This window comes from Lepidochelys olivacea, assembly GCF_965140295.1.
Source record: "Lepidochelys olivacea isolate rLepOli2 genome assembly, chromosome: 2".
NCBI lineage: Eukaryota > Metazoa > Chordata > Testudines > Cheloniidae > Lepidochelys > Lepidochelys olivacea.
This window is the reverse complement of record NC_140412.1, coordinates 43739522-43811610: the sequence shown is the minus strand read 5'-3', so window position 1 is coordinate 43811610 and position 72089 is coordinate 43739522. Positions and strand designations below refer to the sequence as shown.

General features: G+C 40.5%; 1 protein-coding gene across 2 annotated transcripts; it reads left to right on the top strand.

The window, feature by feature from the left end:
• Positions 1–16837: 16837 nt before the first annotated feature.
• DPY19L4 (dpy-19 like 4) lies at positions 16838–67294 on the top strand. Of its 2 annotated transcripts, XM_084619805.1 has the most exons (20): positions 16838–17043; positions 21474–21581; positions 23422–23546; positions 25173–25263; positions 26320–26441; positions 28732–28877; positions 33573–33696; positions 34467–34601; positions 36029–36160; positions 36255–36353; positions 38676–38749; positions 40815–40973; positions 44080–44199; positions 45200–45320; positions 46620–46676; positions 49537–49619; positions 53836–53968; positions 57979–58137; positions 61648–61714; positions 64276–64377. In XM_084619805.1, exons 1-20 carry the CDS (start codon positions 17034–17036, stop codon positions 64284–64286), a joined length of 2076 nt encoding a protein of 691 aa, XP_084475931.1. In that variant the 5' UTR covers positions 16838–17033; the 3' UTR covers positions 64287–64377. The 2 variants fall into 2 exon arrangements, with proteins under 2 accessions (XP_084475931.1, XP_084475930.1); XM_084619804.1 differs by lacking the exon at positions 61648–61714 and having other exon boundaries at positions 64276–67294.
• Positions 67295–72089: the final 4795 nt, after the last annotated feature.

Here is a 72089-nt window from a genome sequence, read left to right as displayed (position 1 = left end):
TAAAGATATGCACCATTATTTACTAAGACAGCAGGGCCAAAAAATGGCATTATATAATATATATATATATATTTTCAGAGTTAAAAAAAACAGGGAACATACCTCCACTTGCAGCCCAGCAGCAATTCAAGAGAGTTTCTGTTGAAAGAGACAGTCTCCAAGCTACCTGAGGTTTTGGGGTTTTTTTACACCATCCTAACTCTTTTGTTTCAAAATAGTTAGCAGGTTGATTGGATCACCCTTCCCTAGCATTCCCTTTTGTGATTGGGGGTGAGGAATAAGTTTTCTGCACAATTGGGCTGCTTTTCTTTTTTTTCTTTTTTAAGTTCAAATACTTTTTGTCCCCCCCACCTGTAGGGCCTTCTTACAGTAACCATTTCAAGTGAGGGGCCCTTTGCAGATAGCAATGAATGTCTTGGGGCTTGTTTTTGTTTTTAAAAACATGTTTCTTTCATGCTTAGTTTGGTGGGGCGGGGGGTGATTTCTAGAAAAAGTGCCCCGTGGCCTTCAACCAACTCCTGGGCCATATTTAAACTGGCCTATAGCATTCCACCAACTCCAGGGGTTATATTTAAACTGCCCAATAGCATCTGCAAACTCCTGAGGTTTTATTTCATTTCATATTAATCAGAACTCACCATCCTCACCCACCCACCTCCCTTACTATGGGTGCACCCGCATCAAAATTAACCCTATGGCAACAAGGGTGAGTAATCACAGTCACCCTGGCTATTCAGTGAGGGGGGTGGTTAAACCTGTTCAGTTCAACAGAATAAGTCAGCTCTATTGTACTCAACCACATGTCTGAACCATCCCTGTTTGTTTTATTGTAAACACATTTTTAGGATATTTTTCCCCCTCCCACAACATACATTTCAGCTTTTTTTTTTTTTTTTTTGCTGTAAATGGGTCTCTCTTACACAAAAGACACAAGAGCTAGGTTCTCACAAACAATTTTTTTTTATTTAAAAGACATACAAGCTCCTTGAAAACAAACCAAGATGCTCCATTAAAAAAAGAAAGAAAAAAAAAAAGACTTTAAGCTCCCGTAAGGGCCAGAGACCTTTTAACAGAAATACAGATAGTCACAAAGCCCTTTTCAATAGATTTTTTTTTAAATTTACAGCTACCAAGTTTTATATCGCATGTTTGGCCCCTCACCATTTTCTAACTTAATCCTTTTAGATTTCTTACAAATAGCCTTTTTCTTAAGCAGGGTTCTGTAACTTTTTGTGCGGACCAGATGGTCAATATAACGCTCTAAGCAGGCATCTTCCGGTTTGGTCATTTTCTTTAAAACATGCTCAGGGTCTCCACTGAATTGCACAGCATTATTCAAGGTCACCCCTTGAGCTAAATGTTCTTGGGTTAGGCACAGACATTGCATAGCATAACCTATGGCAATAACAGTGTTTAATAAGCTTTCCAAACACAGCTCAGCACACAGGCCCAAGAGCTTGCAGTTTATATCCACTGAAGTCCAAGTCACACAGTTATGGTGCCGCTGGCCTGGTGTATCTATGACACAGCCCTCACAATCTTCAAAAAACTTTTCCCTAAGACAGTGATTAAGAACAGAATAAACAGCAACGCATACAATAGTCCGCATGACTTTTTTACGCTCACGACGTAGCACTGGCTCAGTCAGTTCCATGCCAAGCCTCCTCCTAAACTCCTCATAGCCATCATCCTCGGAGTCCTCTTCAACATTTTGTATCAGCGTTGAGCAAAAACAAGGTGGGCCCGGTTCATCTTCGCTGCTTGGTGCAACGCTGTCCAGGGTCTCCGGGTCCTCCAGAAAGGCATCGTCGAACTGTCGAGAGATTTTTTTTTTTTTAGAAAAGAAACAGCGTAAGCACCCCACTGCTCGGTTTTTGATTTACACAGTCCCTGGTTCCTAGCCCTGTTACACCCCCAGCCTCGACCATCACCTCTTAAGCATTCATTTACCTGAGCGTTCATCTTGTCCACTAGTGACTTCCCTGAGCTGCGATCACCTTCCTCCTCCGGGGGGTGGACAACAAGAGGCCATCACGCTCATCGCGGGGCCCCACAAGTGGCTGGGTTTCAGGGTCCGGGGTATCCATCAATGGCTGGGCCAAAGGGCTCCCCTCAATTGCCCCCTCCTCCTCCTTGGAACTGTCGCTGATGTAGCGCTTTCTCCACGGTTTGTGGAAGGCCCTCAGGGCTAAAACAAAGTCTGAAGTTCTCACAGGGGTCATGAAGGAGTCCACGTTTCCATGATTTCTAAAACACGCGCTCTTGGTAAAAGACAGCCTCTTCTGCCCGACGCTGGGCCTTATGGGGTGATGGTGCTGCGCTTTGATTGGCAGAGGGGTCATACGCCCCTCTTCTGGGCGGTTCACCCCATCCCAGAACCTGCCCTATTTTGGTCAAATCTGCTCTCGGGGTGGCCTGATTGGTAGAGGTTGGTGGGAGGAGTTGTTAGAGGGGTCACACGAATCATATCTGGACGGGTCACCCCGTCTCCGGAACTCATCCTAATTGGTCAAATCTCCTCTTGCTCCTATTGGAACAAAACCCCTCCTTATTGGTAGCGGGTGGGGGGAGGAGTTGTTAGAGGGGTCACAAGACCCACTTCCAGAGAGGACAACCCCACCCCGGAACTCGCCCTGATTGGTCAAAGCTCCTATCTGGGCAGTCCTACAGGGGTGAAACACATCCTGATTGGTAGAGGGTGGGGGGGAAGGAGTTGTTAGAGGGGTCACAAGACCCACTTCCGGAGAGGACACCCTGCCCCGGAACTTGCCCTGATTGGTCAAAGCTCCTCTTGGGGGAAGTCCTACAGGGGCGAAACCCACCCTGATTGGTAGAGGGCAGTGGGAGGAGTTGTTAGAGGGGTCACATGACATACCTTGCTTCCGGTCACATGGCAGCCTTGACCCTGGAAGTAATACCCCATGGGGCGGGATTTCCGGTGAAGGGGGGCAGAGGTCAAGGGTGGGGTGGGTGTCACATGACACACCTTGCTTCTGGCCATGTGGCAGCCTTGACCCTGGAAGTAATGACCCTTGGGGGCGGGACTTCCGGAGGGTGGGGCTAACAGGTCAAGGGGCGGGCTAAGGGGTCAAGGGGCGGGGTTAGGGTTTGATTGACTGTAGGGCCCTTATACTACTACTTGATAGAGATCTTGTAGGTGTTTGTAGGTGTTTGAGGGGTTGGAGCAAATGCAGTTGTATCGCAGAGCTTGGCTATAGACGATGGATCGTGTGGTGTGGTCAGGGTGAAAGCTGGAGGCATGTAGGTAGGAATAGCGGTCAGTAGGTTTCCAATATAGGGTGGTGTTTATGTGACCATCGTTTATTAGCACTGTAGTGTCCAGGAAGTGGATCTCTTGTGTGGACTGGACCAGGCTGAGGTTGATGGTGGGATGGAAATTGTTGAAAACATGGTGGAATTCCTCAAGGGCTTCTTTTCCATGGGTCCAGATGATGAAGATGTCATCAATATAGCACAAGTAGAGTAGGGGCGTTAGGGGACGAGAGCTGAGGAAGCGTTGTTCTAAGTCAGCCATAAAAATGTTGGCATACTGTGGGGCCATGCAGGTACCCATAGCAGTGCCACTGATCTGAAGGTATACATTGTCCCCAAATGTAAAATAGTTATGGGTAAGGACAAAGTCACAAAGTTCAGCCACCAGGTTAGCCGTGACATTATCGGGGATAGTGTTCTTGACAGCTTGTAGTCCATCTTTGTGTGGAATGTTGGTGTAGAGGGCTTCTACATCCATAGTGGCCAGGATGGTGTTATCAGGAAGATCACCGATGGATTGTAGTTTCCTCAGGAAGTCAGTGGTGTCTCGAAGGTAGCTGGGAGTGCTGGTAGCGTAGGGCCTGAGGAGGGAGGCTACATAGCCCGACAATCCTGCTGTCAGGGTGCCAATGACTGAGATGATGGGGCGCCCAGGATTTCCAGGTTTATGGATCTTGGGTAGTAGATAGAATATACCAGGTTGGGGTTCCAGGGGTATGTCTGTGCTGATTTGATCTTGTGCTTTTTCAGGGAGTTTCTTGAGCAAATGCTGTAGCTTCTTTTGGAAACTCTCAGTGGGATCAGAGGGTAATGGCTTGTAGAAAGTGGTGTTGGATAGCTGCCGAGCAGCCTCTTGTTCATATTCCGACCTATTCATGATCACAACAGCACCTCCTTTGTCAGCCTTTTTGATTATGATGTCAGAGTTGTTTCTGAGGCTGTGGATGGCATTGTGTTCCGCACGGCTGAGGTTATGGGGCAAGTGATGCTGCTTTTCCACAATTTCAGCCCGTGCACGTCGGCGGAAGCACTCTATGTAGAAGTCCAGCCTGCTGTTTCGACCTTCAGGAGGAGTCCACCTAGAATCCTTCTTTTTGTAGTGTTGGTAAGGAGGTCTCTGTGGATTAGTATGTTGTTCAGAGGTATGTTGGAAATATGTTGTGCTGGAAATGGCCCAACTTGATTATCATACACATTGTAAGGAGAGTGATCACTTCAGATAAGCTATTACCAGCAGCAGAGTGGGGTGGGGGAGGTATTTTTTCATGCTTTGTGTGTATAAAAAGATCTTCTACACTTTCCATAGTATGCATCCGATGAAGTGAGCTGTAGCTCACGAGAGCTTATGCTCAAATAAATTGGTTAGTCTCTAAGGTGCCACAAGTACTCCTTTTCTTTTTGTGAATACAGACTAACACGGCTGTTACTCTGAAACTCCGAAACAGTGACTCCAGCAGAAATATACTGCAAAGAACAAGGAGGTCAAAAAAGGTGCCAGGAAAGATAAATGAGATTTTATAGACAAAATGGCAACAGTCGGACAGGTTGCTGCAGCACAAAATGACATGAAGACACTGTATAACCCCACTAGACAGGAAGAACAAACATCAGCCAACCAAGACAACTAGGACAATTTAGCAATGAAGGCATCAGAACAATTAAATATATGGAGACAATACTTTAGTCAGCTGCTGAATTTTGAGGGGCGTTCACTTGCTGTCCATCTAGACAGACTAAAGAAGGCAGTAGAGACAAGGCTGCAGCAAGAACAGGCAGGGTTCAGACAGGAGAAATCATGCATAGATCAAACAGCAGCCCTGCGTATTATTACAGAACTGTTGATAAGGTGGCAGTCACCGCTCCCCATGAATTTCATAGATTTCCAAAAAGCCTTTTGGCACAGTGGATAGAACAGCCTTATGGAAGTTGCTACACCATTATGGAACCCAACCCAAAAACTGTGAATATTTTCTCGAGCTTCTATGAAAATATGGCATGCCAAGTAATACTATATGCTATAGATCACCGGACAGGGAGCAGGGGGGGTTGGGTCGTGGGGGCGGTTGGGGTGGGGGAGTGAATAGGGGTCGGGGCAGTCAGGGGACAGGGACCAAGGGGGGTTAGATAGGATGTGGGGTCCTGGGGGGGCGGTTAGGAGCAGGGGGTCCCGAGAGGGGGTGGTCAGGGGACAAGGAGCAAGAAGGGTTGGATGGGTCGGGGTTTCTGAGGGGGGCAGTCAGGGGGTAGGTGCTAGGCTGTTTGGGGAGGCACAGCCTTCCCTACCCGGCCCTCCATACCGTTTGGCACCCTGATGTGGCCCTTGGGCCAAAAAGTTTGCCCACCCCTGGATTACATGCTATTATTTTTTATGGTTAATCTGAACAAAAAAGTAGGTGTAGTGGGTATCAGTGGCCACTCCAGCTATGCAGCTACGTGCTCTCTGAAAAAGGCTGTATGTCACGGGGATGGCCCAGGAATCCTCCTAGGATCTCTAGGAAGCTTTCATGGAAGTACTCTGTGATCCTTTGCAGAAGGTTTCTGGGAAGGGCTGCCTTATTTTGTCCACCACGGTAGCACACTTTCCTGCGCCACTCCAGTATTAACTCTGCTGGCTTACGAAAAAAGGCATGAAAAAGGCTTGGTTTGTTTGCCATTGATTTCAGGGCAGGAGGAAGGGAGGTATCCCATGCATCATAGGAGGCTAACGCCATGTTCCCATAATCAACCGCGCCAATGTTTTGGTCCCATAAGGCATTGCAAGCCTAACCCAATATTCCATTCAGCTACATGCACTGTGGGATAGCTACCCACAGTGTAGTGATCTGGGCGTCGATGCAAGCCCTGCTAGTGAGGATGCACTCCGTCAACACGTTGAGCATAGTGTGGACACACAAGATCAACTTGCTTAAATCGGAGGCTCAATATCAACTTACATGAAGTTGACTTAACTTTGTAATGTAGACATGGCCTAAGACTTAACACATACACCTGGTTATCAGAAATATCAGCTTTATTGATCTCTGAACAAAACAGAGACTTTGAATTGAGTCTAACCAGCTCTGTCTTTAAACACTGAAGAGGAAAGGGTCAAATGGTGTTTGGGACTGCTTAGACAGACCAAGTAGAAACAGCTGTTCCCACCCCGCTCTGTTCACTGGAATTTGGCATCCCTACCACCTGCTTAGCGAGTGAGGTTCAGTTTAGGATGACCCCCTCAATCAGGTCAGGCTAAGTACAGTTCTGCTGCGCTTTACTTATACAATGAGGATAATTATATTTCATTACTTCTGCACTCATTACTAAAATGATTTGTAAGCCTACACCACCCAAATTTGATTCCTTTGGCAAAGCACTCCCTTTGCTGAATACCTAGGTAGAGTAGTTGTGTTTATACAGATATGGTCTGTTCCTGAAGTCTTTTTCCCCTAGCTCACCACTAGATGTCAGGGGAGAGCATTCAGACCCTGCTTACATCTGGAATGAAAATTGAGATAGCTAGGACACAGATGGAGGAAAGTTTGAACAACCAAACAAGACAGCTGCTGAATTGAAGTCCCCTGGAATAAGAGGCAACAGGGTAGACCAATGACAACACAGAAATGCACAACTGAAAGCTATCAACATGACAAGAGAAGAAGCTCAGGCTGCAGCACGAAACCACCTAAGATTGGAAGTGAATGCTGTGTGTTTCGCATGGAATAAAGAAGCACATTAGTCAATTAAGTCAAAAGGGCTCATGATAATGGTGTACAAATATTTGATGGGTGACAACACAAAGAACGGAGCGGGTGTATTTAAGGTGGTACAAAGTTGACCACTAGCAGCAATAGGCTCATGGGCAGCGGGTGAGCCCTCGCTTTGGAGAGGAGATGCTGGAGAGGTACCCTAGCCTGAAGGATTCAAGCCTGAAGAGGAAAATGCTAGAAATACAGTCCCAAGTTCTGATCTTAGTTTCACTGGTGTAAATCTAGATCAGATCCATTGATGCCACTAACGCTAAACTGGATTTACATTGAAGAACTTGACATAATCTGACTCATGGGCTTCTTGTTCAAGGAAGTCAAAAAGACTGGAGTAATCAAAAGCATTAGAAGCTGCATTGGAATCAAGTAGGAGATGAGAAAAATAGGGTGGGAGAATCCTGAAGATTGTATCTGGGCTGCAGAGGATTCTTCAAGAAGAAAAGTCCATTGCACTCTTTTCCAAAGAAAAGGGTGCTTTTCTATTCAATGTATAATTTATGCAAACTAATATTATTACATTGTGAAAGAAACATGTTCCTTAAACATCTCCTCATGTAGTTAGCAAAAGACCTTCTGTAACTAAATAAAAACATATATGTGCTATGGAAGACACAGCCTAATATATTCATTCTGAATTGTCAGACCTGCCAATTTTTTCCTGTTGTTACTATGCTGGTGATAAAATAGAAGAATAACACAGCACACCCTGGAAGCACAAGAGTTTGGTACAATTTGTGGCTCTTTCATCCATTTCTAATTCTATGTATTCTTACAGTTGTGTTTGGTATCTTCAGTTTTGTTTTTAGATTGTTGTTCTCCCAAATTTTTGCTTTTTTAAATTATTTCAGACCCTTCCTCCTGCCCCTTCTCACCCCCACATATACTCACAGCTTGTCACAGACTTGCTGTGTTCTCCTTTGTTCTTTCTTGTTTCTTATTAAAAATGTTAGGCAGTGTACAGAACAAATAGAAATACATGGTCCCTGCCACCAGGAGATGATATTACAGTCTAAGGTCTTCATCCCACAAACACTTATGCATGTGAGTAATTTTATACCTATGATTCATAGATTTTAAGGCCAGAAGGGACTATTATGATGATCTAGTCTGACTTCCTGTATAGCACAGACCATAGAATTTCCCCAAAATAATTCCCAGAGCATCTCTTTTAGAAAAACATCCAATCTTGATTTTAAAATAGCCAGCAGTGGAGAATCCACCATGACCTTTGGTAAGTTCCAATGGTTAATTACTCTGACCGTTAAAAATTTACACCTTATTTCCAGTCTGAATTTGTCTATCTTAAACTTATAGCCATTGGATCATGTTATACCTTTCTAGATTGAAGAGCCCATTATTAAATATAGTTCCCCAGTAGTTACTTATAGACAGTAATCAAGTCTCCCCTTTACCTTCTTTTTGTTAAGCTACTCACTTATGCATCTCACATGATTAGCACATTAGCTCTTTTGGCCAGAGTGTCACTCTGGGATCTCATGTTCAGCTGATTATCCCGCCAAATCTGTTTCAGAGTCACTGCTTTCCAGGATAGAGTCCCCCATTCTGTAATGATGACCTACATTTTGTTCTTTGTTTCCAGATGTATACATTTAGCCATATTAAAATGCATATTGTTTGCTTGTTCCCAGTTTACAAGTGATCTAGATCACTCTGAAGCAGTGGCCTGTCCCCTTCATTATTTACCACTCTGCCAATTTTTGTGTCATCTTCACTTTATCAGTGATGATTTTATGTTTTCTTCCAGGTCCTTGATAAAAATATTAAATATTGCAGGGGCAGGAACCAGTCCCTCTGGGACACACTCACTGGAAACAGACTGCTCAAAGATTATTCTCCATTTACAGTTACATTCTGAGACCTATCTGTTAGCCAGTTTTTAATCCATTTAATGTGTGCCATATTAATTTTATAGTCTAGTTTTAAAATCAAAATGTCATGCGGTACAAGTCAAATGACTTAGAGAAGTCTAAGTATATTGCATCAACATTGTTACCTTTATTTGAAACTTGTAATCTCACCAAAAACAAAAAACAAATCAAGTTAGTTTGACAGGACTTATTTTCCATAAACTCATGATGATTTGCATTAATTACAGTGTCTTCCTTTAGTTCTTTATTAATCAAGTCCCATTTCAGCCGCTTCCGTATCTTGCTCAGGATCGATGTCAGGATGACAGCCGATAATTACCCAGGATATCCTGTTTACCCCTTTTAAAAATTGGCACAATATTAGCTTTCTTTCAGTCTTCTGGAAATTCCCCAGTGCTCCAAGGCTTATTGAAAATCAGTGTTAATGGTCCAGTGAGCTCCTTAGCCAGCTCTTTTAAAACTCTTGAATGCAAGTTATCTGGACCTGCTGATTTTAAAATGTCTAACTTTACAGTCTTCTGTTTAACATCCTCCAGAGATACTAGTGGAATGGAAAGACTGTCATCATCACCATATGATGAGATTGATTCATCTGTTTTTTTTCCAAATACAGAACAATAATATTTACTGAATACCTTTCCCTTTTCTGCATTATTATTGATCATTTTACTGTTTCCATCTGGTAATGGATCAATACCATTGTCAGGATTCTTTTTGTTCCTAACATATTTTTTAAAACTCCTTTTTATTGTTCTTAACTCTGCCTGCCATAGATGTCTTGTTGTGGCCTTTAGTTTCCCTTACTAATCTTATACAGTTCCTAACGTCTGATTTATATTCATTACTATCTACTTTTCCTTTCTTTCTTTTGTATATTATATTTTTATTTTTTTACAGCTGCCTTCATTTTCCCTCTAAACCAGGTTGTTTTTTAACCAACATGGCCATCTTCCAGAGTTGTGGGATTGTGGCTTTTTGGTCATCTAGTAAAGTGTTCTTAAATGATTCTCAATTACATTCACATTTTTCTGATTAAATTCTTCCTCCCAGCTGATTTGGCTCACAATTGTTTTCAGCTTTGTGACATTGACCCTATTAACACACCAAGAAATCAAGAATGTATGTTATTGCTGGGTGCGTATCTATGTGTGTGTGTATATACATGTATGTATATATACACACACCAATAATATATAATATAAAAAACTACGTGTGTATGTGTATGTGTGTCTTGTGTATTATGAGTAGTCCTATTGTGTTCAGTGAGACTATATACTGCATAAATTTACTCACATGCTTAAGTGTTCTCAGAAAATTGGAGCCTAACTTTAGAAGTGATGTGACAAGGCAAAGTAACAAAAAAGCAGGTATGGGGCAGGTTCAGGAAGGACAAGATTGAAGCATAAGATCATGCAGTTACTTGGGTTAGTTACATGCATACTTTTATGAGTCAAAAGTATTATAACAAATAATAATTATTGTTATTGACTGTCATTTATCCCAGAAAGTACTTGTTTAAACATACAATAGAACAAAGTTAAATAAAATATATCAAAAAACAATTACAGTAAAATATGCAGGGGATAATTTATGGATCATTAAAGACATAAGCAAAGCAAGTTTTTAACTATTCAATAAATAAAGAGCTGAAAAAGTACTTCAAACTTTATTAAAAATGTCCAGGAAACCTCTAAATCTCATTTTATGCTCCACTAGAATACACAGATTAATTTCCTTTTTCCTTTTGGCTGCTGCTAGACAAGTACTCAAATTGGTTTTCCAGTAGTTGATCAGACATTGGCCTGCAGGAGAAAAATCAGTTCCCTCAAGGCAATTCCCGCAAACCTCTTCATATGACTTGTCAGACAACTTTCTTCCGAGTCTTATAAATAAATGTGTACGCCCTGCTGCTCCACTATGTCTGTGCTGTACTCAGATGTAGTGGAGAGGGCTAGCTGCAGGCAGTTGCTTGGGGTTCCCTGATTCAGACCCATCTAGCCCTAACACAAAGTCAAGGCTGAATGTGGGCAGCCCAACCTTACATCAGTGGAGAACTGGACATAGCAGAGCTCTGCTCTGTCGCTCTGCCCTGCCCCACCCTGCCCTGATCTCAGACAGCCCCCAACATACTCAAACATCATGAAACCAAATCATAATAGGTATTACCCAAGTATCAGTTATTTTGTTCCAGTTTTCTTCTAACCTATTGTTTTGCAAATTACAATGTCTTAATAAGTATTTAGAAACTCAGAATATACACTTGTTTCAAAAGATGGTGGATCAAATCTTGCAGTGCACCCTCAGTCCTCATTCAGGCAAGACTCACTCAATGGGATGGCAGAATTCTGCCTAGACCATATGCAAAGAGAATGTTGTCTGCTATTCTGTAGTGTACCCATAGCTGCCTAACCGCACACACCATGAGGCCTGATCCAACACCCATCAAAGACAATGGAAAGTCTCCAACTGATTTCACACGATACTGGATCTCGCCCCCAAATCCCCAAGTCTTTCAATTTGAGATTATCTGAAGGGGTTGCCTGACAAAATAGGGGACTGGACTCAATGACCCAGAAGGCCTCTTCCAAACCTATGCCCTATGTTCCTATGAGATAAAAGAATAACTAACCCTGTTAACTATAAGTAGCAGGCTTCTTTAGTCTCTGGAGTTAGTTACTATATGCATAGCAGACAGACACAGCAGTGTATTATATACTCCCTCTGTTAGACAAACTCACGCTCAGCATCTGATGGGCCACAGGAGTTCAAGTCCCCTCTGAAGTAATAACATAAAACAGATCTGGGGTGTCTGTATATATGTGGCCACAGCTGCATGACAAAACAGAACCTGGATGGGAACTACCATATTGTAATGAATCCACGGCCGCATACCCCAGCTCATCATCAGGAATAGAACTTAGGACCTTCATCAACAAAAGTAACCCATACTTTTTCTCATCTTAATATTATCCATGGAATGGTGAAAATGACCACTATGCTCTTCTACAGTACTTGTAGAATGACAAGCTCTTGAATGGAAGACCTTATAACTGAATTAATACACAATACAGGAGATAATGGTGCAAATGCACGAAGACATAGAAACACCATTGGTGGGGATCAGGGCTGGATTAACCACTAGCCACAGTAGGCCCATGCATATGACTCCTGTGATGGTTCTTGGGGTACCCAAGCCTGTGAGTCAACTTGTTATCCCACCTCGAGCAAAAGAGTCTTTTGTTGTGCTAGCTAGGTGTCAGTGTAACCCACACACCACCTGGGTGTGATGTTCTGTCCCATCTGGTGGCATCGAGACCACTCAGAATGAGAGATAAAATGAGTCTGTTCTACAGCCTTAACTAACAGGCAGTTGGTTTTTAGCTCATGCGATAGAGGCTCATTCGCTAAACTCTAGAAGTCCCAGGTTCAATCCCGCCTGCCGACGACTGGGATCGGTCAGCGTTATATCAGCTTCCTGGCACCATCAGCCTTTCAAGCACTCTCCTCTGGGCCCTAATTTTGCCTTGCAGGTTAACAATAGATGCACCCCAATATCCAAGCTACCTTAAATCACTCCCCTGTGATAGTCAGTCCTTGACACTGGCTACTCACAGAAATTCCAGTGCAGTGCACCCCTGTTTACAGTTTTACTTTAAACCACTGCTCCTATAAACCACATGGCACTTATGATAAAACAAAATAAGGTTTATTTAAATAAGACTAAAGATATAACTAGAAATAAGAGAGTGGTGGAAACAAGTGGTAACAATACAAAGCAAAATCATAAAATGGGATCCTGGGTCTACACTTATCAATAGTTACCTTCCCTATCTAATGAAGTAGATTTTCCACACAAGTTCAGTCTCTATTGCAGAGCTGGCTGGTTTCTCAATAACCAGGATCCAAAATGTTAATGAAAGCACTCTTGCTTCCCAAGGTATTTCGTCAGACAAGGAATACACTCTGCTATAAGTCTTTTGTTTCTATTCATGACCCTGGAACAGCTCTCTCTGTAATGACAGGTTTCAGAGTAACAGCCGTGTTAGTCTGTATTCGCAAAAAGAAAAGGAGTACTTGTGGCACCTTAGAGACTAACCAATTTATTTGAGCATGAGCTTTCGTGAGCTACAGCTCACTTCATCGGATGCATACCGTGGAAACTGCAGCAGACTTTATATACACACAGAGAATATGAAACAATACCTCCTCCCACCCCACTGTCCTGCTGGTAATAGCTTATCTAAAGTGATCATCAGGTTGGGCCATTTCCAGCACAAATCCAGGTTTTCTCACCCTCCACCCCCCCACACAAATTCACTCTCCTGCTGGTGATAGCCCATCCAAAGTGACAACTCTTTACACAATGTGCATGATAATCAAGGTGGGCCATTTCCTGCACAAATCCAGGTTCTCTCACCCCCTCACCCCCCTCCCAAAAACCACACACACAAACTCACTATCCTGCTGGTAATAGCTCATCCAAAGTGACCATTCTCCCTACAATGTGCATGATAATCAAGGTGGGCCATTTCCAGCACAAATCCAGGTTTTCTCACCCCCCCCCCCACCCCCATACACACACAAACTCACTCTCCTGCTGGTAATAGCTCATCCAAACTGACCACTCTCCAAGTTTAAATCCAATTTAGATAAGCTATTACCAGCAGGACAGTGGGGTGGGAGGAGGTATTGTTTCATATTCTCTGTGTGTATATAAAGTCTGCTGCAGTTTCCATGGTATGCATCCGATGAAGTGAGCTGTAGCTCACGAAAGCTCATGCTCAAATAAATTGGTTGGTCTCTAAGGTGCCACAAGTACTCCTTTTCTCTCTGTAATGTTTCTTTTTCACCTCTAAGAGGTTTTGATTGTTTGATAGTGCCTCTGATGGTTTGCCATTGATAGTTTTGGGAGGAAGCAAGGCTGATCAACTAAGCCTTGCCTTACCTTGCCAGCTAGTTAGGGAAGGGTGACAACTCCTTCTTGCTTAGATGAGTCATTCTCGAGGCACATTACCCCTTGGCGATTAATTTCTACCCCAGGTCCATCAAGTACACTTTCACTATAAATACATTGCTCTTTAATATTACCCATACATACATCTCACAATGGTTATAAGTCTGGAGAAATTACAAGCTTTCTGAAGACGTCACATGATATCCCTTATGAATAATTACCCTTCAAGAAAAGTGTTTGGTGTAATGAGTTTGTCAGTCTGAAGTAAGAGCTGTTCCCAAAATATCAGGGACCTTTTGTCATGGGGTCTTTGTGATACAGCTCTGAAGTCATGTGAAGACATTACAGTGACATCATCATGTACAGCCTGTAGCATAAGGCTGTATACTCCCGTGGAGCAAAAAGGCCTACAAAGAAAGCTATGATCTCAGTCCCATGGAATAGAGACCTCAGTCCCATGGAATAGAGACCACTAAGGAGAATACCACCCCCACACTCCCTGGGACAGAAAGCTCTGTGTTGAAGGCTCTTATGCCACTTTAGCAGAGCCCTCAGGGATGGCCAGTTACTAGCATCTACAGTACCCATAGAGGACCCTCTGCCGTTTTGACAGGAGGCAACTCCCCATAAGGGTGCCTATGCCACAACCACCCAAAGCAAAATGTATGGCTGTCCGTCATATCCAACAATGCCATCACAGCATCTGTGTGTTTTCTTTTGGTGGTATAGTCTACCCTGTGAGGAGCAATGTCATGAGCAGATGTTGCATAGGAATGCATAGGCTCCCACTGAAGACTTGCAATGATACAAGGCCCTTTTTTCAATCAGTTTTGCACATCTGCCTTTCTCACCATGTTTACAACCTTTATTGATAGCTGCTCTCCATTCAGGTCTGTCCTTGGAGGTTATAAATGTTTATGCCACATGAATTGAGATTCTGCTTAAGGATGTCTTTGAAGCATTTATGTTGACCACCCTTCCTGGGTTTTCTGAGTCTCAGTTCACTATAGAGGACTTTTGCCAGGAGTCTTTCCTCACCCGTTCTGATAACATGACCTGGCCATCTAAGCTGAGCTTTGATAATCATTACCCAGTTGCTGGTTGTAGCAAAGGGTAGCCATAGCAGAGGCAGGGCCCTAAGGCCCTTGTCTTGGATGTGGAAACAGCCTGGATTGCCTTGATCCATATCTTCATGATAGAACAGGATTTGAAGAATGATGTCCTTCACCCAACTTAGAAGAGCCTGTGCTTTCTGTATGCCTATGGGACATACGAAGTCAGGGCTGCGCTAAGTGCAGAGGAGGCAACACTGACAGTTGTGACAATGCAGCCCTGGTTTTTAGCCTTGTTTATTGTGGAATTGCCATCTCAGGGAAGGGGATATTGAAACTGCTTTCTAGTTACAATGTTGTCAAGGCTTGTGATTTTTATTACAAATCACATGATATTTGGTGTTTTCTTGAAGCCCCAGTTCCTGAAGTTATGTGAATGCATGAGAATCTCTCCTTCTGCTTTGTTTTTAAAGTACATTCTAGTCCTGGTGTTGCCGAGAATAGCTTGAAAACACAACCCAAGTACATCCTAAAGATGCAGAACTTAGGATGCAAATAAAAAGAAACCCAGTCTATATATCTGGAAAAAACCACACATGATTTTAATCCATGGTGATATCTGAGAGCTTGTGGCTGGTTCACTCAGCACCCCATTGGCTTTGCCCCTCTGGGTGTGTGGGTGAGTCTCAGAGCTTTAGGCAGGACAGACTAGTGGAAAATGAAGTTGCACCCATGGGAGTGGAAACTGTGTGAGCCAGTTTGACAGAGCCAGAAGAGTACCAGAAGTCACCTACTACAGGACAGGCCCCACAAAGAAAATAACAGAACGCCACTAGCCATCACCTTCAGCCCCCAACTAAAACCTCTCCAACGCATCATCAAGGATCTACAACCTATCCTGAAGGGCGACCCATCACTCTCACAGATCTTGGGAGACAGGCCAGTCCTTGCTTACAGACAGCCCCCCAACCTGAAGCAAATACTCACCAGCAACCACACAACAGAACCGCTAACCCAAGAACCTATCCTTGCAACAAAGCCCGTTTCCAACTGTGTCCACATATCTATTCAGGGAACACCATCATCGGGCCTAATCACATCAGCCACACTATCAGAGGCTCGTTCACCTACACATCCACCAATGTGATATATGCCATCATGTGCCAGCAATGCCCCTCTGCCATGTACATTGGTCAAACTGGACAGTCTCTAAGTAAAAGAATAAATAGACACAAATCAGACGTCAAGAATTATAACATTCAAAAACCAGTCGGAGAACACTTCAATCTTTTCGTCACTCGATTACAGACCTAAAAGTTGCAATTCTTCAACAAAAAACACTTCAAGAACAGACTCCAACCAGAGACTGCCGAATTGGAATTAATTTGCAAACTGGATACAATTAATTTAGGCTTGAATAGAGACTGGGAGTGGATGGGTCATTACACAAAGTAAAACTATTTCCCCATGTTTATTCCCCCCCTCCACCCCCCACTGTTCCTCAGAGGTTCTTGTCAACTGCTGGAAATGGCCCACCTTGATTATCACTGTGAAAGGTCCCCCCCTGCTGGTAATACCTCACCTTAAGTAATCTCTCTCTTGTTACAGTGTGTATGGTAACACCCATTGTTTCATGTTCTCTGTGTATATAAATCTCCCCACTGTATTTCCACTGAATGCATCCCATGAAGTGAGCTGTAGCTCAGGAAAGCTCATGCTCAAATAAATTGGTTAGTCTCTAAGGGGCCACAAGTACTGCTATTCTTTTTGCGAACACAGACTAACAGGGCTGCTATTCTGAAACCTGGGGGAGCATCACTATGTTCCTGCCCCGCCCCCATCATACCGGAACTGATTTGAGACCCAAATTGCCTCGGTACTTGCACTTGTGTGCTCCGGCCACCTCCCCGCTCCCTGAGACTAGGGTTCCCCCTGAGGCGGGGGCGACACCGGGAGCAGCAGGAAGGGAGGAGCGGCCGCCGCTCCTTGGGTGTTTGAGCCGATCCGCTCCCGGGACCACAGGGAGGAGAGGCCGCGGGGACCGCGGACCAGACGCCCTCGCCCTGGAGAGGGCGGCGGGAGGAGCAGGCGGGAGCCCTTGCGGCTCGGCCGGACGCTGGCGATGGAGGAAGGTGAGAGGCTTCATGGCGTGTGCCCCCGTATCATCCTCCCCCGGGGCGCTAGGCCGGCCATGGCTGTGGGGCCGGGGGGAGGTGCGTGGGGCTGGGGCTCTGCCAGGCGGGCGTTAGGAGCCGCGGGGCCTGGGCTGGGGCGGGGGGAATTGGTGCCAGTGACAACGGGGGCTGCTCGTGCGCCGCCCCTGCCTGACGCGGCCGTGAAGTTCCCGGAGCGAGTCCGTTCCGCGGCGGGGGGCGCGGCGGCGGCGGCGGCCTGCGCTCGCTGGGCTGAGGGGTTCCGCGGGCCGTTGGAGCGGCGGGGCGGGGCGGGGTTGCCCCGGTGATGTGGGTCACAGGTGATTGTGGAAACGGCAGCGGAGCCGGCCGTGTCGCGATCGATGGCAGGAGCTGGGTGTGATCGGGCGCTCCGGGTTGCTGCTCCGGGCTCGTCCTCGTGTGTTTTGAAACATACGCGTTTAACTAAATATCCCAAGGCTTTTAAGTGGCTCCATGAGCCTGCACCCTTGTTTCGTTTTGCACCGATTGGAGGATCTCCTCGTCACCCTGCCTTGTGTGAAGACAAAGCTAAACTTCGCGTTCGTCAAAGTTTGCTGCCTACAGACCACTTGTTGCTTTACTAATTGCTGATCTGGGTAGCTGTCTTCACTCCTGTGTACTCTGCAGTGGCTTACTGATCACAAATCCACCTACTCCATGCTATTTTCCTTTTACTCTAAACCACACTAGATGAAACAATAGTAATGCTTACAATTATTGGATTTCTACAAGTTCTGTAAATGGGAAATTTCTATAATTGCAAATACTGACTTTATGGAAAAAAAAACCTGTGGCACTTTTGGAGCCAGAGAACAATGATACCATATCCAGATGTTCTTAAATTGGGATGAGTTTTATGTTAGAAACATGGGACTATTCTTGTCAGGATGCTGCCATTTTAAAAACAAAATAAATTTACTACTGTAGTTGAAGGATTACTGTACTTGAAAGACTAGAGAGAAAAATATTTTTTTCAATTTATTTTGTGTTTTGAAATCACTCTGTGTATGGTCAGTTTTCCCTTGTTGCTTATGTAGGTATAATCCTTCTTCTCACCCCCAAAAATAAAAGAACCAGAAAAATCTTGTAAAATCACAGAAGTTGGTAGGGAGTTTTAAGCCTTGTGCTGGCTCCTGAAACTACTGTTGAAATCTAGTCAGTTTCATAACATGAGTTAAATTGACATTGTCCTCTTGTAAGTTATTTTAGTTTCTACGGAAACACTTCATCCTCCCAATCCTGCAACTGGACCTGGATGGGTGAACCCGTAAAATCTATGGCCCTCCAAGTGAACATGAGCGTCCAACACAGAGATCTAATTGCATATAACTTCATAGTTTTTAGGATAAACCAGAAAACCTTGATGATTACTGTCTGCTGGTCTCAGAGTAACAGCCATGTTAGTCTGTATTCGCAAAAAGAAAAGGAGTACTTGTGGCACCTTAGAGACTAACCAATTTATTAGAGCATAAGCTTTCGTGAGCTACAGCTCACTTCATCGGATGCATACCGTGGAAACTGCAGCAGACTTTATATACACACAGAGAATATGAAACAATACCTCCTCCTACCCCACTGTCCTGCTGGTAATAGCTTATCTAAAGTGATCATCAAGTTGGGCCATTTCCAGCACAAATCCAGGTTTTCTCGCCCTCCACCCCCCCACACAAATTCACTCTCCTGCTGGTGATAGCCCATCCAAAGTGACAACTCTCCACACAATGTGCATGATAATCAAGTTGGGCCATTTCCTGCATAAATCCAGGTTCTCTCACCCCCCTCCCAAAAACCACACACACAAACTCACTATCCCGCTGGCAATAGCTCATCCAAAGTGACCACTCTCCCCACAATGCGCATGATAATCAAGGTGGGCCACCCCCAGCACAAATCCAGGCCTTCTCACCCCCCCCCCCCATGAATGCCAAAATGGCAGATTTCAGAGTAACAGCCGTGTTAGTCTGTATTCGCAAAAAGAAAAGGAGTACTTGTCTGCTGGTCCTTGCTGTTGCATGAAAGTATCCAAAAATGCATTGTTTTGGTACGTGGTGCTGAATATCCAGAAGTTTTTATACAGTTGTCAAATCTGTAATCTCAGCATTACACATGTAAAAGGATCAAATTATTCTGAACTATAAATGAATTTAACCCAACATCATTTTATAAACAATTAAAGTGAAGCCTTACTTTCTGCACAGGCATATCAGGAAGTTGAACAGAGGAGGTCTTTCACTAAAAGTTGAAGACAATTGTACTGGGAACTTTGGAACACTATGAAGTGGTTATTTAAGATGAGAAGTTGCTGGAGATGAAGGAACTAGAGCAGGGGTTCTCAAACTGGGGGTCGGGACCTCTCGGGGGTCATGAGGTTATGTGGGGGGTAGTGAGCTGTCAGTCTCCACCCCAAACCCTGCTTTGCCTACAGCATTTATAATGGTGTTAAATATATAAAAAAGTATTTTTAATTTATAAGGGAGGTCGCACTTAGAGGCTTGCTATGTGAAAGGGGTCACCAGTACAAAAGTTTGAGAATCTCTGAACTAGAGGCTGTGTCATAAAATCAAAATCCTGGACTTATTTTTAGTTGTCACCTTGCTTGACTTTCATTTCACTTAATTAAAAGGATTTACAGAAGTGGAAACAACATTTCTTTCTTGTTTAAGGGAACTGCAAATCAAACAGAAATAGCATACTTGTATATTTTGTTTGTTGATTTTGGTAGCTGTTGAGCAATCCAAAAAACCAATGTCCAGATCATTTTGTGGACTGATCTGTATTTATATCAGAAATGGAAGTTTTAAGTTTGGGGATTTTTCTGTGATTACTGATAAATTCAGAGTTTACTGCAAGCATCTGTTATAATTAAAATTTAGATTGTTTGTTTGCCAAAAATATATATATATGTAGGCACTAGCTACAGTGGTAGCCTACTGATATTGATTTGGTAATGGCTAGTATGACAGAGTAAGGCATCTAAGCTTTCCTGCTAAAATGCACACAAAATATCATTAAACACTTACATGTAGATTTTACTTCTTCATATTGTATAAACATAAATTATGTGTCTGTTCTAATGCACTGAGTTTTTAACATTACTGTCTAACGTTTTTTAATCTCTTTAGAGCAAGGTGGGAACTAACTCCATCTATATTTATTTGGATTTTTATACCATGCTACCATCATCAAATTTAAGCACGCTAGAGATTTCTTTTGTCAATCATATTCCCAAACCTGCTCCCATTGAAGTAGATGGAAAATTTGCATTGAGTACAAAAAAGACGTGTCAGATTATAGATCTATATATTTTACTGAAAATATTTTTTAAAACATTGTGTTTTTAAACCGTATTTCCTAATAGGCCAGACACCAATTTGAACCATCTATTTGTATGTTATATCCTTTTCCTGAACTTTTAGGTCTAATGACTGGAAACTGAAGCTAGACAAACTTAAACTGTAAATAAGTGCAATTTTTTAGCAGTGAAAATAATTAACAGTTGTAAAGGTTTACCATAGGATGTAAAGATTGATGTCTTTAAATTAAGATTGGATGGCTTTTTAGAAGAGATGCTCTAATTGAGCCCCCAGTTACTGGATGAAATTCCAAGGCCTATCTTATGCAATAGGTCAGACTGGATTCATAAAAACGTTCCCTTGTGGTCTTAATATCTATGAATTAGCCTCTTTGCCCTTTAGATTGTAAAATCAGGGTGGGGGCTTAGACTTTATTTTTGGAAAACATTATGGATTCTACGGAAAATAATAATAATGAGAGCAGAAACAGGCCTATAATCTTTCTATGTGCCTTCATTAAATGACTGGCTTTTTTGACTATATGAATTCTTGGTTAAATTAGCATGTATGGGTTTAATCTGAGTAGATTTGGAAGTTAAAAAGGTCATCACTATTCATCTTTATCTTTTAAAATCTTAACTATATAAAAGTAGCAGTAACGGGCAGGTCTTTTAAAAAAGCAATGTGGGCCTGATGCTGATCTAACTTACACTAATGTAAATCACAAGTCAGTGAAGTTACACCAATGTAAAAACAGTGTGAGAACAGAATCATGTCTATATCCATTAATTTAGACAACCCGTTTTCTTCATTATATGCCAAAGTAACTATGAAATAAAATAACAAACTTTCAGTGCAGGATATCACAATCCCCAAAGCAAACTTTAATGAATTCTCGAAAGGATCTCATGATGGATCTCTTGTATGTTAGTTATATATTCAATATAAAGGTAGAAAGTTGATTTAACACATTTTTGTTTAATGGGACTTTTATTGAATATACTATATATGAGGTTGCGTCAGTAACAATAACTGCTGTGTAGATTTCTTAGAAATGATACTATATATTGCAATAACTTCTGGGACTATCTTAAGGGGCAGAAGACCTGCGACAAAGAAAGAAGCAAAATTGCACAGAAACTGACAAAATGGCTCCGGATGAGAGAAACAAAGAAAACCCAAACCTGGGAAGATCGCCAAAATGTAAGCTGCAGCATTTTCTGTTAACTTCTCATTTTTTATTGTTCTTATTAAACTATGTAAATTGTATGGAATTATGTTTCTAGTACAATAATTATAGAATAATTATTTTGAATGAGATTCTTTGGGTGGTTAAAAACATACACACATGCCCTACAGTCTACTTGTGGTGAAACTTTGTATATCATGAAGCAAAAGGATAGTGCTTGATCGTTTCAATTTTTTGCAATGTGCAAATTGCATTTCTTATTATAGAAAATCTCTGCTTAAAGTTGCACTTTTTTGCCTGTTTAAAAACAAAACACTTCATTAAATTTATGTGCGTGTGTATTTGTACACACTTACATCCTTTAATGGAGTCTGGAATTTTCTAGTACAGAGGTAGGCAAACATCTGGCCCACAGGACCGTCCTGCCCAGCCCCTGAGCTCCCAGCTGGGGAGGCAATACCCCCGGCCCCTCCACCGCTGTCCTCCCTCCCTTGCAGCTACTCCACCGCGCAGCTTTCGCCTGCCCACCTCCCAGGCTTTCCAATAAGCCTATCCTGCTGCTCTGAGTGGCATGGTAAGGGTGCGGGGGGAAGGGGAGGTTGGATAAGGGGTGGGAGGTCAGGGGACAGGGGGTGGTTGGATGGGGCAGAGGTTCGGGGGGGGGCGGCAGTCAGAAGACAGGGGGTTGGATAGGGGGTGGGGTCCTGGGGGGTCCTGGGAGGGGGGGACAGGGAATGGGGGGGTTAGATAGGGGGTGGGGTCCTGGGGGGGCAGTTAGGGATGGGGGTCCTGGAAGGGGGCTCTCAGGGGACAAGGAGTGTGTGTGTGGGGGGGGGGTTGGATGGGTTGGGGGGCCTGTCAGGGGCCAGGGAGTAGGGGGGGTTGGATGGGGTGGAGTCCCGGGGGGCAGTTAGGGGTAGGGGGGGTCCCCAAAGGGGGAGGTCAGGGGACAAGGAGTAGGGGGGGTTGGATGGGTCGGGGGTTCTGAAGGGGGCGGGGAGTGGGAGAGGGTGGATAGGGGGCAGGGGCCAGGCTGTTTGGGGAGGCACAGCCTAACCTTCCCTACCCGGCCCTCCATACTGTTTCACAACGCCAATGTAGCCCTCTGGCCAAAAAGTTTGCCCACCACTGTTCTAGTAGCTTATAAATTAGGATGGTTGAATTGATAATTCTGCACCAGGAATAGAAGAACTAAAATAGTTCTAGATTTTTAAGAAATGGAACAACTAAAAGCTTTTGTTGTTTTATGTATGGGCAGTTCAATAAGTTTGTTACAGACCCTCAAACATTTTGAACACAAAATAGAGGGAGCTAGAGTTGAAATGGGTGCTGATTGAATTAAAGAAATCTGTAAATTCCATAGTAGCTCTGCCTTATCACTCATGAAGAAGAAAAAGGAAACAGTTATGTTAAAGTATTGGTGGCAATTTTCTTGAGAGCTAATGAATGTTACCTTCTGTTGCCTGTATACATCTATTACTGTGTGTGTAATAAAATCGAAAGTTCAGTCTGGTTTTCTCTAGGATGTATTTCCTTACTAGATTGTTTCAGAAATCATGATCGTTAATATGGGGGTAAATTTTCAGCATGATGTGTAGGTATTTATCTATGAAATCCCCATTCAGCATTAGTGAGGAATGAGGGATAAAACTCCCTTTCGAGGAATGCAACTCTGCTATATGGTTTCTTCATGTGTCTTAAAAACAATGAAATATTAGGTTAATTTTAAGGGCCTTAAAAAAACTTGCTGAATTGTAAGTAAACTAGTCATGTGAACTTAAAAAAAAAGTTGGCACATTAACAAAAGTACTATATTTCTCTGGAGTATTTTTGCTTTTTAATATTCTTTTACAGATGTCTTATTTCAACGTTTTGCAAAGCTTTTCTTTGGCTGTGTCGCAGCTATCACTAGTGGGATGATGTATGCTGTGTACCTCTCAACATACCATGAACGGAAATTCTGGTTTTCCAGCAGGCAGGTAAAAAAGTAGAATAGTTGTGAAATAATGTCGTGTTGTATTTTTAATTCTCCCCATTAATCAGGATGTCAGGTTCAGACTTCTTGTTCCTGCTTTCAAATCCCTAAATCATGTAGCCTTTGCTTACATCTGTGACAAGGTCCTTTGTATCCTTTCTGCCAATAATGCCAGTCTTAATTTCCCTCGTCTCCTCCAACATATGTCTTCATGCCATTTTCTGTCCTGCTCTTTATGGTTCAAACACCCTCAGCTCATTCATATCACTCCTGAAAACTAACTTCTGCAGCAGTGCCTACAGTATGCACTATAAAAAAAAAAAATCCTAAAATGGAGCCACCCACATGTACATATGCCTAAACTGAGTAACCACATAATGGTGTATGTAATGTATGTCTGTCCTTTCTTCATCCCATTCTAGTGGATGCTGTATTCTCGCTCCATTTAGATTGCAAACTCTCTGAGAAGAGACCTGTCTTATCTGCTGCTAGACATTAGAAACTTCTTGGGTTCTAATTCCAGAGCTGACCCCCAGCTCACCCTGTGTCTTGAGCATGTTATTCATGTGTTCCTGTTTTCCCATATGTAAAATGGAGATAATGCTTTTTTTACAGACATTTTGGATTCATTAGTAGTTAATATTTACAAAGCACTATACTAATGAGAAGAGCTGTTATACCTTGTGTATATATTTTAGTATGTAATCATCTAAACAAGCTTTGCTGGTTTCCATCTTGTTTTCTTGTTTTGACAACATCAATACACTAACTAGGTTTTATACTTCTTGTCTTGTTGAGAAAACACTCTTTATGGCCAAAACAACCTAGAAGTTTTAAGAGGCGAGTTATACCCATATGATGCCTTTTACCTGCATTACGTTGGCAAAAGGTGCTATACTATAAAAGATCTGCTCTAGATGTAATAGACCTACAAATATTTGGAAACCGTCATGTTGATTTTTAAGCTATCCCTACAAAGCATTGTACTGACAGCCGGTTGCAACCTCTATATTTAGGTTGCTTAAGGCTTTCTACTATAAGATTCTAGTGACCTCTTTTTTGAGATGCTTTAACACCTATGTTGTTTGGAGCAAGTCTCTAAAATTTTGCTTGAGGAAAGCCCCTAAGTTAGAGAAATGTCTTTTCTTTATCCTGTGAAATTCTGTTCAGGTTTTGCTGAGATCCAAACTGAAAATCACCATTTCTCTTGTGTCACTTGCATTGCTCAGAAAATTTTTGGCAGCATTTCAAAATAATATCTGAATATGAACATTCTAAAAGTAGGCCCATGTCACCAAAGTAGCAACAGTGGGCACTGCACTGGGAATTCCTGAGAGCTGCGAGTGCAGCTGTAGTGGTGGGAGGACAGAGCCTGGCCGAGCTTAGTCTGACTGATTTACCATGTGGTTTTAGGCAAGTCGCTTTGGTTCTCAGTGTCAGTTTCAGGATCTGTACATTATAGGTAACAATACCATATATGACAGGGGTGCGGTGAAGATTAATGTTTTGAAGATGTGGATTCATATCCATATGCTGTATTACAAAACTAGCCTGTCTGAAAATATGTGGTCTTTTAGAAGAAGAAATTATAGGAGATAAATATATATTTAATTATTTTATTTTCTTCTAGGAACTTGAACGAGAAATTACATTTCAGGGTGACAGTGCCATTTATTACTCATTTTATAAAGAACTGCTAAAGGCTCCTTCCTTTGAAAGAGGTATGACAAACGTTGATTCAAGTCCCTTCTACATAGGTTTTTATACCTTGCTAATCACCAGAATATCTGAGTTCCTTCCAGTAGTACATTAAGCAACACAACAATACATGTGTCATGTATTGTTTGTTTTCTCATCCTCTTCCCAAAGGGAGATGCATGTGCAGTGGAGAGTCTTGCTTTAGTACTGTTGTTGTCGGAAGAGCGTAGTTGTTGACATTGTTCTTTGTTCTGTAACTTTAAACAATCTTTTAGATTAGTTTACATTTATTTATTAACCTTGAAAAGTCCTTTTTCCCTTTGAGACAGTGAAGCACTCTAGTAGACTAAGAAATTTGGTTTTAGACTCCTATATAGGTATAAGGGTCAGAATCATTAAGAATCTCATGCTGACTGAACACTTCGAGATCTTTGCCACAAAATAAACTCTTATCTACCCTATGGATTCCTTTGAGCCACCTTAGTTCGCTAATGGTGTTAACTGAAATGAATCTTCATCTGACACTGAACTGTATGTATATAAATTCTGATTCCCATTTGTGAAGTAGCTGCCCTGTCTTCTGGAATTTATGCATGCATGTTTGTTAATAAATATACATGCCGTGTTTTTGTTAAAGATGTGGATGATCTTTAATTTCTCAGTGGTTTTTCCCTTTCTGATTTTCATGTTAACCTCAAAATGTGATTAAGAAAATATACACCAAATTCCATTGTTTGGGAAGGATAAATTGCATCCAGTGAACAGTTTTAAAAAATCATGCTGTATACTAGGAACTGAATAGACTATTTAAGCTTTAGGCAATGAACTTGGACTCTAAATTTAAAGGGTAGCTCAACGGATGTTTATAAAGGGAAATAACTTAATGCTGACTTCCTCAAAATAATCAGGGTGAGGTTGCATCTAGCACAATCCTTTCTTCTTCCTTTTAAATTAGGTGTGGATGTATCAGTCGGTAGTCTTAATAGTCTGATCTACTGCTATCCTGCTTTTACACCACTATTACTGTCATTCCTACAAGCAGTATAAGGGATTTTAGAAAAAATCTTTTCTGCCCTCAGGTGTTTATGAGCTGACACACAACAATAAAACTGTATCGCTGAGGACTATAAATGCAGTGCAGCAAATGACATTGTATCCAGAGTTGATTGCCAGTGTTTTATATCAAGCATCTGGTAGCGAAGTATGTGTATCTCTTCTGCTTTGCTTTTATATTTACAATATAATATGGGTATGAAGTTTTGTTTGCTATGTGTGTTGAAAGGATGTGGTCTGAGCATAACACTGGGATCCAGGGTCTCTTGAGCTCTAATCCAGCCTCTAACAGACTCTCTGGGCTTGTCTATGCTAGACTTCTTTACTTAGGGCTTGGCTACACTTGCAAGTTAGAGTGCATTAAAGCAGCCCCAGGTGCCCTAGCTCACTCCCCGTCCACACTGGTAAGGCACGTAGAGTGCTCTGACTGCACGGCTAGAGCGCTCCTGGTACTCCACCTCAGCAAGAAGATTAATGCTTGTTGCGTAGTGGCTGAAACGCCCAGGCGTCAGTGTGAACGAGGTGTTACATTACTGCGCTCTAATCAGCCTCCGGAAACATCCCATAATCCCCTTAAGTCAAGTGGCCACTCTTGTCATTGTTTTGAACTTGCCTAAGAATGCGGATATGCCCTTTGAAAGCTCTGTTTCTGACAGCCGGCTCTGAGACAAAGCAAGCCGTTACTGTGGAATGCTCTGTGTGTGCGTGTGTGAGACAGAGGCGGGGAGGAGGGGGAGGTCTGCTGCTGTCTGAACTTACAAGACAGCATGCTGACATGCTTTCAGCCCCCCAAAAACCCACTCTCTCCCCCCACATACAGACAACACACTTCCTGTCACGCTCCACCCCACCCCCATTTGAAAAGCGTTGCAGTCAATTGCATGCTGGGATAGCTGCCCATATAATGTACTGCTCCCAATGCCACTGCAAGTGCCGCAAACGTGGCCATGCCAGTGCGCTTGAAGCTGTCAGTGTGGACAGATTGCAGCACTTTCCCTACTGCGCTCTACGAAGGCTGGTTTAACTCAAAGTGCTCTACATCTGCAAGTGTAGCCATGCCCTTAGTGCTGTTTGTTTTTTACTTTTGTTGCCTGTTTCAAAAGTGTGGGGAGTGTCCACGCTAGCCTTTACATATGTTAACCCCTTGAGTTAATTCACAGTCAATTTGTATGTCTACAGAAGTTTATTGTAGACATATTCCATGTGACCTTGAGCAAATCACAATTTAGTAAGTCAGGCTTACTTCACAAAGGGAGGATTAAATAATGTTTTGGAAAGGACTTTGAAATCTAAATCTACCCTACTGATTTAAATTTTTTCTTTTGTGAAAGCTAGAAGGCCCTGCACAGCCTAGCCAGCTTCTATTTTGAGCAGGTCTACACTTGAAAGTTTTATCATCATAACTGTTGGTTGGGGGGTGGGTTTTTTTCCATTCAGTAAAACATCTAATTTGATGCAGCTATACTGGTTTAAAAGTGCCTTATACCAACATAGCTTATTTTGGTTCCCAAACTGGAACAAAGTATACTGGTATAAGCATTTTTATACTGATATAACTGTGGCCTGGCCTACAGTACAAATGCTTTGCCAGTATAGCTATACCAGACAAGCCCCCTAGTGTAGACACCGCTTATGCCAGCAGAAGGTGTTTTTCTGTTTGCACAGTAACATCACACCTCCCTGAAGGTTTTGTGGACAGAAGCACTCTTCCGTCGACATTGCTGCATCTGCACTGGGGTTTTGCTGGCATAGCTATGTTGGCTAGGGGCTGTGGGTTTTTTTACACCCTTGACCAAAATAGCTATGTTGACAAAACTTTGTAGTGTAGACTTGGCCTCCCGTTATGCTTTTTGGGGGGGGCATGGGGAGAGGTTAATCAGTATAGGTAAAATGGCAAAATATTTACACTTAGACAAGTCCTTTTTCTCTTTCCACTCCCCTGCTCCTCCCTACTTTGTTCTGCCCAAGCTGCATGACTGTATACTGTCTTCCACTCTCTTGTCTCTTTTTTTCTATATGCTCCCTTGATCTTGGAATCTCATCTGTAACCTCATCTGCCATGCCTTCACTTTATCAAAGTTCCTCCTTTAAACTTCCTCTTTTCAAGAGGCCTATATACTTAAAATCTCACTGCAGTAAGATGTTATCAAACCTGTTCAATGTGAAATCCTCACTATTAATACAAACCCAAAATCATAGCACCAACAAGATGTGTGCTAAACTCTACTGTTAATTCACTCTGTTTTGTACACCTCCTCTCCCCCTGCTCTATCCCAGAGCATTTTATGTTGTATACTTAAAAAGTAAGCTCTTATGATAGGGAGCATATCTTATCTATCTGTAAAGTATCTAGCACCCTGTTAGCAGTATATAGTCATAATTTACAGTTTCAGCTCGCAGTTGCTGCTATGTCTCTTCACTTTTATTTGTAATTTCAGGAGGTTATCGAGCCAGTGTATTTCTACATTGGTATTGTTTTTGGACTGCAGGGAATTTATATGGCTGCATTGTTTGTAACCAGTTGGGTTATGAGTGGGACTTGGTTGGCAGGAATGCTGACCGTAGCATGGTTCATTATTAACAGGTAAGAAAAACGCCTTTTATGTAATCTAGTTTGTCAGTAAGACATTTTAAAAATATTCATAGAGCTGGTCAGAACATTTTGGTTGAAATATTTTTTTTAAATGTTATTTCATTGAAGCTGAAACGTTTTATGGAGATATATCGATTTCAAAGTTTTTCATGGGAAGGTTTTTTGAGGTCCAAGATGGATTCCCTGGTCAAAGAGTAAGAAAGAGCAGATGTTTCAACAAAATTCCATTTAGCAAAAACATTTGAAAGGTTTTGTTTTTGTTCCAGTGCAGAAGGAAAACAAATTTCAAAACCTTGAAAATTGCCATGAAATGGAAATCTCATGCTCTGGCCATCTCTAACTGTTTTGGTTGTGGTTCTCTTGCCTTGAACTTCATGCCAGTGCATTTGTCTTCAAAGCCTCTTGGCTTTCTGAATCTGCTTTCTGTAGCAAAGTAGAATCTCTCTTATCTAGAAGACCCTGTTATCCAAAGTTGTTGTTTAATGGGTCACTTACCTGAAAACTCCCTTCCTGTTATGAACCCCTATAAAAGTATGTTGAAGAGTTTAATCATGTGAACTGGTTCTGAGAATAAACGACTGAGTTTTACTCCTAGCTTTGTCACTGATTTACTGTGCATCTGTGATTTATTATTGGCTCTAAAGCACTTTGAGATTCTTGGAAGGAAAGAGCTATGAAAGTGCAAAGTACTAATGATTTACAGTAGAACCTCGTTTATTCGACTTTCCATTATCCGGCTCTCAGTACCAACCAACCAGCACACACAGGTTCAGAAGCGGGCAATCTCTTCTGTGGCCATTAGATGGCACTCTAGCCACACACTTTCCCATTCTCTGGATTATCCGAATTTTGATTATCCAATCTGGACCCGGTCTTAATTAGATTGGATAAACAGGGTCCTGCTGCATTTAAGTTGAAACTGTTGAAGAGCACCTTCTTTGAGGGAAGGTATAAAGTCATGACTGGAGTACTGTCATGGATGGTTATAAACTGTTCAGGAAGGACAGGCAGGGCAGAAAAGGTGGGGGAGTAGCACTGTATGTAAGGGAGCAGTATGACTGCTCAGAGCTCCGGTACGAAACTGCAGAAAAACCTGAGTGTCTCTGGATTAAGTTTAGAAGTGTGTGCAACAAGAGTGATGTAGTGGTAGGAGTCTGCTATAGACCACCGGACCAGGGGGATGAGGTAGATGAGGCTTTCTTCCGGCAGCTCACGGAAGCTACTAGATCGCATGCCCTGATTCTCATGGGTGACTTTAATTTTCCTGATATCTGCTGGGAGAGCAATACAGCGGTGCATAGACAATCCAGGAAGTTTTTGGAAAGCGTAGGGGACAATTTCCTGGTGCAAGTGCTAGAGGAGCCAACTAGGGGGGGCGCTTTTCTTGACCTGCTGCTCACAAACCGGGTAGAATTAGTGGGGGAAGCAAAAGTGGATGGGAATCTGGGAGGCAGTGACCATGAGTTGGTTGAGTTCAGGATCCTGACGCAGGGAAGAAAGGTAAGCAGCAGGATACGGACCCTGGACTTCAGGAAAGCAGACTTCGACTCCCTCAGGGAACGGATGGCCAGGATCCCCTGGGGGACTAACTTGAAGGGGAAAGGAGTCCAGGAGAGCTGGCTGTATTTCAAGGAATCCCTGTTGAGGTTACAGGGACAAACCATCCCAATGAGTCGAAAGAATAGTAAATATGGCAGGCGACCAGCTTGGCTTAATGGTGAAATCCTAGCGGATCTTAAACATAAAAAAGAAGCTTACAAGAAGTGGAAGGTTGGACTTATGACCAGGGAAGAGTATAAAAATATTGCTTGGGCATGTAGGAATGATATCAGGAGGGCCAAATCGCACCTGGAGCTGCAGCTAGCCAGAGATGTCAAGAATAACAAGAAGGGTTTCTTTAGGTATGTTGGCAACAAGAAGAAAGCCAAGGAATGTGTGGGCCCCTTACTGAATGAGGGAGGCAATCTAGTGACAGAGGATGTGGAAAAAGCTAATGTATTCAATGCTTTTTTTGCCTCTGTTTTCACTAACAAGGTCAGCTCCCAGACTGCTGCGCTGGGCATCACAAAATGGGGAAGAGATGGCCAGCCCTCTGTGGAGATAGAGGTGGTTAGGGACTATTTAGAAAAGCTGGACGTGCACAAGTCCATGGGGCCGGACGAGTTGCATCCGAGAGTGCTGAAGGAATTGGCGACTGTGATTGCAGAGCCATTGGCCATTATCTTTGAAAACTCGTGGCGAACCGGGGAAGTCCCGGATGACTGGAAAAAGGCTAATGTAGTGCCAATCTTTAAAAAAGGGAAGAAGGAGGATCCTGGGAATTACAGGCCAGTCAGCCTCACCTCAGTCCCTGGAAAAATCATGGAGCAGGTCCTCAAAGAATCAATCCTGAAGCACTTGCATGAGAGGAAAGTGATCAGGAACAGCCAGCATGGATTCACCAAGGGAAGTCATGCCTGACTAATCTAATCGCCTTTTATGATGAGATTACTGGTTCTGTGGATGAAGGGAAAGCAGTGGATGTATTGTTTCTAGACTTTAGCAAAGCTTTTGACACGGTCTCCCACAGTATTCTTGTCAGCAAGTTAAGGAAGTATGGGCTGGATGAATGCACTATAAGGTGGGTAGAAAGCTGGCTAGATTGTCGGGCTCAACGGGTAGTGATCAATGGCTTCATGTCTAGTTGGCAGCCGGTGTCAAGTGGAGTGCCCCAGGGGTCGGTCCTGGGGCTGGTTTTGTTCAATATCTTCATAAATGATCTGGAGGATGGTGTGGATTGCACTCTCAGCAAATTTGCGGATGATACTAAACTGGGAGGAGTGGTAAATACGCTGGAGGGGAGGGATAGGATACAGAAGGACCTAGACAAATTGGAGGATTGGGCCAAAAGAAATCTGATGAGGTTTAATAAGGATAAGTGCAGGGTCCTGCACTTAGGATGGAAGAACCCAATGCACAGCTACAGACTAGGGACCGAATGGCTAGGCAGCAGTTCTGCGGAAAAGGACCTAGGGGTGACAGTGGACGAGAAGCTGGATATGAGTCAGCAGTGTGCCCTTGTTGCCAAGAAGGCCAATGGCATTTTGGGATGTATAAGTAGGGGCATAGCGAGCAGATCGAGGGACGTGATCGTTCCCCTCTATTCGACATTGGTGAGGCCTCATCTGGAGTACTGTGTCCAGTTTTGGGCCCCACACTTCAAGAAGGATGTGGATAAATTGGAGAGAGTCCAGCGAAGGGCAACAAAAATGATTAGGGGACTGGAACACATGACTTATGAGGAGAGGCTGAGGGAGCTGGGATTGTTTAGCCTGCAGAAGAGAAGAATGAGGGGGGATTTGATAGCTGCTTTCAACTACCTGAAAGGGGGTTCCAAAGAGGATGGCTCTAGACTGTTCTCAATGGTAGCAGATGACTGAACGAGGAGTAATGGTCTCAAGTTGCAGTGGGGGAGGTTTAGATTGGATATTAGGAAAAACTTTTTCACTAAGAGGGTGGTGAAATACTGGAATGCGTTACCTAGGGAGGTGGTAGAATCTCCTTCCTTAGAGGTTTTTAAGGTCAGGCTTGACAAAGCCCTGGCTGGGATGATTTAAACTGGGAATTGGTCCTGCTTCGAGCAGGGGGTTGGACTAGATGACCTTCTGGGGTCCCTTCCAACCCTAATATTCTATGATTCTATGATTCATCACTGTTCAGGCTGTGATTAGCAAATAAAAATTATGTTCATTAGGTGGCTGGCTGAAGTACATGAAGTAGAAAAGGAAATAGTAAAGGTGAATAATCAGTATTTTTTCCATGAGCAAGCAAAATTAAACAACTTTGGAAATTGAAAGCAAAAGTAGATACAGCACTCTGAACGTACCACTGTGAGGGTATCTGGAGAAGCAAAAATTAGATGGGGGTAACATTTTTTTTCAAAAGTGCCTAAATGATTTAGAAGCCTAAATCCAATTTTCAAAAGTGATTTAGGCATTTTGAAGCGCAAATTTCACTGAAAGTCAGTGGGATGTAAGTTCCTAAGTGGGACTTAGGCACTCATATTATTTAGGCATTTTTGAAAATGTTACCCTGTGACTTGAGTTGTGTCTTAGCTGTTCAGTCACTATTAATAAGAAAATCCTAATGTTTTTCTGGTCGTTGTGCTCCATCAATCAGTAATCTCCATTTTGTCAGTAAAAGCCTCAAAAGTAGGCAGACAATCAACTGGTGCTGGATTGCTGTTTGGTAATGTTGCATGACTCCTGAGACGTCAGGCAGATATGTTTTAAACAGTTGAGAAAGTATTTGTCTAAAAAGTATACTGTGTAATAGTTGTAAAGAATTTATTCCCTCTGTTATAAACCATACTTCATCTTAATGTGAAAGGCAGCTCTTATGGGCCCTGACCTACAACCCTTAGTCATCTGAGCAGTCCTACTGACTACTTGTATACATAAAGTAGTAGAATATTTATAGCTGAATAAAGATTTTAATATCCTCCATTTTGACTATGTTAAACTTATGACTTTTACCAATAGTAAAATAGATTTTTGTTTCTAGTAAACAGTGCAGTGTATTAAAGCACCAGTAACAGGAATGATTTGCTAATAAGATATCTATGATAACCAGAATTGGTTTCCCATAATATTTTTATTCCATAAACAACTTAATAGTTCTTTTTTGTTCTTCTATGCTTTGTTTTAGGACAGATACAACAAGAATCGACTACTCCATTCCTTTAAGGGAAAACTGGGCATTGCCATATTTTGCATGTCAAGTTGCAGCTCTTACAGGCTATTTAAAAAACAACATAAATTCTTCTGCTGAGGTAAAACACAAGTACTTTCTTAACAAAATGCAATTAGTAGTAATGTGCTCCAACGTAGTTACACCATTGTCACCTTATTGTCTTTCTAGGCAGAAAAAAAAAAGAGAAAAATTAGTTTGATTTTTTTCAAAGCAGCCATCTGGAGTACACTTGGTACTTTAGTTTCACTGGAAAGTGAATGTTTCCCTGTCCTCTAATGTTACCATGGTGGTTGAGGGGAACAGTATGGGAATCAGCCTTACACTAATGCCATCAACTCTTTCACTTCTGAAATTTGTCAAGAGTTGCGTAGGGTTTTTTTTTTTGGTTTTGTTTTGTTTTGTTGTTTTTTGGCTGCATAAGGTTATAGAGAATTTGGTTCTTTCCTCACTGTTCAGGGAGTTGGGAATATGGTGGTAAATTTCTATTCCTGTCCCTTGTCTAGGTTGGTGATTTCTTCTGACATGTCTCATATGATTTTGACTGCTTCAAATATGACCTCTTCTCTCCACACTGAATAAAGACTAAACTGGGCAAAAGAAGAATTCAGCTACCTAAAAACTAGTTACTTATAATATTAAGACCCCTTACCATGCCCACCCCCACCATCCAGTGCAAAGAAAATGAAGCTCCCTTCTGAGAAAATGATGAACTCTTAGTTTAGTATTTTAATTCTTCAAAGAAATAATTTCCATTTACTAGTGAACTGATTTTTGTTTTAATTATCTCACAATTTTTCTTATGGCAGAAATACATGATGATTAAGTTAATGTTCTTTTATGTTTCCCTAGAGGTTTTGCTACCTTTTGGTGAGTGCTTCAACATATACTTTCATGATGATGTGGGAGTACAGTCACTATCTGCTGTTTGTCCAGGCTGTCTCTCTCGTCCTGCTGGACAGCTTTGCCCTTGTGCAGACAGATAAGGTATTATGACTCTTCAAACTATTGACTGTTTGTTGGAAACTTGAATTAAACAACTACAGTAACTGCAATGTTTTGTTTCCACAAACTCCAAAGGGCATAGATTATGTCTGTTTGTGAGTTAGAGCTAAACCTGGAGTCCAGCTAAAGTGCACATAACACTAGTCATAAGAATAAAGTGGCTTTAAGCTTTTACACTCACCTCTTCTGGGGATCAGGGGTTGGCAAGGCCTGGTCTTCTGGCATAGAGCACTTTGAGGCTTAGGAGGACCTGAGGGCTGCTCTAAGACTCAGTAGCTGTAACTCTTTCCCTCCCCCTCCCCCCACGCCCTTAAAAAGTTGGGGCCTGAACTGTAGCCATGAATTAGTGTACAGCCACATCTGCTTTGCTCTGTCTGTGTCCTCTTTTTCTTTGTGTGTTGGCAGCAGGGAGGGGAGGTGCCTAGGCGCCTGTCTGCTGGCTCTCTGTTACTGAAAACTCACTTTGCACTGAATGATTCTCCCCTATAGTTGGTTAAGCAGCTTTTATGGCTGAATAATGTATGTAAACAGGAGGTTCAGTAGGAGTTAATATTTAAAGTTTGGAGCTACTCTGAAAAATGACTGACTATAAACAAGGATAATTGTTTATTTAGGTTCTTGTACTATACCCCTCAACATGGTTATCTGTGTCCTTCCAGATTTCAAAACAAAACAAAAGTAAACAACCTCACCCTCCCCAAATACTGAGTGACTTACATTAACAAATTAGCTTCCTTTCCATTCCCCCACAGTGGGGAATAAGTTATGTACACCAACTCTTACATGCTTTAGTCCCAAACTGATGGGGCCATATGGCTGGTCTATTGAAGAAACCACTATATTTTAAAGTGCACATAGTAAATTCTTTCACTGTATATTTGCATATACATAAAGAATTGTAAGTATCAGAATTGCTGGAGTCTGTTTACCCAAAGGTAAGTAATGGTAAGCAAATTGCAGTACCTACATGTGAACATTCTAAGTAGTGTGACGTGGTAATGTGATATGCAAGTGAAGTGGAAGAAAAAAAGTATCTCATAAAACATAGCCTTTTAGTCATGCACTTTTATAAATGTGCTAGGGAGTCACTGAGCGATAATCGTGGAACCCCACCAACGCTGCTTTTACATAGCTACCTTTCAGAATAGAACTGTACTTTCTGATATCTCTGGATGGGAGGATGGGTGTTTAGATAAGGTCTGTCTTCAAGATCAGGTTAGCAGGGCAACACTGTTTACATTTTACACTGTACAAGCAACTTTTGCAATAGACAAGGTGGAACCACTTTTAAAATACTGAATTCTTAGGATTGTGCAGTAAAAAGGTTCACAAGTTTATTTCACTTGTGGTTGTTCCCCTGTTTTGTAAACAAGATATGAACTATATAGGTTTTTTGTTTTTCCCAACAGGTGCATGAAGTGTACAAAATCTATCTGTTCTCCCTCTTCCTGGGATATCTCTTACAGTTTGAAAATCCAGCTTTATTAGTATCTCCATTACTAAGCCTTGTAGCAGCTTTAATGCTCTCTAAATGCCTTCAGGTAATTGGGATATCATTTTCTAATTTGGTATGTAGTTTTTTTTGTTTACACTGAACTCCAAATAATACACATTTTTAAATATTTATTTTTGCAGATGAATATGAAAAAGGGCACATTTATTTCAAGGATGCTAAAAATAATGTACTTTTACTTGGTATTTACGATAACAGTGACAATGAATTTCTTACTGAAGGTAAGGTTTACCTTTAGAAAGAGACATTTAATTGGTTGATGCCCTATAGGGAGGGATGCAGTTATGTCTTTATAAAAGTAATCTTAGCAAAAAAAACTTTTCAAATGATGCTTATCCTGTGAAGCTGTTGTTGGACTAGGTTAATGGAAAATGGAAGAATTAAATCTTTAGCCACTTTTGTTTTACAGGGGAAATAGACAACTTAGGGCTGTCAATTATTCAGTTAACTCAAGCAAAACAAATTAACTATATTAAAAAAAAGTCTTGATTAATTGCAGTTTTATCTCATTGTTAATAATAGAATACCAATTTAAATTTATAATAAATATTTGTGGATAATTTTCTACATTTCCAAATATATTGATTTCAGTTGCAACACAGAATACCGAGTGTACAGTGCTCACTTAAAATTATTATTTTTATTACAAATATTTGTAATGTAAAAAAGATAAACAAAATAAATAGTATTTTTCAGTTCACCTCATACAAGCACTGTAGTGCAATCTCTTTATCATGCAAGTGCAACTTACATATGTGTATATACACACACACACACACACTGTATATGTATATAGTTCTTAATTAACAGCACTCAAAAATAAAACAACGTAAAACTTCAGAGCAGTGGTGGGCAATCTGTGGCCCGCGGGCGGTATGCGCCCGTTTGGGTAATCCACTGGCGGGCCATGAGACAGTTTGTTTACATTGACCACTGCAGGCATGGCCACCCGCAGCTCCCGGTGGCCGCGGTTCGCCGTTTCTGCCCAATGGGAGCTGCAGGTGGCTATGCCTGTAGTGGTCAGTGTAAACAAACTGTCTCGTGGCCCACCAGTGGATTACCCTGACGGGCCGCAGGTTCTCCGCCACTGCTTTAGAACCTACAAATCCACTCAGTCCTACTTCTTGTTCAGCCACTTGCTAAGACAAACAAGTTTGGTTACATTTACAGGAGATAATGCTGCCTGCTTTTTATTTACAATGTCATCTGAAGTGAGAACAGGTGTTCGCATTGCACTATTAAGTGAATTGAAAAATACTGTATCTTTTGTTACCTTTTTTTACAATGTAAGTATTTGTAATCAAAAATAATAAAATAAAGTGAGCACTGTACACTTTGTATTCTGTGTTGTAATTGAAATAAATATATTTGGGAATGTAGAAAGATATCCCAAGATATTTATAATAAATTTAAATTGGTATTCTATTGTTTAATAGTGTGATTAAAACTGTGATAATAGTGACTATTTTTTAATCTCTCAATTAATTGCGATTATTTTTTTTAATCATTTGACAGCAATAATATAATTGTGAACAAAGTGAAAATATGTAGTTGCCTCATGACTCAAGTATTTTTAACACCTTTTGGGTTGAAACTAAAGCCCCGTCTACTGTGGCATGACTAGAAACAGTCTGTGAATCATATTTTAAATTGTTTAATAAATGTGCTTCAAGCACAACGTCTGTTATGAGTTGGCGGGCCAGTGTGAATGGGGCAAACATTCAGATTTTAAAACGATGTTCTAGCCTAGGGAAAAGAGCCCGCAACCAGGACTAGGTGTGAGACATTTTGAGGTAGACATTAATTTTCAGTTTCATCTGGAACTCGGGACGGGAGAATCTGTCTTAGTGCCTGTTCTAAGCCAAGGCCTTTTAAAGAAAACTTCCTGCACTCGTTCCCTCCCAAACTCTTCTTGGTTGCATTACTTAAGATAGATTTAAAAAAAAAAAAAAAAGTCAATACTCACAAGATTTGTGAGAGAACACTCAAACTCCATCCTTTGCTTGCTGCATTAAGCATGGGTCTTTTGCTCTTGGAGCCACAGAAAAATTGGCTGATCTTGTAAAATGCATGAGCTGAATTATCTAGCCAGAACAAAGAGTTAATAAGAGTGTGAATGTTAAGGGATGTAGTTTTATTTGAAGGTCTCTGAAACACCCACAGCTTTTGGCAAAACCAGGGCCCTGTTGACCGGGGGAGTGTCAATTACCATCCTCTTTGGTTTGCTCTGTGCTGGGATTATACCCAGGTTGCAGCTTTCACCCTGCTGGTAGCTGATCTGGTGGAAGCTGGCTGGAAACTCTTCACTCTTCTCTCCATTTGGAGAACCTGAATGAAATGAAGAGTATACAACCTTCTGGGAAACACTAAACAAAATGTATTTAAGTGAGATTTTACTGTATTATGAATTTCCTGAACTGATGACAGCTTTGTTTTAACTATATTTTGAGGGTGTGTTATTCCCTGCACTGTTTTGTAATCTGAAGGAAAAGAAGGCTATGTTACAGGTGCTACTTGGTTATCTTCACTTACTTGTTTTTCAGACATTTGTTCCTCATAAAGAAAATGAGCATGTGTTGAAGTTCCTTGAAGTAAAATTTGGATTAAACACAACTAAGTAAGTTTGAGCTATTTATTTACAGCTGTCTAAAATACATATAATTTTGAAATTACTTTGAGAAATACAAGCATTTAAATGCAGACGCTCCTAACGTTTTGTAGGAGAACTTAGAAAATAATTTTTTACTTTTTAAAAAAAAACTAGAAATTTGGCACATACAGGATGTGCTTGGGGTTTCTGGAATTCTGTAGCACTTCAGAAACTTTTATCCTTGCTGCAGGAAGTGGCACTGGTTTGTTTTTTTTAATATTTAAACTCTGCGTACGAGAGCCCTGAAAACATCCTAGTTCTAGCAATATTTCTAATAATAGTGGGAGGCTAAGCTGATGATGGGAAACCATGAAGCTAAATTCATATAGTCTAGAAAAGGGAAGATTCTGGAGAGAGAGAGAGAGCATCAGCAATCAGTATTGTTACCTCAAAAGTATTTTTGTAAGTAAACGGAGGGAATTATTGAAAGTTTTGGAAGATTGTAAGACACGGCGCTGTAACCCTTAAGGTGAGAAGAAAATGTTACGGCTGGATATTAACAATGTATTCTCAGCCATAATAATTGGGCAGCAAATTAGAGTACCAGAGCCAATGACAAAAGCACCATCACTGCAGATATTCTAGAATATCTTAGGTGAGACATAGATAATGATATTGAAATATGCACTTCGTTGGACTGTGAGAGCTCTTAGCATTTGAGGCCAATGTTTAAAAACTCTATACAGGAAGTGCTACCATCTCCACTGAAGTGCACTTGCCTCTGTACAAAATGACTTTACAGCATTTCAGGACAGGAAGTAAAGAATATAATTACATACAACTGAAATTTCTGGGGGAATTTTAGGAAGGCAGAATGTAATAAGTTTAGCCTAGACGCAGCGATTAACACCCCTATTTTTCCTGAAAGCTCCAGAAAGGGTCTTTAATGGCTACATTTTGTCAGGATTTTGGTTTTATCTCAACTAACAGGTGTGTTAGAGATCTGTATATGCGACTTTTTACAGTGATTGGATTATTTCACTTTTAAGACATGGAGTTACTCCCCTTAAATCAGTGATTGAGACAAACTGGATGAGAGTCCTCCTGGATAATTGTGAATCTTCCCTTTAGAATTATGGGAGCTTGATCTGTACTCTCACAATTTCCTGGTCTCTCTTGAGGTTCTCTCAGAAGGCCTGTTAAAATCTCACAATCCATTGCTTCTGGGAACAGCACTGGAAACTGTGGGATAGGTACCAAGATGACAGTGCAGCTAAATTTGTTTAGAACAAAACTAGAGTGGACGTGGGATTGCGGCACAAGAGATGTTAAAGTGACTCATCACTAGTGTCCTCTAATGTGGACACAATGCACTGTTCATCCTGAAACTGGTTCTGTCCAGATAGGTTGATTTGAAAATAGTTTGATTTTCTAGAGTAGATGCAAAAAGAAGAAAAGAGGGAGGAGAAGGAAGTCCTGCTAAAGATACAGGAGATGAAGACATGGACAAATTCAGTGCATCATTTACATCACCAGTTTTACATTTCAGTAGAGGATATTGATTTCTAGCAATACATAAATTAAAGACCGTACTTTCTCAGTTCTCTCGTTAAATTATTTTGTGAGAGGAAGGAAAGATTGTCAAGTGATTAAGACACAGGGCTGGAACTTGGGAATCCCATGTTCTTTTCTTGGCTCTGCTGTAAGCTACCTATGTGATCTTCGACAAACTAGCTCAACTTTCAGTTTCCTTCTCTGTGAAATGGGGATAAACACACTTTCTTGCCTCAAAAATAAGTCATTAGGTTTAATTCATTGATATATGTAAAATACTTTGATTCCCCAGAATGAAGTTTTTAGAAGTGGATTTTTCTCTGTTAGAAGTGCTTATAAAATATTATAACCTGCTCTTTTCAGATCATAGAATATACATTTCAAGGATGAGCTTATGATTTTTTTTAGAAAGCATGCTTGCAAAACCATTATATATTTGAAAAAAAATTGTTATGGGGAGGAAATATATTAATTTGGATTCATTTGAGAAGATTAGCTAACAAATTTCTTTTTATATGTGATATTTCTAACTTACTAGGAACTTTACAGTGAACTGGCTTCTTTGTCAAGAATCCCTTCAGACCCCATCTCAAGACTTTTTTTTGAGACTAACTCAGTCATCTCTATTGCCTTTTTATATTTTAGTATTAATTATCTGCCTTTCTTCTGTAACTCAAGTCATTTTTAGGAGAATTGGGTAAGTGGTTTATTTTTTATCACTTATTTTTTATACAGCTAATTTGAGGATTATTAAATTATATATGAATGGTTAGTTGTAATCTTCTGATAGACCAGGGTTTAAAACTGTATAAAACATTTATGAATTTAACCATAACTTGATAGCAAATATGAGTGGAAGAGAGCTCCATAGATAATTCCCTGATAGCATATTCTTGCTGCCAGAAGAGAGGAGTCCTGGATCCTTCTAAGAGCTCCTTCTGTGTCCGCCTCTGACTAGTGTGTTTCTGGAAGGGAGAAGAGGGTTCCCACCCCCCAGCTGCATAGTCTCCTGGCTGCTGCAAGAGGATTTATGTTTCTCTAGTATTTGTCTCCACCACAACCTCCTGGCTGCAATGAATAAGGTGGAGGAATGGAGAGGATCTCCAATAGTCGGTCTCTTCTCTCTTTTTTGGCCCTGATCTCTTATTAAGAGTGCCTGCATATTCTGCTGCTGAGAGCCAAACAGTAGAATAAAAGTCCTTTGTTGAAATCCTTTGTTTCACTGTGGCCCACCGGATTCTGAGAAGAACCAATGAAACTGACTAGTGGCCTCTTTGAGTTTGTCTTCACTGCATTATGGTGTGTGTGTGTGATTGCAGCACATGTAGGCATACCTGAGCTTGCTTTGATTGAGATAACTCATTAAAAATAGCAGTGAAATCAGGGCAGCTCAGGCAGTTGCGTAGGTTAGCGACCAGAGTACAAGGTCGCCTGGTACACACTCAGGTGTCTACCTTATACCACCGCTTGTGCTGCTGCAGCTACACTGCTATTTTTAGTGAGCTCGCTCAATCAAAGCTAACCCAGGTGTGCTTACACATGCTGCAGTCAGATCCCCGGAATACAGTGTAAACATACCCTTAGTTTGAATCTGGTTTTGCTTGGTAAAACTGTGACAAGTATAAGAGGCAATGGAACTGTCTGCAGGCTTAGAATGGCACCACTGCATAGGTCCTAATATAGAATGTTATCTTTGAAACCTTAAGTGCTAGAAAAAGACCTTACTTGTTTCTGAAGAGTTTACATTGTGCTGAATGTAATGAAAGGTGTAGATTCCCTCCTATGCCAGGTCAAGTTTCCCACTTGCAAGGGGTAAAGACGAGAGTGGATTTTTCAAAATCTGTCAGACTTTTAGGAGATGAAGATTATGCCATATTTATTGGAAAGTTTTTGGGGAGGGGGTGAGAGAACCTGGATTTGCGCAGGAAATGGCCCAACTTGATTATCATGCACATTGTGTAAAGACAGGTTTCAGAGTAACAGCCGTGTTAGTCTGTATTCGCAAAAAGAAAAGGAGTACTTGTGGCACCTTAGAGACTAACCAATTTATTTGAGCATGAGCTTTCGTGAACCACAGCTCACTTCATCGGATGCATACCGTGGAAACTGCAGCAGACTTTATATACACACAGAGAATATGAAACAATACCTCCTCCCACCCCACTGTTCTCTGTGTGTATATAAAGTCTGCTGCAGTTTCCACGGTATGCATCCGATGAAGTGAGCTGTGGCTCACAAAAGCTCATGCTCAAATAAATTGGTTAGTCTCTAAGGTGCCACAAGTACTCCTTTTCTTATTGTGTAAAGAGTTGTCACTTTGGATGGGCTATCACCAGCAGGAGAGTGAATTTGTGTGGGGGGGTGGAGGGTGAGAAAACCTGGATTTGTGCTGGAAATGGCCCAACCTGATGATCACTTTAGATAAGCTATTACCAGCAGGACAGTGGGGTGGGAGGAGGTATTGTTTCATATTCTCTGTGTGTATATAAAGTCTGCTGCAGTTTCCACGGTATGCATCCGATGAAGTGAGCTGTAGCTCACGAAAGCTCATGCTCAAATAAATTGGTTAGTCTCTAAGGTGCCACAAGTACTCCTTTTCTTATTGGAAAGTTGTTTCCCCTGTGATTTGTAATAAGTAATCAGCTTTGATGCACGATGATTTTGTCAGTTTTAATTTCCTCATTCTTCAAATTGATTTTCACTTGTCATAATCATGACAACTTTGTGACAAGCAGTGACTTCAATTTGTCCAACAAAACTTTTTCAAAAAATCTTAAAGTCCAAAAATTAGTTTTTGAATGTGAAGTATTAATAGTCTTAGTTCTCCATTTTGTCACAATGAAGTTTATTATTGTGATGTAGCTTAAAATAATTTTATGATTGAATAAAATCTATTCCTTCTCATTCCACCCCTCACCTTCCTAGTTGGTGAATGGATTTGTTTTATATATGCAAGATAGCAACCTAAATCTGATACTACTAGGATTTATAATGATGAAATTGAACTGTCCTCTATCCCTTTTTCTGTCCTTAAATTATAGGTGCAGTTACAGGTGATTCTACAGCTTGCAGTTGGACTAATATGGCAAAGGATGATTTACCTTAAGTACAGCATACTTCAGTGCAGAATAGTTACATGTGTGTGAAGGCTTCTTGCTCTTGAATTAGATTCTCTGTTAAAGTTGTTAACACAAATAATAAATATCATAGTGCCTAGGAGCCCAAGTCATGGACCAAGCCATTGTGCTAGGAGCTAGACAAGCACACAACATAGACCGGGGTAGGCAACCTATGGCACGCGTGCCAAAGGCAGCACACGAGCGGATAGTCAGGGTCCTGGCCACTGGTCCGGGGGGCTCTGCATTTTAATTTAATTTTAAATGAAGCTTCTTAAACATTTAAAAAACCTTATTTACTTTATATACAACAATAGTTTAGTTATATATTATAGACTTATAGAAAGGGACCTTCTAAAAACATTAAAATGTATTGCTGGCACACAAAACCTTAAATTAGAATGAATAAAATGAAGACTCGGCACTCCACTTCTGAAAGGTTACCGACCCCTGACATAGACAGTCCCTGCCCCCAAAGAGCTTACAATCTAAGTACAAGACAAGAGGTGGAAGATAAATACAGACAGATGGACAGGGGGTACAAGGAAACAAAAAGACAATATTGGTCAGCATGATAGATAGTGGTATCAGCACACCAGTGGCCTGGCTGTTGTCAAATTTTTTGTAGGTATCACAACGTGATACCATGTGTGAGATAAATGCTGTTTCATTTTCTTCCAACTGCAGTGGTGAACCACTCAAAGAAAAAATTACACTTGACGATGGCCGAATTGGAGAAAGGCCAGAGATTGCTTATCATGTAATCCACACAATATTAATGGGTTCTCTTGCAATGATGTTGGAAGGGTAAGTTTTATATTGATCTTTCTGTTTTGAAAGTGGCAAAATATTACTAACTTCAGTCACCCTTTCAGAAGTTTTTCAAATTGTCCCCCTCCCACGTTTTTCTCTGAAACCCATTTGACATACAACACTACTAATTACTCTAGGAAGTAGCTTAGTGAACTTTGACCATATATCTTAAAAAAAAAAAAAAAAAAAAAAAAATAGACTATGCTTAAGTGTCTTTGGTTTCTTGAACACATTTTCTTAGGTTTGTCCCAGCATAAATCTGAGAAGTTAATTAGAACAAATTTTTAATCACCCCCCTGTTGGTCTTCAAATTCAGCTGCTGTGCTAGCATTCTTTTTAAATTCTGATGTTCCATTGAAATCTTGTGTAACTTTTTGGTGCACCAGGTAGTTCATGGTTAAGGCCGTACTTGAATCGTGGGATGATTGTCCAATAATTGCTGCTGAGTTGCGGACAAGCCATGGAAAATTGCAGGAAAGTAATAATGGACCTATTTGTGGTAATAAGGTCCATTATTACTTTTCCATGATTTTTTGCTGTCAGCAGCCTGGGGCTGAGAGCAGGAGCCTGGGGTTGAGAGCGGAGGCCCCTGCTGTCAGCCGTCCGGGGATCCCACTGTCAAAATTGCAGTGAAAGCCTAATATCGCAGGCGCTGCAATTTCCAAAATATTGCAAATTAAGTAGGACCTTATTAATGGTGTATCATGGAAACTAGAGATGGAAAAGACCTCTACTCCATCTCCTTATCTGTTTAGGACATCATGAGATGTGTGTTTTGACATGTCAAGCAATAGCAAAGCAGTTTACAAAGATATTCAGAGCATTTATTCTTATGACACTAGATGTAATGCTGTTTAAACTAGAACAATGGCATTTTCCAGACTGTCAACTGTCATCTCTAAAATAAATTTTAGAGACAGGTGTGCGTTTGTGTCTGGAGTCTGAATACAATCTGTGCAATGTCTCATCTTTGGATTTTTGCGTTGCTTCCCAGCATGAAGTACTTGTGGACTCCCTATATGTGTATGCTTGCTGCATTTGGTGTATGCTCCCCTGAGCTTTGGATGACACTTTTCAAGTGGCTTCGACTGAGAGCTGTACACCCAGTATTGCTGGTGAGTCATTGTTACCAGTCATTGTTAGCCATTGTTGGTAGTTATAGCTAATGAGTACATCTCTTTTACAAGTGGTGAGTAATAGAGAATTCTAAAGAAACATCTAAGGGTAGAAAAAGAGGGCAACCTGGACAAATATATATTGAATTGTCAGGAGAGATTGAAAAATTGTCAAACTAAACAATAGCTGGAATTATTCATATAAGATTTGTTGAGACCAATTGTCTGCTCATATTTATGCTACAGCCTCTAAGAGGCATCAGGGTTTAAGAGGGATAAATGCTGCAGTGGGAATCAGGAACACTTCTGTTGTAATCCCAGCTCTACCACTGATGTGATGAGTGGCTTTGAGTAAATCACATCTCTTTTCTGCCACATTTTACCACTCCGTAAAATGGAGATCATATCCAGTTACCTGATTCAAGGGTGTGCTGAGGAATAATTATTTACTGAATGTTTGTACAATGCTTTGGACAAGTCACTTGTTATGTAAATACTAAGCAGTAATACTCTGTAAGAATTGCCAAGGCAGTTCTTCCAGTGTAATGTAATTGATACCAGGTTATGTAAGAACATCTATTTGTTTCTATTTCATGTTTTATTTTATGCATGCAATTAACTGATCTGCTTCAGTTTTAGTTGTCAGTAGATTGCTTTGCATACATTCATTACGAGAAATTACCAAAACAGTGTTGTACTACTCCTTCTTTGCAAGATGAGGTTGATTAGCTGGAATGCTGCTGTGCTGTATAATAAGCTGTTCTTTTGCATTAATACTGTGATTCTGAATGAGAGAATAAATAAGGTTAAAGGGAATCGAATTGCACTTCTCATTCTTTCTTTTTTTCTTTGTCTCTTGATCACCTCAGTGAGAGAGACACCTGTTCACTCTTGCTTCCTTCCCCAGCTCAACATTTCATCACTGTTACTTGACGAATAAGCTATTCAGACCCAATACTACTAAAGTTACAATGAGCAAAATTCTGCAGTGTTTCATCAAGTAAAATCCTGTTTGTTCATATTGAGTTTTGCTTGACTAAGAACTGCAGAATTTGTCCAAATGTCATTTAGTGTTCATGTCTGAGACTTGTTCTATTACAACTGACAGCTTTTAGATCTGCAGTGTTGTTGTATACGTTTTGGTCCCAGATATTGGAGAGATGAGATCCAATAAAAGATATTATTTTCCCACCTTGTGTCTCAGCTTTTAGGCAGAAACAGTAAATATCCCAGGTTCCATGTGTGGGGAATAAAGGAGCAATCGGTAATCATTTTATTTATTTTTTTTAAATATTCTAGGCTCTCATTCTGAGTATGGCAGTTCCAAGTATAATAGGTTTCAGCTTGTGGAAAGAGGTAAGAAAAAGAGTATTTTAATTGTTCATTGTAGGCACAGTATAAGTAATGTCTTGCTGGTGAGAAAAGATAGCACCTATGTGAAATAATCAGTAATATCAGACTGTGCTCTACTGAACATAGTTCTTTAAAAACAGCAAATAAAATATCATATAGTTGTATGTACAAGAATACATAACAATTGTGGCTGGTGCAATTAAAAAATGCATTAGTCTTTGGCCAAAGACAAACACCTTCATTTAAATTTTGGATTTATAAAGTAAAGTGATTCCACAGAGAAAATATTGCAAAAGTAAAATACTGGAACATATTTAAGAGTATGTCATCCCATGCATGTTTTCACTGAGAGGCGGTTAGGCAAGTTGGAAATAGAATTACAGAAGGCAGTTGCAAGTGCTTTATTTGAAAAGCTCCTGTCAACAAGAAATGGAATTCTTAGTTTAGAACCTCACATAGAAATATTCTAGATGTTCAAATACTACATTAAAGGATTCCATTTAGGTACTTACATAGATGTGTCCTGGTGTTAAAAAAAAGTTCAGTTCCATATTACAAAAGTTCAGAAAAGCTATTTCTAAATACTTAATTGTTTTAAACAATTTATTTATTTACGAAGTGTTAAAAGGTTTACAAATCCTTGCCATGTACATATAAAAACAACCCCAATCATTACAAATAGTGAGCTTTTGTTAAATAGACATTGCACAGGAATCAGATTGCTCTTTTAACGGGTGTTATCATATTACAGAGTGAATAGTTGTTAAACTTTAAGTTTGTAAATGGCAAAAGTATCTGAAAATTGTAGTTCTTCTCTGTACTGAGATGACATGGACACAAGAACAAATGGATATAAACTGGTCATCAACGAGTTTAGGCTCAAAATTAGCTGAAGGTTTCTAATGGAGTTCCACAGGTTGACACTGCATTGTATGAAAAAATACTTTTGTTTGTTTTAAACCTGCTGGCTATTAATTTCATTTGATGACACCTAGTTCTTGTGTTATGAAGAGTAAATAACACTTCCTTATTTACTTTCTCCACACCAGTCATGATTTTATAGACCTCAATCATATCCGCTCTTAGTCATCTCTTTTCCAAAATGAAAAGTTAAGGAGGAGTTAAGTTCTGGAACAGCCCTCTAAGGGGAGCAAGGGGGGCAAAAAGCCTAACTGGTTTCAAGATTGAGCTTGATAAGTTTATGGAGGGAATGGTATGATGGGACTGCCTACAATGGGATGTGGCCCATCGGCGACTGGCAGTAGCAAAAGTCCCCAATGGCCAGAGACGGGACACTAGAGAGGGAGGGCTCTGTTACTACAGAGAATTTTTTCCCAGGTATCTGCCTGATGAGTCTTGCCCACATGCTCAGGGTCTAACTGAATCAATCACCATATTGGAGTTAGGAAGGAATTTTCCCTTGGGTCAGATTGGCAGAGATCCTAGGGCAGTGGTTCTTAACCGGGGTATGCAGAGGTCTTCCAGGGGGTACTTCAATTAATCTGGATATTTGCCTAGTTTTACTAAAATTTCATACAGACAATGACTTGTTTATAGTGCTTTATATACTGATGTGTAAGTACAGTATTTGTATTGCAATTGATTTATTTTATAATTATATGATAAAAATGAGTAAGCAAGCAATTTTTCTGTAATAGTGTGCTGTGACACTTTGTATTTTTATGTCTGGTTTTGTAAGCAAGTAGTTTTTTTAAGTGAAGTGCAACTTGCGGGTACGCAAGACAAATCAAACTCCTGAAAGGAGTACAGTAGTTCGGAATGGTTGAGAGCCACTTACCTAGGGTTTTTTTGCCTTCCTCTGCAACATGGGGGGGTCACTTGCAGTTTTAAACCAGCATAAATGGTGAATTCTCTGTACCTTGAAGTCTTTAAACCATGATTTGAGGACTTCAGTATCACAGCTAGAGGTTAGGGGTCTATTACAGAAGTGGATGGGTGAGGTTCTGTGGCCTGCAATGTGCAGGATGTCAGACTAGATGATCACAATGGTCCCTTAGTGATTAAGATATAAACATCTGATTCAAATGGTTTATTATTGATGATCCGATACAATGGTATGTATAGCAGTAGAATAAGACTTCCTTTACTCGTCTTCTGACTTCACATATGCTGCCAGTGCATTTAGATTGGCTCTCTGAGAAGCCATAATGGCTAAAAAAGGTTGTCAGATATAAATCTCTTTGCAGTAAATAAAACTTGTTCAGTTGACTGGGGAATTCTGTACTTCAAATTGTTCTAACAAAACTGTTTTAAGGGTTTGGACACTAGAGGGCTCTATATGTTGCAAATCCAGTTTAAGAAGTTTGTGTCATACCATAGAACCGAACTGAAGTAATGGGGAAAAACATTGCAAAATGTTAAAAAGATCCAGATGTTATAGTAATTTTCTCTCAGAAACTTCCATAATTTTATACTGAGGAGAATTGCATTGAGGTCATTTTGAGGAACAGCAGGATACTTCAACAAAATGCATTACTAGATTAAATTAAATGGTATTGTTAGACCTACTGTTTCCCTCTGAAGAGGGACAACTGCGATTTAGTTTCCTATTGTATGCTTCAAGTTACTGTCTCAAAAACCAAAGGGAAAAAGTTTGTGGTTTTGTTTGTTTTTTTTAATATAAGGGGTCAGATTCACTCCTGGTGTAAATCCTTTGGAGTTAATTTGGACCAAAATATAGAACAGTTTTATTAGACTTTAATTGGTCATCTGTAGCGATATTTCTTTTGTGACTGTAAAGACTACCGATTACTCTTATTGCTATATTTAAAGTTACAATGTTTATGAGAGATCCCATTGGGCTTACCCTGGTATGTAATAAACTTCTGTTTATTTTCTTCAGTATTTTCCTAGGATAATGACGGAGCTTTCAGAACTGCAAGAATTTTATGACTCAGATACAGTAGAACTAATGATGTGGGTAAAGTAAGTGTGAATTCCTGGATGCGTCTCTGATTTGTTTTTGCTCAGGGCATTTTTGTTTTGAGTAATAATAGCATATTTTATCATAAGACATAAGAACGGCCATTCTGGCTCAGACCAAAGGTCCATCTAGCCCAGTATCCTGTCTTTCGACAGTGGCCAATGCCAGGTGCCCTAGAGGGAATGAACAGAACAGGTAATCACCAAGTGATCATCCCCTATTACCCATTCCCAGCTTCTGGCAAACAGAGGCTAGGGACACCATCCCTGTGCATCCTAGCTAATAGCCATAGATAGACCTATCCTCCATGAACTTATCTAGTTCTTTTTTTGAATGCTGTCATAGTCTTGGTCTTCAGAACATCCTCTGGCAAGGAGTTCCACAGGTTGACACTGCATTGTATGAAAAAATACTTTTGTTTGTTTTAAACCTGCTGGCTATTAATTTCATTTGATGACACCTAGTTCTTGTGTTATGAAGAGTAAATAACACTTCCTTATTTACTTTCTCCACACCAGTCATGATTTTATAGAACTCAATCATATCCGCCCTTAGTCATCTCTTTTCCAAAATGAAAAGTCTAGTCTTATTAATCTCCTTCTCATATGGCAGCCGTTCCATACCCCTAATTATTTTTGTTGCCCTTTTCTGAACCTTTTCCAATTCCAATATATCTTTTTTTTGAGATGGGGCGACTACATCTGCATGCAGTATTCAAGATGTGGGCATACCATGGATTTATATAGAGGCAATATATTTTCTGTTGTATTATCTATCCCTTTCCTAATGATTCCCAACATTCTGTTTGCTTTTTTGACTGCCACTGCACACTGAGTGGATGTTTTTAGTGAACTATTCACAATGACTCCAAGATCTTTCTTGAGTGGTAACAGCCAATTTAGACCCCATCATTTTATACGTATAGTTGGGATTATGTTTTCCAATGTGTGTTACTTTGCATTTATAAACATTGAATTTCATCTGCCATTTTGTTGCCCAGTCACCCAGGTTGGAGAGATCCTTTTGTAGCTCTTCGCAGTCTGCCTGTGACTTATCCATCTTGAGCAATTTTGTATCATCTGCAAATTTTGCCACCTCACTGTTTACCCCTTTTTCCAGATCATTTATGAACAAGTTGAATAGATTGGTCCCAGTACAGACCCCTGGGGGACACCACTATTTACCTCTCTCCATTCTGAAACTGACCATTTATTCCTACACTTTGTTTCCTATCTTTTAACCAGTTACCTTCCATAAGAGGACCTTCCCTCTTATCCCATGACAGCTTACTTTGCCTAAGAGCCTTTGGTGAGGGATCTTGTCAAAGGCTTTCTAAAAATCTAAGTACACCATATCAACTGGATTCCCCTTGTCCACATATTTGTTGACCCCCTCAAAGAATTCTAGTAGATTGGTAAGGCATGATTTCCCTTTACAAAAACCATGTTGAGTCTCCCCCAACAAATTATGTTCATCTATGTGTCTGACAACTTTGTTCTTTACTATAGTTTCAAGGAGTTTGGCCAGTACTGAAGTCAGGCTTATTGACTTGTAATTGTCAGGATCACCTCTAAAGCCCTTTTTAAAAATTGGCATCACATCAGCTGTCCTCCAGTCATTTGGTACAGAAGCTGATTTAAATGATAGGTTACAGACTACAGTTATTAATCAAAATCCACTTATTAATCTAAGTTTTCCCTCCATACTTGATCATGTGGTTTGGGAAGGGAAAGAAGATAGGGATTGTGGACTTGATATTACTTCCATTGAAAGCAGTAGGAGCTTGTCATTGATTTCAGTGGGAGCAGAAGCAGCGCCTGCATTATGTGTGACTTTCTTTCGTATAATTTAGTTACCAACCTTAATCACCAAGTAAAAGACTTAAGTTAGTGAATGTTATGTTCTTAGTTCTTTACATGCTAATTTTCTGATAGCTATTTGCAAAAAACATTGGTGGAGACACATATCAGGCTTGATCCTGCAAGGTGCATAACCACTTTCATTCTTAGCTGTATCAGGGCCAGGGTGCTCAGCAATTGGCAGAATCAACCCTACTGATGTAGGAAATAAGAGATTTAAGTAAAGCAGTAATGTAATGTAGTTGGTTCAAAACTTCCACTTTGACCAAGAGGCTATGTCAATTCTTGTCCATGGCTAGCTGTGTTGGTCATAACTAAGGCTATGTTTTAGTCATGGGTATTTTTAGTAAAGGTCACGGACAGGTCATGAACAGGAACCAAAAATTCATAGCCCGTGACCTGTCCCTGACTTTTACTAAAAATACCTATGACTAAAACTTGGGCGGGGGCCTGCCTGGGGCCCCCGCAGGTGCTGTGGGAGGGCGGCCCGGGTGTTGGGATACGGGATAGGTGAGGCTGGCTCTGGGCGGCGCTTACCTGGGGGTAAGTTCTGCGCACTGCCTCCGCCTGCAGGCACCCCCCCCCCAACCCCCAGCAGCTCCCATTGGCCGCAGTTCCCGACCAATGTGAGCTGCGAAGCCAGCGTTCTGGGCGGAGGCAGCATGCAGAGCTGCCTGGCCAGGCCTCCGCCTAGCAGCTGAGCGAGGCAGGTGTCGCTGCTTCTGGGGAGCCCCCCAGGTAAGCGCCGCCCAGAGCCAGCCTCACCTATCCCGTATCCCAACCCCCTGCCCCCTCCCACACCCAAACTCTGCTGCTGGAGGTATGGTGGCCGGAGGCTACCCTGAGTCAGGTGCACAGGCCACCGCAGAAGTCATGGAAAGTCACGGAGTCCGTGACCTCTGTGACAAACTCGCAGCCTTAGTCATAACAAATACTGAGAGTACAACTGAATCTTACTTGAAGAAAAAATAATTTATCTGTAAAAGTAAACTCTCTCCCAGTGAGAACTACAGGCCCTATTTGGCCCTCACACAGTCCAACATCTGTTCTGTTGATGCTTCTGGAACTTGTGCCTTTGAGGATAGAATTGGGCCCCCTATGTTCAAATAGTTTAGTGACTTTAACTGTACGTCTTCAGAAAAGACTAGGCTGATAATTATGATGTTCCAACCAATTTCTTCTTTTTGTTAATAGCAGTGTAGGATATTTGTCACCCCTGTGGATCTTTATGGCAGCAAGTGGAACCATGCCAAGTGCTTAATGACTTTTGCATTAGCCTGCATATATTACACATCAATTACATAATTAATCATGGTGACTTGCTTTGAGATATGCTCAACAATGGGCAGTCTGACTACCACTTTTTACAGCTGTTGTTTGTATTTGTAATGAACATGGAAGTTTTTCAGTTCATAACTGAATATCTTTATTGGCTTCCGCTGGCAGGCCATGAGAGAGTTTGTTTACATTGACCGTCCGCAGGCACATGCCTGCGGTTGATTAATATAAACAAACTGACTGTCTCGCAGGCCGCAGGTTGTCCACCACTGAACTAGAGCCTGTTAAATATTTGTCTGACCTTTTTTGATAGTCAAGATGTCTAAACACATATATGTCTTTTACCAGTACATCTTCAAATAAAATAAAACCTTGCCAGGGCAGAACATATGATAAAATGAATCTGATTATTTAAAAATATTTGTTATGTGGTGGGACTTGCAGGAGCTTTTAATTGCTTTTTGTTGAGAGGTAGGTAAAATAACTGAGACATAGTTCAGAAGCTATACTCAGAAAATATCTTTATTTAAAAATTTCTATTTCTTTTATAGAAGCTCTGCTAGGTGTATATAAATATGTAGCATCTCTTTTCTTGTTCTGTGGTTTCCATTTTTTCTATAGTTATTGCCACTTTTCTTTTCCTCCTTCGCCTTCCACCCATTCCTGTGTTGGGCTGAGAGGAGAATGCCAAGTAGCACAAAGACAAGGATCCCAGTCCCTTCAGGACCAAGTGCTGTTTCATGGATTAAACAATGCAGAAATGAATGGCAGTTAGCCAACCCTTCTCTCCACTCTCTTCATCAGGAGGCCTTCTTTATCAGCTCATGCTCCTAATAAGGTTGGGCTTCCACCTAGCAATGCAAAGGACTTTGATCATGCTGCTAGGCCACTTCATAGCTGATTGCTAAGAAGAGTAGTTTCAGTTAAATGTGTAGTTAGATGCATAATGGTATCTTCATGAGCTGGAATTTTTACCTTAGCAGGTTATAAGATTCACTTAGGTGTTAGAATTGATATAAAATATTGTTTTAGAAAATATGTCCTTGTACTCAAATGCATGAAGTGATATTGTTTTTTGCAGAAGACAGGCTCCTGTTGCTGCTGTGTTTGCTGGAAGTCCACAGCTAATGGGTATGATTAAGCTGTGTACTGGATGGATGGTGACAAGTCTACCTTTATATGATGATGATGATCTTCTACGAAGAAATGAGAATGTGAGTATCTGATTCCAAAAATGTATTGTGGTATCAGTGATTCATTCTTCATTCGTTATGTGGAAAATGAGTTGAGGTGCTTGATATGTGTAGGAGCACTGAAAATTATACATGCCAAAGAAGATAAGTGAAGGGCACCTGACGGTCTTGTGGAGTTGGAGTTCCAACATGGGATCCAAGTTCAGGTCTCCATGTCCCTTGTTTCCCGGACCACCTGGGGTGAGGAATTTTTATTACTTTATTTATGCCAGTGCCCACCATGTGGTAGGTGCTTTATAGACATTAAAGAACAATGGAGTTTATATTCTAAGGATAGACAAGTAGCCAGAGGTTGGGGAAGGGTAACAATAATAGATTATATACATGCAGCATGATTCACCATAAGCAACATGGCAGAAGTGGGTTTTAAGAGGGACATGATGGGAGAGTTGTGGACTTGCTGAGCTCAGGGAGGTTTTGCCATGCATAGAAGACTTTGTGGAAGAAGGCACAAAGTGATTGTATGAGAAGCTGGCAAATGGGTGGACAAGGCTGGGAACACTGATTGAAGGGCATCGGTGGCCAATGTGAAGTATGACAAAGTAAGATAAGTAAAGAGGGACAGAGTTTTATGGAGCTGTGAAGGTGGTGTCAGAAACCTTAAGTTTGACATAAGAGTGGCTGGAGAACAAGAAGAGAGATTGAAAAAGCACGATCATATTAGTGGGCAAGAAAGATAAATTTAGCGACTGCATTTTGTCTGGATTGAAGAGCAATGTATATGTTTGAGAAACCAGAGAGGAGGATGTTGCAGTAGTCAAGCAGGATATAATGAGGTCCAGAATGAGAGATTTGGCTGTGGAGATGGAAAGAAAAGGACAGATCTTGGGCATATTAAGAGGAATGCTTAAAAGAAGTTGCAGGACTTGCATAATGCCTGGATGTGTGGGATGAGGAAGAGGGAAGAGTCAAAATAACCCTCTGTGCATCAAGTTGGACCCCACTGGTATAATTGCTCAAAAGTCCTCCCATAAATGGGTACATAGGAGTGCAAAATAATATTAACTCATTTCAAAACAGTAAAAATCCCACTCTTTGTATACTGATAGTGTGTGTGTGTATATGTATGTGGTATCTCTGGTTATTTGGTAAATTCAAGGTAGGCCAAATTCTTGGGACCCATTTAATTTAGATTATAGTGATTTTAATTTTTTCTGCACCTATGTAGGATTCAGAGTAGCAGCCGTGTTAGTCTGTATTCGCAAAAAGAAAAGGAGTACTTGTGGCACCTTAGAGACGAACAAATTTATTTGAGCATAAGCTTTCGTGAGCTACAGCTGTAGCTTACGAAAGCTTATGCTCAAATAAATTTGTTCGTCTCTAAGGTGCCACAAGTACTCCTTTTCTTTATGTAGGATTATAATTGTTCCCCATGTAGAATCATTTAATATTCAGACCCAGTAAAGTCACTGAATTTAGCACAATTTCTAGTATTGTAGTATAGTGTGTCCTCATTTATGTATTCATCTCTGTGTCCCATGAATTAATTTCCCTTGATTGCAAGAGAGGTTTTTTGGATCATTACAAAAATGCAGAAGTGAAGAGCTAACTTTCTGGGTTATGACATGGTTCTGGGCTACCAGTTGAACTCATGGGCAGGTATAGACCTGGATCACTGGAGTCTGAGACAAACATCTTTCAATGAAGAGATTATAGGATGTTTTGCTACTTAACTGAACCATGGAGAAGAACTGACATCTACTTTGACCATCCGTGTTGGAATTGTGTTGTATTCCAGGACCCCAAGGATACTATATAAACAATTGGCTTCGGAACAGTGAAACATCGGTAGGCCTGAATGACACTAGAAATCATTTTGTTGCCAGACAGTCTTGTTTGAGAATACAACAAAAAAATAAATTGGAGAGTTAAGAGTTATTGATTGAGGAGAGATAATTTCTTATTTTACTGGGTTTAACGCCTTGACACTATTACCTTCTGTCTTCTCACTATCGGTAAATTCTGAGGGTATGTTTACACTGCAAATGGCAAAGCAGCACGGCTACAGCTATGCCACTGTAGCGTAGACCCTTACTACAGCGACAGCAGAGGTTTTTCCGTCACTATAGTAAATCCACCCCCCTGTGAGGTGACAGTTCAGAATTCTTCTGTCGACCTACTGGTGTCTACACCATGTCTCTGAGGGGCGTGAAATTTTCACACCTGAGAGTGATGTAGCTAGGTCGACCTAAGTTTTTTGATGTAGACCAGGCCTGAGTCTCAGCACAACTTTAGAAACTGCATTTTCCAGCAGTGGTATTTTCTGAACAGGAATCGACTGCCTCACATTATGATTTTAGATGCCCTTTGGCTTATTTTTCCTTCCATTCCCCTCTTGCCTGTTGATCTCCAATGAGTTGTTTTTTCCTGACATCAAAAAACAGAATCTAAGCAGACGTTTCCAAAGTTTTTAGCAGAGCACTTCCGTAGTAGTGGTCAGTAGCTGGTGCAGAATATCAATGAAGCCATGAAAGGTAAAAAAGTGTTCCAAGTTTTTTGTTTAGAAGGACTTGCCCGATCACCTGCTATTACCACAGGGACTACTCTACAAGGAAATTGAGATCATTCCCTGTCTGAGGGTGATGCAAAAGCAGGGGTGGGCAAAATTTTTGGCCCGAGGGCCACATCGAGATTGCAAAACTGTATGGAGAGCTGGGTAGGGAAGGCTGTGCCTCCCCAAACAGCCTGGCCTCCACCCCCTATCCGACCCCCTCCCACTTCCCGCCCCCCTGGGATCCCACCTGCTATCCAACCCCCCAGCCCCCGTCCCCTGACTGCCCATACCCCTATCCATGCCCCTGCCCCCCCCAGGACCCCACCCCCTATCCAACCCCCCCCGCTCCCTGTCGTCATCCTCCAGGAACCTCTGCCCCATCCAACTGCCCCCTGTCCTCTGACTGCCCCCCAGGACCCCATGCCCCTTATCAAAGCCCCCGACCCCCTTACCATGCTGCTCAGAGCAGCATGTCTGGCAGCTGCGCCGCCTGGCTATAGCCAGACATACTGCCGCGCTGCCCTGCAGGAGCGCACAGCCTTGCCGCCCAGAGTGCTGGCAGCGCGGTGGTGTGGCTGTGGGGCAGGGGGCTAGCCTCCCCAGCCAGGAGCTCAGGGGCCGGGCAGGACGATCCTGCGGGCCGGATGTGGCCCACGGGCCGTAGTTTGCCCACCTCTGTGCAAAAGTATAGTAGGAGAGTAGTAGTGTCTCATCACTCTCTAGGAACTCACCAGCTGACTTCAGAAGCATGTGATGGATTCCAGAGTGAACCATATGTCTTCTCCTTCATTAGAAGAATATTCAGCCCAACTGGGAAGATGAAGGAATTAAGCGTATTTGAGTTGGGAGGATGGGCAGAGCTGGGAGCAGAGTGGAAATAGATTTTCAAAGTTCTGCTCTTGAAGGAAAGGCTGTTAAAGCAGGATTTCCCAACCTCTTATGGCAATTTTACTAGGTTAACAGCCCAAGACCTCAATTATAGCAGAGTCTACAATGTTTCCCATTCAGCTCCCCATGGTCTTATCAGCTATGGAGCTTTGGCTTTCGACAGTTGTCATAAGTTAAAAATACTCGCCCACTAAAGGACTGACACTGAGTCTTATCTTTTAAGATTCCTCCTCCTTATCTTGAAAACCAGTCACAGAAGCCTGAAGCATTATTCATGAAATCCTGTAGAATCATATACCAGTGCTTGTAATCCATGGTTGCTAAATACTCTCGACAAATGTCTAGTGTATCAGAGACTTTAAACCTTATGACTAGTCTCCAGAAATCCATTTCACCGACAAAAAAATATTTTACCCTTAGATATTTCTGGAAATGTATTGAGTAGCAAATGTATACGATTATATTTTTTAAATAACTGCCTTTTATAATTTGATGTATATGTAACTTCTTATTCCAATTACCCAGTGTATTTAATATGCATTTAATTTTCCATGGTTTTAATTCGGAGTAAATATTTTCTAATCTACAGGTTTATCAGATCTATTCAAAAAGGTCTGCCGAGGATATTTATAAGATACTCACATCCTATAAAGCCACCTACCTAATTATAGAGGATTCAATTTGCAATGAGGTTGGACCTGTGAAAGGATGTAGGGTTAAAGACTTATTGGATATTGCTAATGGCCATGTAAGTAGCACCTGGAAAAAAGTCAAATGTTCAAATGGATAAAGTAATTGGTTAAATTTAAAGAAAAATTAAATTAAATTGCCACAGGAATACTTGTTTTGCCGGTTACAGTTGGCGTGCAGTCTGGAATTGATAAATATCTTAGTGAATGTTAAGCTTTTGTTTTGAGAACTCCCTTCTTTTTGAATGTTTTGAAACATATGATCTTTCCCCCAGGTTGTTCCTTAACCCTGCTGAGTAATCCCTTCTGATATGTTGGCACCTAATTGTGTTGCTTCTCCATCAGTCATTAAATATCTAAGCCTATACAATTAAATGATTTTTATATCTAAAATAACTAGCAAAGTTTATGAAAGGGTTCTGTAGAGTATGTCCTCTTAGGCTTATCTTGATTATGACATAAGGTGTATTTTTAAAACCCTAGTGCAGACAGAGCAAAGTTGTATTGTAATGCATTAGCTTGGTCACCTCTACCAGCTAACGTATTATAAAAAACTTATTCTGTCTACGGTAGATTTTTAAAATGTGGTAGTTACAACGTTTTAGGTAAACAAGCCCTTCAATACCGCTGTGCAAGATGAGCACCAAACAGGGAATTAAGATCTGCTTAGACCTCTTCATACTGGATTCTGCTTTTTGCCTTTTCCAGGTTTAGTAACTCTTGCTTACTCTGTTGGTAGGGCTTGGTTTTGGTTTTATTTTGTGATGGGGGTGGAGTTAGTGGCTATTCATGTCTTCAGCTTCCGTGAGAAGTCTTTCCAAAAAGTGAGTCTTACAACTTGCTTGGGAAAGGATCAGGCTTTGACTCAGAAGATACAAATGCGTGGATCACTGTGCATGCATCTTTGAGAGGAAAGGACATAGTTTACTGACAAGCTGGCAGTGAAAGCAAGCATTTCTTGCCACTCTTGCTGCCCGGGTGTCCAAGCTTTGCAATTAGTCCAGTAAGACTGAGACTTCATACTACTTTGAATAAAGAGAAAAATTAGCATCACTGGCGTTTTTGAAGTATATTACTTCAGTCTCACGGGTTTCAGTTTAAGCCAGACACACTTCATCTCGGTACTAATCACTAAGAGATCTTTGTAACTGTTAATTCTGTTTGTTGAGAAGAAGGAAGGAAGCTGAGTGTCATTCACTCATTGATGCCAGCCGCGCACATGGCATCTCACCAAGCGATTTCCTAGAAAGATTGAAGAGGAGGCAGAGACTAAATTGGTCTCTCTTAAATTCTGCATGTGAGAACTGTCAGAGATGAGGACAACTGCCTAATACAGCTCTCTGGGTCTATTTAGAGAAATGATTAAAACCCATCATATTGCTTCCCCATTCACTCCAGAGAAGTCTTACAAAAGTGTGAACAACACCGTGTGATGAACTGCCAGAGGCTGCAGAAAGGCTGATTGTATGAGGAATGAATGGTGTGGAGAAAGTGAATAGAGACGTTTCAGAGTAACAGCCGTGTTAGTCTGTATTCGCAAAAAGATGCATCCGATGAAGTGAGTTGTAGCTCACGAAAGCTTATGCTCAAATAAATTGGTTAGTCTCTAAGGTACCACAAGTACTCCTTTTCTTTTTGTGAATAGAGAAGTGTTATTTAACCCTTAAAATGGTATAAGAGGTCACCCAATGAAATTAATAGGCAGCAGGTTTGAAAACAAATATAAAGAATTACTTCTCGCAACACATAGTCAACCTGTAGAACTCATGGTGAGGGGATGTTTTGAAGGCCAAAGGTATAACTGGGTTTGAAAAAGAATTAGATAAGGTCATGGAGGATAAGTCTATCAATGGCTATTAGCCAACATGGTCAGGGATGCAACCCCATGCTCTGGATGTCCCTAAATCTCTGACTGCCAGAAGCTGGAACTAGACTATCAGGGATGGATCACACACTATTTTCAAAAAGAGAGATAGGGTCAACTGTGGCAACTATTGAGGCATTGCCCTCCTCTCCAATGCTGGGAAGATTCTTGCTACAATTGTACTGAATCCCTGCTCCCTCTTGCAGAGGAAGTACTTCTAAAATCCCAATATGGCTTCAGACTGTCATGAGGCACCATGAACATGATTTTTGCAGCCACGCAGATCCAGAAAAAATATCAAGAACAACACAAGGAGCTGTATATGGCCTTTTCGCCATCTGACCAAAGCCTTCAACTCTATTAACCATGACGCTCTGTGGAAAATCATGTCAAAGTTGGCTGCCCAAGCAAATTTATCACCATTCTGAGACTCCTCCAGGACCATATGACTGCCTCCATGGTATGCAGTGGCTCTACCTCTGAGCCCTGTGTTATCCGAACTGGCATAAAACAAGGTTGTGTACTGGCACCCACCCTCTTCTCCATTTTCTTAGCAACTGTGAAAACATTAACCCCGTGCCATCTACCACAAGGCATTGGCATCCAATATGAGACCGATGGCAACCTCTTCAACCTTTTTTGTCTCCAAGACAGAACTAAAGTAATATCAGCAACAATAACCAAACTCCAATATGCAGAGGATTATGCTGTAGTTTCACACTCAAAGGAGGATCTACAAACAGCCCTTAATTGCTCCTCTGAAGCTTACAAAAGCCTAGGGCTTACTCTGAACATCAGCAAAACAAAAGTTCTTCACCAGCCAGGTCCTGGTCAATCATCAGACCCAGCAATGAAGATCTACATTGACAGAGAAGAACTGGAAAATGTAGAACAGTTTGTTTATCTTGGCAGCCCTCTCTCTGAGAGCAGACATAGACATCAAGATTCAGCACAGAATCCGCCGTGCCAGCCTTGCCTTTGGCAGACTGTCTCACCAGGTGTTCAACAGTCACGACATCAGAACACGCACAAGATTTTTAGTTTATAAAGCAGTGGTAATCCTAACTCTCATCTATGTCTGTGAAACTTGCATGACTTATAGAAAACACCTGAAACGCCAGTACCAGCCCTTTCTTTAGAAGATCCTCAACATAAAGTGGGAGGATCGCTGCGCTAATGTCAGCATCCTCACAGAGGCACAGTATCTTCAGCATTGAAGCCCTGATTATCCAGGACCAGCTGAGGTGGAGCGGGCATTGTGTTCGCATGCCTGATGTATACTTATCAGAATAATTGCCGTACGCCCAACTTACTTTACCAAAGGAGAAAGGAAATGGGGAGGCCAAAAGAAACGCATTAGAGACATCCTCAAGATGGTGTGGCATTGACACCACATACTGTGAGGCAGTAGCCCAGGATAGGAATAACTGGCAAAGATTTGTCCATGAAGGAACATCCATTTTTGAGGAAAGTCACCTTGCCCTGGTGGCAGAAAAATGCCAGAAAAGAAAGGATAGATGACTGTCATGCAGCAATTGTGGCCCAACCCTGACTTCCAACACTATCTGCAATGTCTGCTAATGAGCCTGCGGCTCAAGGATTGGATACCAAACAACCCATTAAAAAATAAAACCTGTGAAAGAGATTATCCTTGACCTTGAGGGATCGACTATTAATAATTGCCCTGTTCTGTTTGTTCCCTCAGAAGCATCTGGCACTGGTTGCTATCAGAAGACAGGATACTGGGCTAGATGAACCATTGATTGGACCAAGTATGGCCATTCTTATTTTTTGAGCTACTCAGACATTTCAAATTCATTCTCCCCAACACTTATAGTTTTATCTGTCGTTCTAATCCTTTCCTTCTCTATCAGTGACAAAATCATTGTCCTCCCTGTCTCCCAGGCTTCATATTCTGGGGTCATCTTTGATTTTTCTCTCATCATTTCCCACTTCTTCTCCTCTCTTTTGCGAAGTCCTGCTCTTCATTTTTAATAACACCAAAATCCTTCCTTTCCTTCACTGTAAAACCACTGTCCATGCCTTTGTCATTTTTTGCCTTGATTAATGTGCTTTTCTCCTCTGCTCCTGCAAAAACACAACTGCTGCAATCTGTTTCCTCTCTTAGCACTGGCGTCCGGCTACCATGTTGTTCCTTTCTGAATCTCTTCATTTGCTTCCTCACTTACTTCATCAGATGCAAGCTTCTTACCCTCACTTTCAAGTTTCTATGTGATCTTGCCCCCATCTTCATCTCTGTTTCCATTTTCTCTTACTTCCTGTCTGGCTCCCTACATCCCACCTAATCCTTTCCCCTAATTGTTCTTTCTTCTCTTCTGGCTCTCAGGCCATGTCTACAGCTACAGTGTGGTAGCACCATAGTGTAGGTACTTCCTACGGAAATGGGGAAGGGGCTTTTCCATCAGTGTAGGTAATCCACCTCCCCAAGCAGCGGTAGCTAGGTTGGCAAAATAATTATTCTATTGACATAATTGTGTCTACCGCAGTGTTTAGGTTGGCTTGACTTTTAACTATAGACCAGATTTCAGCTGCACACCTTCACCGTCTGCTTGTTTACAACCCTCTTGTGTTCATCTGTCAAGCACCTTTCTTTTTCAAATCTTTTCCTAAATCCCATTTCTTCAGCAGTCCTTTTGCAGGACCTTCTCTATCAATGATTTCCACATCTTCCCTTATCTGAACTGTTATCAGACATCTTGTCTTGTATTCACTTTTTTTTATTCTTTGACTATAAACTCTTCATTGTCAGGAATGCAAATACATGAAGTAATAAAACGACTCAATGATTTCTTGACCAGGTGGCCAGAGAACAAGCAGGGTTGTTTGATTTATGGTGCGTTTGTGAGCGAGAATGCAAAAAAATCATAGAATTGTGCAAAATGAAGAATCCAACATTTATCAGTGGCCCTGTTAAACTTTTTAGATTGTTTTTAAATTGTCTGAGGTTGTACGTTCAGGTTTGATTTACCTAATCCAGGTCTGTCTATTGCAAGCAAGAAGAGAAAGGGGAAGTTCTCTGCAGAGTTGTACTTTTTATTTCCCTTTACCTTACCCCCCTTAAATTCTCTGACCTGCTGTATATTTACAGGTCTATATTATGCTGAAGACTCAGTTTAAACATTTTATGCAGCAGAAAACTATTTGAAATGGCTTGACTGGCCAACGTAATAGGAATAAATCATGCTAGAACCATGTATTTAAAAAGTTGTGATAGCCTATTCTCATAGCTAATAAGTATACAAGTATAGCTCAAAGTTTTCTGTTTAATATTTAAAAACTAGTGATAGTTTCAGTCTCCGGCCTACACGGTTAGGTCAACGTAAGCTGCTTTCATCGACCTAGCTGTGGAAGTGTATTCATTTAAATTTGGCTCCGCCAACATAAGTGCCTCTACACCAGTAACACCACCTCTCTGAGCAGTGTAGAGTCATAGTCAGTGTAATTAGGTCAACGCAGTGTCAGTCAGTGTAAGCAACGTAGTGTCTACACTGTTTCTGGCTTCCAGGAGCCATCCTACAATGCCCCACACTGACAGTATAATCAATGCAGGTGTTCCTGGTGAGGATGCACACCTCCAACACAAGGTGCCAAGTGTGTGCACACAAGCAATTTTAATAACTGCTGTGACTGTGTGCTGACTTAAGTTGACATAATTTTGTAGTGTAGACATGGGCTTAGTCAACAGTTATTTCTAATTAACTTTATGTCGATAACTTGAGAGTGAGGGGTTCATTTCTCTTATCACCAAATTAACAGGAAAGACAGCGGGTCTCTGTAACTCTTTGCTCAGTATTAGTCAGTGCTATAGATGTGTGTGTTAAACAGGGCTGTATTAAAGAAGAAAAGGGAAGGCTAGATGGCTTAAGAAACGGATAATGAGATGTGAAGCTTTAGGCTGGTTTGAATGAACTTCATGGCTGTGGTAATTGACACCCATGTTTTCAGTCTCTGCAAGGGGGTCAATGAGTTAATTGGTCTTGGAAAGTGAATTTCTTTCTGATCCCCAGAATTGCTCCCTGCAGGTCTGATTTGAAGTTGGTTGACAGGGTGATGTGGATAACTTTGCATTGCGCTGCTCATGCTTTCTACTTCTATCTTATAGAGGATTTTTGTTTTCAGGGCTATTAATCTAGCACTGGCATTAATCAATTCACAAGCATTAAGTTTAAAAAAAAAAGTATAGGGGAAAATGTTTTCAGCCATTTATGTATATTTATGTTATCTCTATTGGAATTGTATAATATAGAAATGAAAGATTAATTATATGTTCTGTGATGAGATTTCTCTTAACAAATTTCTTCTCCTCTGATAGGTGGTTTGTGATGAAGGTGACAGTTATGCCTACTCTAAATATGGACGATTTTGTCACGAGATCAAAATGAACTATTCTCCATATGTGAATTATTTTACTCGGGTATACTGGAACAGATCCTACTTTGTGTATAAAATCAACACTGTGATATCCTTCCAATCTTGAAAAATCATGGAGACTTCTTTTTGAAGATTGACCATGTATGGAATTAATAGGAGTTCCTATTTTAAAAGTGGCTTTTTTACAGATCGAAGTGGGAACATGCAGAATGCTTATTCTGTTAGTTTACCAAACTGGAAGTCTGGACTACAACTCAACAAGCAAGAGTATCACCCTCTAAGGAAATGTGAGCACTAGTCAATTTTGCAGTCTACAAAGTGTGACCATCTTCCGTAATTCTTACATTTGTCTTTCCAGTTTTTCCTATTTTGAATCATCCTAATTTTCATGGAAATAAAATGTCTAACTTAAATATTACAACAAATAATTAAATAACTTTTAGATGGACCTATTTTGGAAACTACAGAAAAATTACATTCAGACATTTGGGGATGATTTAAATTCAAGTTGTTATACAGCTTTCATTTTCTGGCATTTGAAATCATCAGTGTCCCAAGTAAGAGTCCATGCAAATACTTTGATTTTCTGTTAATAGGACTGTCTTTAACTATGTGCATTACTATTACACACACACACACATTCAAACATTTTCTGGGTGTAGGTGTAACATTTTTGTATGAGCCAAATCCTGAAGATTTTATTTAGGCAAACCACCCATAAATTTGACTTCAGTGCACGGACAAAGGGGTCCACCTACATGGACAAGTTGGCAGGATCAGGATTTTAGTTTGGACTGAGCAAGTCTTTGGGATTTGTCCACATTAGATAATATATACTTATTCATTTTAATAGATATTATGTAGTTAGTCTTGGTAAAATACAGCCACAATTTTATTTAAAACCCCCACACACAATGAAGTCATGTTAAAACAGTTGATAACTATTTTTTAAATATCTGCATATAATGAATTAAGAGTATACTGTCATGGTATTTTTTCAAAATTTTAGAAAATATTTTGCCCCCTAACTTTACTCCTTTCCCACATCACTCTAGTCAGTGTTCTTAATGAATTCTCCATTTATGCAGTTTATTTTGTTGCAACTTGCTGTGCTTCTGCTATAATAGATGTTTGTTTGCCTCCTATTTTTGGCCTGATCTTGGAGTCCTGAAACAAAACACCCCAAAAGTAAGGGACATCTTGCATGAGGTCTGCAAAACCATTCCCGCTGTGTCTGCTGGAAAAATGTAAATCCAAAGAATTCAGCTTCTATGAAGTGAGCATATACAGCAAGAATATGGTGCAGGGGTATGCTTACCATGTCCTCTGCACGTAGGTTTATTTATTGTTATACTAACAGTGCTGCATTATCAAACAACTCTGGAGTGATCTTTTTTTCAAAATTCTTTATTGTTGCCGATGTTGTCATATCTGTAGTCCAGTTTTCATTTCTAGATGTGCTAATTTTTGAGACCTGAAAACCTTGACAATGTTTTAAATTATCCACTTTATTTGAAACCATGGCTCAGATAAATCCATTAAACAAAATAATAATGGGCTCAGTGATCTGAAGGAAAAATGGTTTTTAGTATAATTGAGTGACAGGGTACAGTAAGTAGCCTTATATCAGATGTAGCCTTGACACATCCATTATAGTAAGAATGGGTGTGGGTGTTTGTGTGTATTATATATAAAGTCTACTCACAATGTGCACTCTTTGTGTGTTTATACACACATGCACTTGTGTATACTGCACTGAACATTTTTCAGACTTTTCAGTCACTACAGTAAACTAATGCATTATCTTCAGCTACTGCAAGCTGTGGGAACCTTTTTAGTGGTCTTTTCTGTATGTGATAGAATGAATGTAGATGTATTTAATATTTTGAAATAATTGTAGAACTCCAGATGCAGTTGGAGTTCATTATGATTGACTGACTGTCAGGGATGTCATACTTATGTCTCATTCCTAGTAAACGCATGAGCCTAAATATTAATGAATTTCATTTCATAATAGCAATAAGGCATTCCAGGTAGTGAATTTCAGGGTGACTGTTGCACTCCTTGGTGGCTGAAGTCACTTCGCCAATGGCCTCATGCCTTATAACAGCATTCAATGTGCAATATTTTAATTACCCTGCAATGGACTGCCTATTGTGTTTTACTGCAGTGCTGTGTGTATATAGTACTTACTAGTACGTAGCGTGAATACATACACATAGAATACATATGTATAGAAAAATACAGCTAATGGCCATTCTACACATCTGAAAATAAATCCCAGCTGTAGCACATTGGCCTTTATACATTTGAATAGATATGTTAGCTCTTGTTTGAACCGTGATATAATATTGTTAAGTGTTGTCATTCTTTTTAAGTAGTGATGCTACTTCCGTTGATTCTGCTTTAGGAGAATCAAAATTAGGAGGATTTTTAATGTGTTCATTATTTTTTATATATATATATTATATATATTAGAAAAAATTATATCACAGCAGCATTGGGTTATCAGGCTAAAGAAAACAGAAAAAGAATCTCTTGTAACTATGGGAAAATGTAGCCATTGTAATCCTGTTAAAAGGCAAAAATATTTAAATAATTAACCTAAAAATCAAAACTTTGGTTTGAACATCCAATCCAGTTGCTGACCTGCTTATGAAGTAGCCAAAAAAAGTGTCATCTACTAAAGGTCTATTCTATTTCCCACTTTTTGTGTAGAACACAGGTTCTATGGTGTTCCCGGGAAGGATTAAATAGGGCTTTTCATACAAGTAAGATGCAGTTATGCCCTAACTTGCTTTCCAGCTTAGGTCACTAGCATTACAAGCCTACTAAATGAATAAAAACTCCTGGTTGTGAGGGTGGGAGAACATACTGAAAAATCACATCTGTTTTACTGTAGAAATTGCAATCCATTTGAAATATGTGCCTTGAAAGCTTTATTAAACAAAATCTTTCAACTTGTGTTTATTTTTGTGAAGATTTTTAATCCATTTCCTCTGGTTTATAGAGTTTCAATTGTATCTTATTTTCAGCAGGAAAAGATCCTAGCAACCTCCTTGAAAGGTGCTGCTGCTGTGAATGGCACAGCTAGCGTCGTGCCAGCCATTTTGTTCACAACCATTGACTCCACCAGCCCAGAAAGACTGATAAATTTACATGGCAAGTTGTTGTTTTTGTTCTGGCTTACTTCCTCCTTCCCCCTGTGAGCCCTCAATGAACAAAAATATTATCTGAAAAGATTATAGAAGGTTATGGAAGATTGAGCAATAAAATACTCCTAACCTTTCACCTTTAGATCTCTGGTTTCAGATTTAGTCAGATCACAAGTGAAATGAGATTGGTGATCTCAGCCTAAAACATACTTATCCAGACTGATTCCAAACTACCACATAATTTGACACAATTTTGCATGATTGTCTAGAAGAAATGTAGGACTGGATTAGCAAGGGTGATAGAGGTCATGATTAAGATGCTTTGTCCAAACGATGCAACACTCCCATTAATTATTTAATACATTGAAAGAGCACTTTCACTTCCTCCAAAATAAATAAATTTTTTTAGCTAACTGACAGCTGCCATCATTAGGAAACAAAAGCTAGTGTTACAAAGAACAAGTGTTTAATAGACATTTTAGGTTTTTCCAGTTACTCACATTGTTGCATATTAAAATATAAATAGTAAATATTTAGGGACCAAATCTAGCTTGTCTTACTCATGTAATTAGTGTCCAGTCAAATATCCCTTTGGCTTCACAGGAATAAAAATTTCAAGATTAGGTCCTAGATTTGTAAATTTTCAGTGAACCACATGTTGATTACCGATGTTAACTTTATACAATCCCTGTATTTTGACCAAAACCGATAAGTGTGTGCAGATGCATTTAGAGAGTTCTTCTATCCTGCAATCATGTTTTGGAGACTTTAAATGTGTAATTATTATTACTAATGGCAGTTAAACTGCTAAATCCCCTTGTACTGATATGCAAATAGATTCCAAAGTACATTGGAATAAGGATGTAGCAAAAATTGAGCTTATTTCAATTCAAGTAGGCTTGGCAGGATTGGATTATTGTGATGGATAATATAAATATTTAAGCATTTTTTTAAAATTTTTATCTAGTAAAATGTTCACAGTTGTGAGAAATTATTGGTGGGTCAGACCATTATTTACTGACAGTAGATTTTAAGATTCAAAAAGTTAAATCTTTAACTGTTAAAACACAAATTGTCAAAATCAGATATCAAAATGTTCACTGAATACCCTTAATCAAACTCTAAGTTCTTAGGTAGCATTTTTCTTTCTTTGCCTATCTGTAAGTTTTCAATTATGGATGGAAATTTTTTTGTTGGTTTGTGTGTGTACAGTGAAGTCAATGTTTACCTACATTTACTGATAAAAATCTAATCCTTCCAAGTCTAAATACTGTACAAGCAATATTTCACTGAAATAATACCTCATCTTTAAGCTGTTTAATCGTGTGTTGAATATTCTTAATACTGAATTTTAGTAAAGCAGTGGAAGCTAAGGGAACATGCAGTGCATGTGTATACAGTACCATTCTTTTTACGTTATCAGTACAGCCAAATATGTTTAAAGACTTTTCTGAACTGTTTAGTACCTTAATTGCTGTTCAAATGTGTTACTAGAACTGGTGATATTTTAGACATCAGTACAATTAAATGCATGTGTGATTCTACTTTTGAAAGTGATGAGATTATAAAGGTTTTTTTATTTGATGGGGAAAAGGGGTGCTTGCAGTGTATTATATAAAATTTTAACGTTGTACTTTGAGTACAGAAACATCTTGCTGGCAATGGCTTTATTTTTTCCTGTTGACACTTATTGGTAGTGCATGTGGCATAATTGACCTATCCAATCATGTGCAAGTATTTAATGACAAATCTAAAAGAAATTGTACTGTCTGTCTTCTGGGACAGATCGCTCTCAATACAGTTGGTATACCGTAACTATTTTCTCCTATGACAGACGTTTCACCTTGCAAAAGACTAAATGCTAAAACTGATGAATATGGATCACTTGAGACAAACTTTTTACCTTTTGCTTTTGAGACCTCGAATATTCTTTCATAAGGAAAGAAGTTTCTTAGTTTATGGTAAAATAACCTGCTTGTTCTGTTACAGTAATAAAATTGTTTTTGTATTTTTTGCTTACACAATAACTTTCAAGTTAGTTAAAAGATTGTGTAAAGGTCTTCAGATATTTCTGTCTTTTGGTGCAGAATAATAATCACAAAGCACTTCAGCAATATCCAACCTATTAAAGCTGGATCCATGTATCACAGTGACCATGACTAGCTGTTGAGAAATATATTGGTACAAAGTAGACCAGCAAAATAAAAGATGTTTCATGTCAAATGATGAGGTGGGAGGAAAAAAATCTAATTTTCTGCCTAAACACTCTTTTTTTTTTTTCAGGGATAAATAAAACTGGAAGGGAATCACTAAACAAACTCAAATACTTAACCATAAAATTTTGCATCAACTAATATACTTACCCATCTTGTACATGTGTTATATGTACAAGTAAGCATTAATATAGTAGATTCTTGCTATTGTTATGTTTATATGGTGCTGCTAGTACAATTAGGGTTTTCAACTCAGATTGTGGTTTGTATCCATTTACTGCATGGTTATGTGAAATTTGGAAATGACTTCATTTTTATTTGGGATTTTTACAGTTGTTGGAAACATTTGATGGGAAATTGTCAGAAAAAGTTGATAGTATGATATATACTAAAAATTGTAGTAAATTGGAGTTGATTGGATCCTTGAAGCCCAATTCTTAACAATACTATGTCTTAATAATTAGTTCATCAAAAATTTTCCCTTTAAAACTTTGCAGGAAATAAGTCTCATCTTAAAATCATATTACTGAATATCTTAGAACATCCAAGGACATGAATGACTTTTTTCAAGCAGCATAACAAAATGAGCTTGTTTTAGCTGTGATGGGAATCAAGTCTATTGTAATCTTAAAGTATGTCTGTATACATATACACATCCTTATTTAAGACCAAGGCCCTGACTTACTCAGTTTGCTGATTGACTGTGATTTAAAGCAAAATATAGCATTCTGGTACATCGGTTTAAGACACTTTTGACAAATCTGAGTGTCAAGCAAAAGCACCAATCAATTTTGGCAGTATTGCAGCCTCTTGCCTTCAGGACTTTGTCTCCCAGATTCTCTAGTCCTTGTTCTGCCTCACTATCTGAAGCATACTCCAGTTCCTGCTTGACTGAAAATAAATTAGATACTAAGGTGCCTATTACCTTTCTAATAGATAAAACTAAGTTTCTCAGTAGGATTTGAAAGGCAGACTTAAAAATAAAAGAATATTATACCTATAGAATGCTACTTAAATGCACAGCTGGTAGTCCTAATGTCTTCCTTTGGCCACAGGACTCTGAACTGTTGAATGAGATGGTCTAGAGGGCTCCTGTTGTTCCCAGGAATTTGATCTCATGGTCAGCCAGTAGCTCTCAGAAACTTATGGAAGACATAAGAACTCCTGCTCAGTACAATAACTTAACGTGTTCAGTCTCTTCAGTTAAGTCTTTACACTTTCCTGCATTGAGGGATGTTATCTCTTAACTAAAACTTTTGTAGCGAGTAGATACATATAAATTCAACCCTAAGCTAGTCTCCATTCTGAAGATAAGCAGACTGACTGCTGCTAAAGAATGTAGACCTAGTCACAGTGTGACTGTGAATAAAAAACCATGGGGACAGTGTTAGACCTGCAATAGAGGTCTCCCTACAGGATGGGGAGCAGACAGATACCAGACACTGTGTTGGTATATAATACTCTAAATACTCTTTAGTGATTAAGAAAGAAAACTTACTCACTCCACATTCACACCCCAAACATACTATACCAGAGTCCAAAGGTCAGAATGGTCCGGATGGCCAGTCGAGATTCCTTCCAATCATAAGATGCGGGGAGACGGCGAAAACCACATCTATATCCACATGGGACTCTGGATCAATAAACAACTCAGATTTGCAGAAATCATAGGCAACCATTTATAGTTCATTCTGTTGTGTCATTGGTTCTTTGCCTGATTTTACTAGGCCTTCTACCCACACAATTCCAAAGAGACAATCCTGGGCAGGCTGCCATGATCCAAGGCATGCCATTTCCTCCAATTCTTATACAATTGTATATCGGTCCAACTGGTGTGGTGTCCTTTTCCGCTGATTTTTCCGTATATTTTTCAGAAAATAAGATTGTTTTTACACAAATAGTTCTTGCTTCGGTTGCCAATTTGTAATGCACATATTCATGTCAAACACGTGTCATTCATACCAGGCCTCAGTGACCTACAACATATTACGTGAATATATGAATCTCAATATATATCTTCCAACATTTCCCCCTCTTGATATATGATTAATGCCATTAATTATTGTATCACTTTATAATTTTACAAGCAATTTCATTTTATATATCACTTACTCCAAAACTTGTTGCTTTCTTATTCGGCAGTATAAACATAGTATAATAAAGGTTAACAAAATCATTAATGCAAATAATATGACAATAGGATGTAGCCTTAAATTTAGAAGAGCTGTGACATTGGGAGACCATCCTTTAAAAATATTCTAATGAGAAATTGCCAATTCTATTTGCCATCCTTCTCCATTAATAATTTTTGGCAACACCCAGGCCATTGCTGCTTTTCTTTGCTTCCCTGTGTTAGGTAACAACATTCTGCCTTTCCACTCTTCCCT

Coding starts and splice junctions, on each gene's coding strand:
- DPY19L4 (XM_084619804.1), top strand. Junction 21,582..23,421: donor CCTGGGAAGATCGCCAAAAT/GTAAGCTGCAGC, acceptor ATTCTTTTACAG/ATGTCTTATTTCAACGTTTT. Junction 53,969..57,978: donor TTCTACGAAGAAATGAGAAT/GTGAGTATCTGA, acceptor TCTAATCTACAG/GTTTATCAGATCTATTCAAA.